A 72089-nucleotide genomic window follows, 5' to 3' on the forward strand; every position below is an offset into this window, starting at 1 on the left:
TCTGTGTATTATGCTTTTTGTGAATGAATTGTATGTTATCATGAATGTGTGTATGTGCAGGTATACAGGTATGTGTATGTTTTTAATGTACACGTGTTAGCATGAGTTTATGTGTATGTATGCATGCGTTCAAGGTGGGGTTTCTAACAGCTCCTTTGCCTATGGTGCGGACACATTTCTGTGACACAACAATAGCTCTGCAGTAAACCATGGTAATACCACAGTAACGTAACCTGGCACGGTAATGCCATGGCAACCCCTCGGTAACACCCCAGTGCATCCCTTAGGACCTGAACACAGCCCCGCCTAGACCCTCCCCAACACGTTAATCCTTCACCACTCCGGCCAAGGTGAGGTTTTTGATTATTGAATTAAGAGTGTTTATGACACAGGAAATCATTTCTGAAGGTCTGACAGCTGCGGAGCAGTCGCCCTTCGCCTCGGGGGTGGAGGACGGGCGTGTTCTGGGGCGGTGTGTACGCCGGCAGAGCCCTGCATCTTTATTAGCTGATTAATTAGCCGGACATTTTGCCGACGTGCCGTACGCTACCGTGATGAATCCAGCGATCTAAAACTCAATCAGATCCACCGACCGACCTCCAGACAATCGATGGACGGATCCAATATCTCGCCCGGCCATTCAATCCTTCAGTCCCTTTCAGACAAAATCTTTTTAACAATTAAAAAATCACTTGAAAGATTGATAGGAGCTGAAAGGTAGGCACTGCACTACCTATGATCAAATGAGAAAGCTTCACTTCTGCAGTGGTAGGGGCCTTTTATGGGATTCATTGGGTCTACAGTCTGAATGTTACTGTTTACAGTTTGAATGTTGTTGGTTCAATGCTTGACTGTTACTTCACCTCACAGTCTTCAGTAAATGTGTTCTTCTATGACAAAATATTATGAGCTACAATGGCAACACTGAGGACTTCATTGTATTAGTTTCAAATCTTGGTGGGGTCAGGCTGTGATGTTTTGTCCTTGAAGTGGGTAAATGACCCGAACCAATATATGACCATATAAACGGTGTGTTCGGCGTAACATCGGTCGTAGTACACTAACCTGGACTTCAAACTGGAATGACCTTCCCCCATTTATAAACATTAATGTTCCAGCCCCATTTACAATAGAGCTCATCTGGAGGTCTAAACTGGAAGTTTAATACCTCCCCGCCCCAGATAATGTCGTTGCTTGGTCCAGGGAACTGCAACTGGGGTGCATTTTAAAGCTCCCTGGTGGTACACCCCCTGCCCCTCCCTCTGTCTTTGCCCCCTCAGGACTTAAATCACACCAGCACTTCAATTAGTTAATTGACCCCAAGTGAGTTCACTGACCCCAACATTGAGGGCTACTCACATAATGAGAGAGAGATCAACTGAGGACTCGGAGATGGATATGGAGCAAAGTAGCCCCAGGTGATCGCTGTTTTCCTCCTCTCTGTATGATTGCATCTCCGTCTCTCCCTCTTTCCTCTTGCATGTGACATCATCAACACACCAAAGGACTCAAAGAACATCAACAACCCAAGATTGACATAATCTCTTTTAATAGCGTGTAATACTTTTCTCTTAAAATAGTCTCTTCTGAGGTAGACCATTACAGTTCAAGAACATTATCATTATCGTCATAATTTCAAAACAGACATCGAAAAAAGGACATGAAATAAATACTTTCATGTAACATATGTCGCAAAATGAGGTAGAAATGGTTACAGAGAATGTACTAGATACAAGAACATACAAGAACTTCTCTAATAGGATAACAACAGTAATTCAAAATACCACTTCTGTTAGACAAACCGTTTTTTTAGTACCTAAAAAAAGCTGAAAAAAGGGAGAATTATAAAAACAATTCACCAAGAACCACCAGTTTCCTTTTCTTTTAGTTATGTTTGGTGTACTTAGCAAATTATTTTATTTGAATAATCTCATTGTGAGCACTGAAGCTCACCCCATCCTTCTGCACCCTCCCTCACCCCATTCCTAAATCATATGACTTCCTGCAATGAGGGGTGGACCAGTTCACTGGTTGCTGGCAAAACCTGCCGAACTTCAAAATAATTTTCCCCATGTGAACTAGTGCTAAATACTGTATGAACCCGTGATTTATAATAAGAAAGAACCGGGCCGAGACCAGGGGAGCAGGACAATCCTGGAGTCTGAAAATCCTCACAAATCAGCGTAAGCCTGGTGTGATCATGTTCTTCGTCAGCACACAGGCCATCCGACACGTCTCTGATGGCAGATTTCTCTTGTGTATTTTTCCAACATCACTGAACACATTTGGCATATTCTGACAATATCGTTGACTCTTTTAGGCGTGATTTTCACTGATTATTCATGCTTATGGGCTGCCGGTATTTTTCAGCTGGTTACACATGCAAACCTGATTTCTTAAAAATGACCCCCCCCCCCCCTCCCCCCGCCGCCGCCCCGATAATTCCCTTCAGAATGCCTTCCACCCCCCCCCCCCCCATCCAGAGAAGAGTCCTTTTTTGGCATATGTGGCGGTTTCCTAAGCATGGATCAATACGTGTAGCAGGGGTCATGTGAATCGACTGGGCCGTGCGCTATGATGGAGGCCGGCAGCTGCAGTGGATGGGTCGAATAGTAATATTGGGTTACCGGACATCCATCAGAGCGCCACCACTCCAAAAGGCTTCAGTTTGGGAGGGGGGGCGGGGGCTCCCAGCACACCACATGGTCACTGGTGCTTACAATCAGGTGCAATCCGTCATCAGGACGGCTTGGGGGGCATGTGGGGGTGGGGCTTAGGGAGAGGGGGAGGGGGAAAAACAACATCAGTGTTCCCCCTCATACCCACGAGGCACAGCGTGCTGCTCTCCCAAGGGAAACCAGAGCATTATGGGTATTTCTGTTATTTTATTCAAAAAACGGGACTTTTTACGTGCTCTTTCTTCAGGATTGTCCGCATGTAGGGGAGAAAGGGAGGGAGAGGAGAGGAAAATATCTGCAATTGGTTATTGATTATATATCCAGTGATCTGATTGGCCTGCCAGTCACATGCAGATTAAATGCTGATTAAAATCTTTGCGTACAGCAGCCTCTGTACTCGTTAAGATTGCGCACTCCTGATTGGATGGACGTGTTTTTAAGCAATGGCTTTTTTCCCCGTGTTTTATATGTAGCGCTATACATTCTATATAAGACACGCACAGGTATGCAGGTAATATGGAGGAAATGAAACGCAGCTACATGCTATTATTTGGAACACTGTTTAAAACGGTTTGTCCAGCAAAAAAGGGCATATTATCTGTTATCTACACTTCATGAAGACAATCATAATTCCACCAAAAATCTACAATAGAAAGAAAGATGGGTAAGGGGAAAAAACAAATATATGTATATATAATAAAAAACATTGGATTTGTGGCTTCAAATATCCTTTGAAAAATACCTGAATTACATTCAATGTACAGTAAGTCTTGGTAGCAACTTCAAGTTTTACTCTTTTTCTTCTGGTGAGAGCACAGCTGTAGGGTGTACAGATGTGTGTCAGGTCTACGTCTCTTCTCAAAGCTCACTACTAAGACCCTATGGTTACATACATTCATTTTTAAAAATCTGAGGTAAAGAAAGTCTTCCTGAGTATTTGAAAAAAAAGACTACACATACTATGCAAAAATAAAAAGATTACATTTATAAAACAACAAAAAAGAAAAGTTGACATCCAAGGACCTGAATGGCCTCTGTGTTTTTTAAATTTTATTTAAAAGACAAAATTTGGTTTGGGAGGGGGGTGTTGAGAAACTCCTTCAGAGAAACAGCAGTGGATTTCGGAATGTGGACACACATACAAACTGATTGTTTTGTTGATTATGTGCGACTCCCCTGTACCCTTCTGTGTGGCGTGTGCATGGGTTTTTTCACCATTAACACATTTTAATGGGTTTGGCGGTGTTTCTTAAAATGGTGCGTGGGCCAAACAAACAGGGGTCTCTACCTCCCTTCATAGTATTCCATAAAATGTGTCCTACGGGGTCAGCTGAGGGTCTTTGTGTGCTTGACTATGCATCCCGTTTTGAGGAACATGTCATGTCATATCGTGTCACGTTTGCCAGAGGGGTGACGGTGCTTTGGAAAGCAAACGTGATGAGGTCACCACATGGGCTGTGTTAGAGTATAAAATGTCACGGTCAAAAATGATGCTTTGAAATGCTCTGTGATATGGGCACATGTGCTCACTGAGTGTACCAAAACCATGTCCTGTAAATGTATAACGGGACCCTCAAGTGAAACAGGAGGCTATATTTGGAAGTGGTATTTGTGAGATAGTCATTTGGATATATATATTTGCTTCCGTTATTGGTTACATATAATATTTTTGTTGAGCTGTCCCAACTTGCATGCCATGGATGCAACACTCAGCTACACATTAAAGTACTGTTTACTTGGGTAGGAAATGATCATATTTGAAGGTGTTTTTTCTTAAAAATGACTAACAGTATCATTACAGAGAAAGTCTGTGCTCTAAACCATTTATCAAGAGGGCGTATTTGACAGTTATGAGGGAAAAATCGTTGTTATAACTATTTTCTGTGTGCGCATTTGCGTGAATGTATGTGTGTGTCTGGAACAGTCTTGAATCTGGATAACCTCCAAAGCCCTTTACAAGCCAAGCAGCCAATAAACAACAAAATCAACTTCATTAAAAACCAAAATTAAAATATAAAAAAACCTAAACCTGCCGTGCCTTTGGAGCAACTGGAAATAAATAGTATCCTGAGAGTAGCGATAATTTGGGATTTTTCAACGACCCCCCAATTGGCCTTGATCTGGGATTAAATCAGGCATGCACACTGACTGATCAACCATTCTGTCAAAACTTTGATTTAATCCCGGGTCAAGGGTAATCTGGGATAGTGAAACGCCCCTACAAGTCATTCAGACGTCCCGTCAAATCAACCCAAAACAAATAAACCCCCCGGCCCACCCAGCCCTCACCCCCACCCACCAACCCAAAAAAGGTCCTCTATTTCAGCTCTTTGGGAAAAATAAAAGTTGTATGTACATTTATGAGGTGGTGTGTTATATCGATTAAATCCATCATGGACCTCTCCCCACCCACCCTTACCCAAAACACACGATTAAACCATTCTTCAACCCCCCTTTTTGGCTGCAAAATAAGTACTAGGTTAAGAGAACTCCCCGCACAATCGGACTCGCTCGTACTCAACACAGAGAGAGACGACAGACTGACTCTCGGGCTCTGACTCCTCCCACCTTCATCCCTGCCCTTCTCTCATTGGCCGTGCAGCTTGCTCCACTCGGCGCAGGTGTCCAGTTCTTTGGCTGTGGCGTGCGGGCGCACCTTGCAGAAGGCGTTCTCGAAATCCTTCAAGGCGGGGGGTGCGAGGGGGTCGGGCAGGCCGTGCAGGGGGGTGGGGGACGGGGCGGAGGCGGAGGCTGAGGCCTGCTGGCAGAGCTGCTGGAGTTCGGGGACGGAGAAGCCCTCGGAGCGCTGCAGTACAACCGCCACCTCGCGCTCGCTGAGACGGCAGCCCAGTGGGGCCAGCGCCTGGAGCAGCACCTGCCTGCGGCCGCCCGCGTCCGGCAGCCCCACGCAGTAGCGCTTGGCGAAGCAGCGGTGTGTGGCCTCCTCCAGCAGGTCGGGCCGGCGAGTGGAGCACACCGCAATGAGCAGGCCCCCGGCCCCGCCCGCCCGCGCCGCCTCCAGGCAGGACCTCAGCTGCCTCCGCGCCCCCTCCTCCACCAGCGCCTCCGCCTGGCTCACCAGCACCACGGCCGGCTGCCGGGCGGCGGCGGCCGAAAACAGCGCCCGCAGGAGCTTCTCGGCCTCGCCCTTCCACTCGGACGCCAGCTGGGCGGCGCTCACCCGGAAGAAGGCGGCCCCCAGCTGGGAGGCCACGCCCCGGGCCAGCGCCGTCTTCCCGCTCCCCCGCGGCCCGAACAGCAGCACGGTTCTGGGCGGGCGGCGGGAGGGTCCCGGCCGAAGCACGGGCCACAGCAGGTCCTCCTCCAGAGACGCCTTCACCTGGGCGTGGCCCGCTGCCAGCTCGGCCCAGGGAGGCGCGGGGCTGCGGTCCAGGAGCTCCCCCGTCACCAGCTCCAGGTGGTGCGGTTCGGCCCCCTTCAGCAGCTCGCTCGATTGGCCGCAGGGGGCCGGAAGCTTTGGGCCCAGGTGGTGCTGTGGGTAACCGTGGTCCCCGCCCCCATTCTCCCCCGTCAGTCCTGCGGGGGGGCTGTACTCGCCCACCCCGCCATATGGGGGCGACACCAGGGGCTTCAGGCCCCCAAACTTGGCCAGCTCGTCCCCTCCTGTCTGGGACGGGGGCTTGCTGGGTTTGAAGGCCTGGGGGCCAGCGGGTCCGAACCCGTTGCTATGGCACTCGACCTTGACCTCGCTCACGCTGTAGGGCGACCCCCCGCCGGGCTTGGCGTGCTCATAGCCATACTTCCTGTAGCGCAACCCCTCCCCTTCCTCCTCCTCCACCGACATCTCAAAGGCTTTTCTCTTGAGTGCACCGCCGGGCTCCACCCCCCCTAAACTCTGCCCCTGGTAGCCGTAGCTGCCCCCCACCACCGTGGGCCGGGGCGGTAGAGGGGTCGGGGCAGCCAGGCCGGAGGGCAGGTAAGGTGCGGGGGCGTGGGTGTAGCTGGGGGCCAGGCTGGGCTGGTGGGGGTAGCTGCTGCTGGGGTAGTTGTAGACGGGGCCGGGGGGCGTGTAGCTAGGCACCAGGGTAGGGGCGGGCTGCAGGGGATGGAGGGGGGCAGGGGGAAGTGCTGCTCCAGGCTGGGGGCAGTAGCCCGAGGAGAGGTAGGTGCCGTTGTAGGCCGGGGCGTAGTCGTGGGTGGAGGGGGCGCTGCAGGAGCCGTAGCCCGGGTCCGAGAGGGCGTTACTCACCCCACCCGAACCTGTCCCCTTGGCCCCTCCGAGGCTCTCGTGCCCAGGCGGTGGGGCCAGGTACGGCCCCTCGGCAGCATGCGAGAGGGGCCAGGGGTCCAGTTCGGTCTTCTGTCCATTCAGGGGCCCGAACGGCCCCGCCTCGGGGTAGCCGCCCATGGGGGCGCGCTCGTAGGGGCCGTCCAGCCCGCTGGAGTACTTCTCGGCGTAGCGCTTGAGCAGGCTGGAGGCGGTCAGGGCGGAGATGTCGTCGTTGGCCCAGGCGTAGCTGTAGCTCCGCCCCCGCCCGCCGTGCAGCTCGGGCTTGTGGGCGGGGGAGGAGGTGGTGGAGGAGACGTCCAGGTGCTGCTCAGGCCAGTGTCGGACGGACTGAGCGTGCTCTGGGGTCCAGTGCATCTTCAACAGGCCTGGTGGAGGGACAGAGAGAGGGAGAGGTGGTTAGGAACAACTGGGTTCAGCCGTCCCGTCCCGCCTTCAGAACTCACACATACAGTGTTAACCCTCTCCTACAAGCCCCACACATACACAGTGTTAACCCTCTCCTACAAGCCCCACACATAGTGTTAACCCTCTCCTACAAGCCCCACACATACACAGTGTTAACCCTCTCCTACAAGCCCCACACATACACAGTGTTAACCCTCTCCTACAAGCCCCACACATACACAGTGTTAACCCTCTCCTACAAGCCCCACACATACACAGTGTTAACCCTCTCCTACAAGCCCCACACATACACAGTGTTAACCCTCTCCTACAAGCCCCACACATACACAGTGTTAACCCTCTCCTACAAGCCCCACACATACACAGTGTTAACCCTCTCCTACAAGCCCCACACATACAGTGTTAACCCTCTCCTACAAGCCCCACACATAGTGTTAACCCTCTCCTACAAGCCCCACACATACACAGTGTTAACCCTCTCCTACAAGCCCCACACATACACAGTGTTAACCCTCTCCTACAAGCCCCACACATACACAGTGTTAACCCTCTCCTACAAGCCCCACACATACAGTGTTAACCCTCTCCTACAAGCCCCACACATACACAGTGTTAACCCTCTCCTACAAGCCCCACACATACACAGTGTTAACCCTCTCCTACAAGCCCCACACATACACAGTGTTAACCCTCTCCTACAAGCCCCACCCATACAGTGTTAACCCTCTCCTACAAGCCCCACACATAAGCAGTGCTCTTGGTGAGCTTGGCGCTGGGATGTCTGTGTGATTAACACTGTCTCTGTGCTGGAGTTGCAGGACAGAGCTGAGAGAGCAGTTTGCTCCCGTGGAGGTTTCATCAGGGGCTGAGCCCAGTTTCAGGGTTTGTGCTGTGGCTCAGAGCAGAGGGCTCTCATATTAGCCATTATTTCCTTTCGCCTTGCTACCTCCCTCTCCCTTTTTCTCTCTCTGCCTTTCTCAAGCCCCCCTCTCCTCCTCCTTCCCCCTCTCTCTCTCCCTCTCCTCCCTCCCTCCCTCTCTCCCTCAGATGGTGCTAAAACCAGGGCTCTCCCTCAGGAGCTATTATTGTCACCCAGCACATGTACCGCTGAGCCCCCTCCCCCCTCCCTACAGCCCCATCCACACACTCATTCTCCAAAAACCTCAGGGGCCTGCTGGACAGAGGGAGGGCAGGGGAGGGGGAGCAGGAGGGAGGGAGGGAGGGAGGGAGGGAGGGAGGGGGTGGGGGGTAGAATGGTGTTCTATTCACTGTGAATTTCCCATGGAACATTGAGAAGCTGGAATGCCTTTTCTACTGGCCATCTCCGATTCATTATTCCAGCATCTCCGTGCCAAAGGGAAGACTGAGCCAGGAAATCAACAACTGCCCAAAAAAGAGTCCTGGCTTTTCCGCCATCATTCTGTCTTTCACCCCATTCTTCATTCTTCTCTCTCTCCCCCCTCTCTCTCTCTCCCCCGGCCCTCTCCCCCTCTTTCCTCAGAGAGTACACCCTGGGAGTTGTTTTGTTGCTGTGTGTTTGAGGGGAGCTGTAGGAGAGGGAAAGGACTCATTAAGTTAGGGCTGCTTCATAGGGGCCTGTTTCCCGTGTGTGAACTGTGTAAATAAACACACTGTAAAACTGATGCTAGAAACTACTCTCTGATGGAAGGGTGTGTGTGTGTGTGTGTGCGTGCGTGCGTGCGTGCGTGCGTGCGTGCGTGCGTGCGCTCATGCTCCTATGCGTTACCAGCCTGTGAATCTGCGCACATGCTTGTGTGTGTGTGTGTTAAAATCTGTGTGCGTGTATGTTGTTTCTTGTGTTTGAGTGTGTGTGTCTGTGTGCATGTACATGTGTATTTGTATTTCTATGTGTGTGCATAATTGTGTTTGTGTGCTCTGACATGTTTGTGTTTATTAGAAAGCATTTATGTTCATTTGAGTATGTGTGAAAAAGTCTATGCACGTGTGTGTGTGTTCATGTGGTGAGGGAGAGCATGCTTGAGTGTGTGTGAGAGAGTGTATGTGTGTGTGGGCATGTGTGTGAGTGTATGCGTGTGTGTGAGTGTGAGTGTGTGAGTGTGTGTGTATATGCGTGTGTGTGTGTGTGAGTATGTGAGTGTGTGTGTGTGTGTGTGTGTATGCGTGTGTGTGTGTGTGTGTGTGTGTGTGTATATGCGTGTGTGTGAGTGTGTGTGTGTGTGTGTGTGTATGTGTGTGTGTGTGTGTGTGTGAGTGTGTATGTGTGTGTGTGTGTGTGTGTGTGTGTATGTGTGTGTGTGTGTGTGTGTGAGTGAGTGAGTGAGTGAGTGAGTGAGTGAGTGAGTGAGTGAGTGAGTGAGTGAGTGAGTGAGTGAGTGAGTGAGTGAGACAGTGTGAGTGTGACTCAGGCACTGGTCATTGCAGAGCTCTGGCAGTAGTGTGACTCCAGGCACAGCAGGGCTGTCAGGACTGGGCCTGGGGTGTGGAGGAGGACGCTGGAAAAAGAGCCGTAGAAGAAGAATAAACGACAAGCGTTCAGGTCTCCTCCGGCTCCCCCTCAGCAGGCCAGAGAGGCTGTCGTATTTACACCCGTCAGTGCGCGAGGTGCAGTGCTCCAACGTTTCCCCCGTTTGGATTCGTTGGCTGATTTTATTGTCCCGCATGATTATTTTCCCCCCTCTCTCCCACCTCTCCCAGCCCCCCCACGTGTGTGTGTTCAGATTATGCCTGTTAATTCTCCAATAAGCCTCCGCTGGCAGATGGCCGCTGAATTATCACTCCCTTCATATTCAAATCCCGCCCTGCAATCTTCCCCCAGATTCCCCTGCTCGCTACGAGGCTCCGCCCACTGTCTCCCCCTCTCCACAAACACATGCATGATATACATGGACACGTACGATATACACACATACACTCACAAACACATGTGCGATATACACACATACATTCACAGACACATGTACGATATACACACACACTCACAAACACATGTATGATATACACACACACACTCATGCACACATGTATGATATACACACACACACTCACACATTCATGATATAGACATAGTCACACACCCGCATGAACACGCAGCGCATACACACATGCACACACACAGTCGCGCGCATACACACACACAGCACGCACACACACACACACAGGCCTGTCATCCCTTGCCCCCAAGGCTTCAGCACAGAGTTAGTGGTTTGGCTTAAGGCAGAGTGAGAATGAGATTAAACATGCTTCAGGAATCCTCCAGCCACAGAGCCTGTTAGAGGGCTTTGGGGCTTCATTGTGGAGGTTTGGTTTGGCGGGTCGCTTTTGAGAGCTTGGAAGACAAACTTAGCTCTGGTTTAAGGCAGAGTTTGGAAGGCAGATTTGAATCACAGGCTTGGAGTGCTGGTTTATACAGCAAACCTATTAGTGTTAAAACAACTCTTAACAGACCTACAGCATTGCAGAGAGTGCTTGTTTGATATAGCTCATAACGTGTGTGTGTGTGTGTGTGTGTGTGTGTGCATGTGCATGTGTGAGACAGAGAAGAATTGTAGCACAGGGGGAGCTCATAAAAACTGTTCAGGGAAAGAACGGGACCCCCACTCCTTACCCCGCTACCCCCCACCGAAAACCGAACCTCCCCCTGCTGACCCCTCATATGCTACACACTATGCCATGGGCCACTTCTGGGGGCCAGAAAACTGACTCCTGAGTGACCAGGGGGAGAACCAGAGGGGTGCCTAGAGAGACCCTGTGGCCCACTGTGTGTGTGTGTGGAAGAGAGAACAGCGCCATTGGGTTGCAGGTTCAAATCCCCAGATGGAGGACACTACTGTTCTACCTCTGATGAATGTGCTTTTTATGAGTGGGCAGGGGGGCAGAAAGGCATGACATGGCCCGGCATGGCTGCAGGTTTAAGTCCTGGTTGTGGCTGTGCTGTTTTTCCATCGATATCAAAGCACTGATTGGCTTCTGCCGGTGTACTGCTATACAAATGCTGAAGGCATAGGCTGTGCACAGTGAGTTTGTTACACAAACCAATAACCCTTATAAACCTATATCCCTGAGCAGAGTGTTCTGCTGAATAAACTATTAACTGATAACATGAGGAAACCGTTATAATAGTCTACTTACACACACAGTAGTTTGGGCAGTCCTGGTCAAATCGCACGTTTCATTTATTTTCCATGTGAAAACACGTTATTCAACCTCTGCTGGAAACCAACTTAAACATGACATAATTCTGCCAACTATATCTCATTCACAACTACTTAATTTGCTGAATTTTGCTTTTATTTGAACAGGCCAAACATAAAACAGAAAGTGGAAAGGTTTGGTATATGGGTTCTGCTTAGCTAACCCGATGAGTATATGCACAGTTCTATCAGACATTTAACTGGTTCTTCCATTTTGTGATCATGTAATTTACTGTGGAAATTCCAAACTGAAAGTGTTTAGAAAACAGCCTTCCCCTGCTTTGTTAGCATCAATTATCTTTAATTTCAAGTCCTTAGTCTGCTGCTTAGTGGAGCCCCATGGTTGTAGAGAGTAAGCACAACACCATGAGAGGTTAGAAGGGTCAGAGTATTTATTAGTCTCTGGGATTGTCTTCACCTATCTTAATTTTAAAGCCAAATGAATCACATTTTGAGCCCTTTTTTAATGAATCAACTTGAAGTGTCACACGTTTACTGTTTAATTTTTTCACTCTGTTTAATTCAGCAAATGAATAGTAATTGCAGAAATATGTTTAAGTTTGTTACCAGCAGAGGTTGTGTTAACTTTTTATCTTAACTACTGTACTTAACTTGCACAATGTACCAATGTATATGGGGGCTTCAATTCGGACCAAACAGAATGAACTCATCGCTCTGTTGGTTGGTGGGGTGGGTTTCTCAGGGTTCAAAAGTTCCCTCAAACAGTCCCTGTAGTTACATGAATCTTCCAGGCTAAAGAGGACCAGACATATTCTACCCACCTCCCTAGCAGTTTTAACACAATCTAACAACACATTCTAAATGTGCTAACACAACAATTGAACAGCATTGACACACAATCTAACAACACATTCTAAATGTGCTAACACACAGTTGAACAGCATTGACACACAATCTAACAACACATTCTGAATGTGCTAACTCACAATTTAACAGCATTGACACACAATCTTACAACAGAATCTAAGTGAAACTGTGTAGCCAGGATTTGATTGAGTGTGACTGAAAACATCTGCATAGTGAACACACATTTACATCGCATATTGGCGCAACTAACACTTAACATTAAGCATTCAGTATTCATCACAGGTTTACTATCCCTGCCTATGCTACATTATCAATTTCCCACTTTTAAACCACTATGGCTTATGTTGTAAATTCATGTATAAACTGTTATGATATGGTTGTGGCAGAGATGGCATTAGCGGTTTTCCCTCTAAAACATTCTAAAACATGGGTCTCAAACTCCAGTCCTGGAGGGCCTGTTTGCGATTTCTTTTCGATCAGCAGGCTTTGGAGACAAGGTGTGTAGACTTTTTAGCCAATCAATGACTTAAATGAAGTACTTGACTGCAGGAACACATAAAAAACCAGCAGACACAGCGGCCCTCCAAGATTTGTGTGTGAGATCCCAATTCCCATACATAAGCGCTTTTGAAAGTTGTTCTGGATGAGTGTCTCTGCTCAATGGCTGTAAGGTTCGGGAACAAGGCCCGGACTCTTTTATGCGACATGCTGAGGGCGTTTTGTCGGGCGTAAAGTAGCCGGGACGCCGCGGCGGCTAACCCCGGAGGCGGCGGGGGTTTGGGCTCGGTATGTAGGACGGGGGCGGTCTCCCGTGTGAGCTGGGTTTGCCCTACAATCAGGGCCTCTCCGTTCTTCGAGAGAGCACGTCACCCTCCCTCCTCAATAATCTGGCCGAGGCCTTAATCTGCAGCACAACAAGGGTTAAACCCAACTTTAATCTGTCTGAAAGCTCAATTAATTCCCCCTTGTGGCAAAAGATGGCCGGATTAGGAGAGCACAGGCAGGAAATAGCAGATAGACAATCTGAGCTCGCGCAAGGGGCCCCCAGACATTGTAATCAACGACGATGATTATCATAATCATACAAGCTTAGAATAAAGGAGAACGATAAAGCACACACAAAAGAAGAACAGCAATATGAAGAGGAATTATGTTTATTATTCTGTGGTCATATAGTTGTGGGGGATAAAAGATTGAGAGATTGTTCCAACAAAAAATATATATTTGTAAACACTAGATAGGTCAGACCCTCTTAATCAGTAATCAGAAAATACAGGGAGGTTAGTAAGACACAAGATTGGATACAATCCCGTCAGTCCCATCAGAGTGCAGAATCTCCACCTCATTCTCTGCTCTGAGCATGCCCAAGACCACAGACGGCTGAATCAGAGTTGATCAGAATGATTCAAAAAAGTTTTAAAAGTATTCATTTTTAACACATCGCCTTCTGTATCCTGAATATTTACTCAACCGCTGCTTATAATGCCGAATGAAAACTCACTCCCCCACCCCACAAACTCAGATGGGCAGATGCGCACACACTGACTCACTGGCTCTCCCTGTCTCTGTGAGAAACGGCCATCCAGCAGCCGGCACCTTCCCCTGTCCACTCCCCTCCTCCCCCGAACCCCAGAGACAAAGGCACAAGGATCCTATTGTCAAGTCTGCCTAATTATGGAAATCTGGCTAATCTATACCACAGCACTCTGCTGACTGCTTTTGTGCAGGCTCAGGACTGAAGGACTGCATGTGAGTGTGTGTGAGTGTGAGTGTGTCTGTGCATGTGTGTGTTTGTGCATGTGTGAGTGTGTGCGCTTGCACTTGTGTGTGTGTCTGTGTGTGTGTTCGTGTGTGTGTGAAAGAGTGTTTACATATTTGAATTTTCATGTGTTGCACCCTGTGTATTTGTGTGTGCGTGTTGAATGCGTGTGTTAGAGAGGCGTGCTCCAGCATACGCATGGAGCGGGTCACTGCTGAGGGAAGATGTTTGTGCCACTGAGAGAAAGAAGGAGAAAAGGAGGGAGGGAGAGAGGGAGGGGAGAGGAGGGGAGAGGGGAGTGTGCACTGGACAGGAGCTGAAATATGAGACCTGCAGGAAACCCGCTGGAGGGAGAGAGAGCCCCGTGTCACTGCTCCCCTGGGGCGTGGGTCCCCCCCTCCCAAACCGCCCGCTTTGTCTTCCTGCCCCGGGACTGTAATCTACATGGATGTGACATGCCTTCTGCGCCAGCCTTCTATTAAAGAGGCCAGATTGCGGGGAGGCCGCTTGTAAACACGAGCGGGTTGGATCAATCCAATCAGGATATGGCCTTCATAAAGATGCCCCCTCCCCCAAACGCACGCTCTTCCTCCACCCCCACAGCAGAGTCCGAAAAAGAGCTGACCCCCCACACCCAGCACTAACCCCTGCAGCCAGGCCTGTAACAGCGCTGTTTTTGTCTAAAGGTTGCCGTCGGCCCTTGGTCGGCTGACAGTCGGGCCCGGTCCGTCTCCTCTGAAGTAACGAGGCCCGGCTCGCGACAGCCTCCTAATCCTGCTCTTTATTACCGCAGGAGCTGCCATTTTGATAACGGGGTCAGAGCTACAGGGGAGCTCCAAGTGAGTCGTTAGTGACGTTAGCACAGCTATTAGTCGGTTGACTCTTTATATTTAACATTCAAAGTTCTGTCTCACTTCTGTTTCCATGCAAAAGTTTCAATGCATGTCTGAATCAGCAGAAACTGTCATTGTGAACCCAAGCTGTCTGTATGTAAGGGACATGGAAGATGAATGGAATATATGAGTTGACCCTCTGGTTATTCGACTGTAATACCTGTGATTTCCTTAGAATGTTCTCTTAAGGGTGAGATGAACAGTACTACTGAAGAAGCTTTCACCATCCATCCGTAGAGTAACGGCAAGGGGAATAGTTTAATATGGCCGACCATTTCAGCATTTTAGGATGGAAAATGCAGGAAGAGATGACGCACGCTAATCACCTTTACTGCAACCACCGTAAGAAGGTCTTGAATGTCCACTAGACACACGCACACTTGCGCACTAAAGCAAAGAGACGTGATAAGACGGCTCGTTTCCCCCCCAGAAGAACGGACTTCCAGTGTCACGCTGTGCTGAAACGCCAGCAGCTCCACATGGATAGCTGGACGCAGTGCCGCTGTGGTCCTGGTCGTGTGAGAGAGCCCTGTATCTCCCCCACACCCTGAGCCAGGTTTGACATGGTGCTGGATTACGGGCCACATAGATCATTTATAGGCGCTAAGTGTATGCTGGAGTGACATAAGGTTACACTGTCCTTAATTACTGAGGGTCCATTATAGCAGTGCAGGTTGGGTTTCTGCTAGGCACTACTGTATGGTCTCAAAATCATCATTTTTAACTCTATGATGCTATGGGTAAGCTGAATATCACCATTATGTGTTCATATCCTCACAGTGTTTCAGGCCAGGTTAAAAGCCCATTGCTCATCAGCACAGCAGCTGTTTTCCTGTTCTGGATTAAAAGCAACAACCCCGTAGGTCCATACGCCCCTGCTCCAGCTGCTGCTCTACTGCTTCTTTATATCCTGCCACGGTGCGTCACCCTGGTACGCTGTCGCTGATGTGATACGTGCTGCTGTGTACCCATAATGCCCCTGTTCTCGCGTGCCTCGCGTGCCTGGACTGACAGCCTGATAACCCTCTCCTGCACGTGACCACGCCAAAAATTCTAACATTGTCTTTTGAGAGTCCGACAGACAGGAGGGCACGACAATTTATATACATGCCTCATCCACTTGCAGATGTTCTACAGCATTGAGAGATTTTCCAGTAAAATAATATGTCTCCAGGCAGATCTCTTCCTGCTCCGCTATTGGTCAGCTTGGAGCCTCGTTGTCTTGAGTGCAGTGGAAACCTATTGGTAGATAGATGGGCCTGTGCACCAACCCTACTGATCCAGCTCTGGTGTGGGTAAGGCTACAGCACGAGGGACAGGGATCATGACCACGCTTTTAAGGACCTGGATCACCGTTCAGAAAAAAAAAAAAGGGGGGGGTGGTGGCAAAGCAGGCACTTCAGGCTCAACCTGACTGGGCCTCATCCTCCAGAGCATGTGGCTTCTGCATTTGGAAGTGGGGGGAGCAGCGTCTTGGGACGGGTAGAGCTCTTAGAGAGGGAAATGCTGTTTTAGGGCAGGGCCAGTGTTATGGGAGAGGAGGGAATGGTGTTTTGGGGAAAAGGGGAGTGGAAATCTAGGCTCGAAAAGCAGGGAGCCTGATCTCCTCTGAGCAAAGCCCCTGCTGTTGGAATGCCTGGAATTCTGGGGTCTATTTCCGAAACGCACATCTTGAGGAGAGCGGTAGAGAACGGGAGAGAGCAGGAGAGAGCGGGAGAGAGCGGGAGAGAACGGGAGAGAACGGGAGATTATGAAGACATACATCCTGTCGCCTGATACGCAGGTCAATACTTCTGAACAGAGAAGAGAAGCAGAGAGAGGGAGACAGAGAAATGAGAACAGAAAGGTAAAACTAAAAAAAACGAGAGAGAGAGAGGGGGAGAGAGAACATCAACGTTGCTTGAGATGTAATTAATGAGGCCATGCTGGACTGATAAAGGTGGTTGAGCTTAAATTATGGGCTGATTTGTATTAGTTTCTGAAATGAGCAGGTCAGTGTGGGTTGGAAAGGAGCTGCTCACGTTTTAAACGGGCAAAGGGAGACCTGGCCAGTCTGCCGAAGAGAAGCCTGTTCACATTTCAGAGCGGCAAAGAGAGGCCCAATCACATTTCACACAGCCATGGAGAGGCCCAATCACATTTCACACAGCCATGGAGAGGCCCAATCACATTTCAGACAGGCATGGAGAGGCCTGTTTGTATTTACGACCTGTGACCCACTCACATTTCAAGGCCCGCTTGCATTTCAGACAAGTGAAGAGGGGACCTATCCCATTTCAGACAGGAGAACAGAGGCCCAATCCTGTCATGTTTCAGACAGATGAAGAAAAGCATAATCACAAATTAGACAGGAGAAGAGAGGCCCAATCATATTTCCGACAGGAGCAGAGAGGCCCAATCACATTTCAGACAGATGAAAACAGGCACAATCGCAATTCAGACAGATGATGAGAGGCCCAATCACGTTTCAGACAGATGAAGGGAGGCCAAATCGCATTTCAGAAAAGTGAAGAGGGGCGGTTAGGAGAGGCCCGATGACAGTGATGTTGTTTGATACTGTTATTAATCAGTATTCTGTGGGCTGCCCTGCTAATGCAGAGGGGAAGAACATAAGAACAGTCATTCATTTTTGATGTTCAATCAATTAATCAATCAATTAGGCTTCATTTACAGAGCACATTTCCTACAAACGCGCTCAGCGCGTGTCTGAGTGCGTGCACGTGTGTGCGTACGTGCACGTGTGCATGTGTGTGTGCACGTGTCTGAGCGCGCGCATGTGTGTGTGTGTACGTGCGCATGTGTGTGTGCGCGAGTGTACGTGCGCGTGTGCATGTGTGTGTATGTACGTGTGCGTGTGTGTGTGCGTGTGTCTGAGCGTGTGTGTGAGGCTGAGATTGCTCTTCAGCAGAGACAGGATGAGGCTACTCCTCCAGAGCGGTGGGGTACCCTGCCCCCTCCCTCCCGCAGCGGATGATTAATACTCTCATATAAACAGGAACAGTTCAGTAGGCCTCCACTGCTCCTCTCCTCGCTTAAAATAAGACCGCCGTGGGTGAGATGTTTGGGGGAAATGGGAGAAGGCCGTGATTTATAAATGTTTTCACTGCACCAATGGCCTCCATTCCGTAACCCAGCAGAGGGGGGGGGGGGGGGGGGGGGGGGGAAGGAAGAGGAGAGGGTGGGGGGAGGGAGAGAGAGAGACAGGGCGAGCCAGAGCTGGAGTTTCTCACCCTCTGAAAACAGCAATAGATCTACTGTAACTTCAGGAGACCCCAGAGAAGACCGTTCTCCCAAATGCCAAACTGACAAACAAATACACTGCAGAGCTGAAAGAAGATCAGCGGAAAATAATTACAAACCAGAAAGGAAATATGATGGGGAACCAGGCTGAGCCATATGAGCTGAAGTATGTGAGGCGTTGTGGTCATGCCCCCTCTCCTGGTTTGGGGGATGGGGACTGGAGGTGGGGTGGGGGTGTTGAGGTCCACTCTACAGAATAGGGGGAACTCCTTGGTGAGATACAGGTCACCTTGATCGAGGGCCTGATCCTTTGGCCTGCATGTTTGGGGTGGGGTACGGTAATGGGACAGCCCCCCCCCCACACCCACACACACACTCACACACTCAAGCACACACACACATGCACACGTACACACACTCAAGCACACACACACACGCACACACACACACACACTCAAGCGCGCACACACACGCACACACACACACTCAAGCACACACGCACGCATGCACTCACACACTCAAGCACACACACACTCAAGCGCACACACACACACACACACACTCAAGCACACACACACGCACGCACACACACTCAAGCACGCACACACACACACGCACGCACACACACACACTCAAGCGCACACACTCACACACACACACACATGCACGCACACACGCACACTCACGCACACACACACACTCAAGCGCACACACACACACACACACTCAAGCACACACACACGCACACACACACTCAAGCGCACACACACACACACACTCAAGCACACACACACGCACACACACACACGCACGCACACACACACACTCAAGCACACACACACACACACACTCAAGCACACACCCACGCACGCACACACGCACACACACACACACACACACACACACACACACTCAAGCACACACACACACACACACTCAAGCACACACACACACACACTCAAGCACACACACACACACACTCAAGCGCACACACACACACACACTCAAGCACACACACACGCACGCACCCACACACACACACACAGTGAGGAGCCATTATCCATAGATAATGCGGCACATGCAGGAGGCACTGCGATTTATAAACCGTGCACGATTAGCGATTGGCTGATTATAAGTCTATACGTTAGTCAAAGGGAAGTTATCAATCAAATAGAAGTGCAATCTGTCCCTTCCCTCCTCCGTTTCATTGCCTGTCCCTCCCTCTTTTTCTCACTCTCTACAGGGCTCTTTCTCCCTCTCTCGATCTGATACTCTCACACCTGCTGCTGAGGGCAATCTGCTGCTCGGGCTGTGCTCGTACTTAGCATACTTAGCATACTACTTGTACTACTACTTCAATTAATATCAGCCTGAAATATAGTGTTAGTAGTGTGCTTGTATGTGGTTTCAAACACAGCCATTTTTTTCTACTTCCAGATAGAAGGAGATGAGTGGAGGGCCCGCTGAAATATTGTTTTGTGCATTGGGAAGCACCCTTGGTCTTTTTTTCCACCATTACGACTCATCGACCTCAAGACGAGGGTCCTGCCAAATCACTACCAATCAACCAACTACTCCGTCAATCAATATCTTAACAAATGAGCCAACCAGGGTATCTTCAGCAGATACAGTATGAGGTATGATGTGTGAAGATATTGTGGGAGGCAGAGCATTGCTAGGTTTGTGGCGTTGGACTCATCCCCAGGAGGGACTGCAATGAAAGTAATGGGCCGTGGTGTTTAAGCCATTCTGGCTGCTTTCTGCCATTGTCCGAGCTAAATGCGTCCTGATTGGCTGCGGCTCTATGAATATTCATGAGGCGGCGAAAGGAGAATGTCTATAGTGCTGATGGCAGCAGGCAGGGCCGCACGGAGCCCAGCAGGAACGCAGGCTGGGAGGACAGGAGCTACCGCGCGGAGGAGGAGGCCTGGCTTTTATTCCACGCCTCTGCTAACGGCCTCCTTAAAAAAAAACCCACCAAAAGCAAGGGTAGTGTAAAACAATGTTCCATAGATAAATGAAAGTGAGGAGGAGCTCCACTGCCTGCGCTCTCCTGGAGTACTGGCAATAACCTCCGTAAATAAGAGCAGCTCCATGCTGGTCATTTCAAAAACAACCACCCCATCCCCCTTTGCTGATTATTCACATCCACAAATGGCTCTCACCCCTCCTCCCCCCCCCCCCCCCCTCCCTCCCTCCCTCTGCTCCTGCTCCCCTCCTCCCCCCACCCCCCCCATTCCCTTGCAGAAAAGAGTGCAGGCCCTCTCCGTCCATGGCTGCAGGCTGGGTTTGGGTCATTGTGTCCACTAATATATCAAAGAACAGCTGTTCCTGGGCCCTGCAGTGACCAACCGCCCCCACCCCCCTCCCTCCATCTGTCTCCTTCCTTCCCTCTCCTTCACCCTCTCTTTTTTCTCTTCCCTCCATCTCTCTGGTGCTCCATCTCTCTCTTTTCCCTCTTTCCTGTTTGACCTCCCTCTCTTTCTCTCCAGAGGACACAAACTGGCCTTTTTTTTTTTTTTTTAGAATGACAGCAGTCCCAGTCACCAACGGCTCTTTCGCTCGTCTTCCATCTTTCTCTTCCTGCCCCCCGCTCTTTCCCTCTCTCAGTCCCCCGGCACCAGGACCTTCATTGTGTCAGAGAGGGTGCCGGGACCCTGATATCTGCCTTGCGCGAGTGTGTGTGCGCGCGTGAGTGTGTGTGCATGTACGCGTACGAGTGTGTTAACTCTCAGTTCAGCAGCACGTTTGTTCAGCTCGGGGAGATTTTCAGAGTGAAATCTAAAACCGCCTACGTGACTGGGAGGCCGCTGGCCGGCCACAAAGAGACCAAATTAAGCGGGGCTGCTCTTTATTTATTTATTGACTTATTTGGTCATTTGCCATGATCCCTTTCCTCCCTCTCCCTTATTGAGACCGTATGTCTTGGTGCTTTGGAATTCTTTGTTCCCGAGACCCCCTGCGAGCATTCTTCCCCTCCGAAATGAGTCCCCGCCCCTCATTAGTTAATTGAGATCTTAATTGAAGTAGAGGGTTGGCGTAATGAGCTCTTTTTAATGATGTTGAGCTGGGAGTGGAGAAGCACTGGAGGTGTGGGGGAGGGGGGAACCCGGCCCTGCCCGAAGACCCTCGCCTGGGCCCTTGCAGGCTAATTAAAGCCCATTCACACCCCTCCATAATGGCTGCCACTCTCGCTCACATAAACACTCCAGCCGTAGCCTGTGTGTGCTCAAGCACCAAACGGCCCGCTGCAAGAGCACTGGCCACCACACCACTCACTGGGAGAGCTGTGCTCCGTGGAAACGCCCCTCTCTCTCTCCCTCTCTCTATCTATTCATCTATCTCTCCCTCTCTCTTTATCTATCTATCTCTTTTTCCCTCTCTCTATCCATCTCTTTCTCTCCATCTCTCTCTCTATCTATCCATCTCTTTCTCTCCCTCTCTCTCTATCCATCTCTCTCTCTCTCTCTCTCACAGAACCGCGGCATCCCCCACTTTCAAGCTTCAGCCCGAAGTCTGAATGTTTTGGTTGTGTCACTGCACCCCTTTAAATGATCAAATTTACTGTTTCATCTTAAATTCCTTTTAAAAACAAAATTGAAGCTGGTTAATCTTTAGACTGAATCCACACTTCATTTTCAACTCATTTTAAAAAGCAAATTTACTCAGTTTCATCTTATACTCATTTTAAGGACTGTTTATGGGAGAACGGTAACCTAGTAGGTTCGTTTGAGAGAGAAGGGTGACTGTGCACGTTCATTTAGAGGGGATCTTTGAAAGCAGTTGGGTTTTGTAGCTGAGGGCAGGTTGTATTTGTGTGGGTGAGGCAGTTAAAGCAGCTGGTCTGGGGCTGATTTAGGAGGCTGTTTGAAGTGAAGATTACAGATTCCTCACTCTAAAATCCCTACAGGAGTATACATGGCTCTCAGAATCTCTATCGGATTTCCTAACAAACCCACTCCAGTCACCTCCCAGCTTGAGGTCCCACAGCGGTAAGTGTGTGCGTGGGCACGCATGTATACGTGCATATTCTGTGCGAGATATCCACACGTTGGTGTGTGTATATGTGTATGTGTGCACTGGCATGTATGCGTACATTTATTTATGCGTGTGTATATGTGTGCGTGTGTCTGTGTGCACTTGTGTGTGTATTTTGCTGTGTATGTATAAGTTGAGACTCTAAGGCTGAAGAATCAGCAGTGAGGATCACGTTTGGGAATGCCTGGTCTTTCTAAAAAGGAAATTGTGCCATAGAGGTGAGACTCTTCACGTGTGCAGCACACAAGCATGGCCCACTCCTCCTGAGGGCCCAGCTCATGCTTATAAACATTTGCGCAAAAATTCAAAACCCTGCTGGAGTAAGAGCAATGAGCTTCGCCGTGCCTCAGACACTCTAAAGTAAACGCGCGGGAGATCTAACGATCCTGTCCAATCGCAGCTCCAAATGCCCCATCCCCCGTCTCTACCCCAGTCTATTCCAAAAACACCCACCCCCCTTCTCCACACTGGCCTCTTCCAAAAAATGTACCCCCATCTCCACCCCAGCATCCACTTTTACTGCCAGCAGGGACCTGGACCGAACAAAGCAGAGCTGCTCCCCAGCACACTGCATTACATTACACTCCCACTGGCCAGATCCCCTTATCACACTAACACTCAAATTAGCCCATAACAGTGTTAGCCAACAGTCATAACCAACTGTCCCCGTGAACACACTTCACTTAGGCACAACAGTGGCTGAGGAGCGGAGCTCCCTGCAGTCCTGAGTGGAGACGCTGAGGCTGCTGTGACTGCTTTAATAAGGTCTCGCTGTCGGTGCCGTTAGGAGCGCAGGGAAGGAGAGCCGGAGCGCTCGGATTCTACAGCAGCTCCTCGCATTCCATCGGAATGCTGCGACATTCCAGGATATGCTATTGGCCCGTACAAACCCAACAGGCTGTTGAAGGCCTGAGCTAACACCCCTCGTATAAAAAGAACGGATTCTGAATTTTTCAGACCCTTTAAAAAAACAAAAAAACAATGATTGCGATGGACTAATGGTATTGACTGTATTGTCTAAAAGTAATTCCATACCTTTGGTGTAATTAAAGGATTGGTATTGAGTAGGGCTGAAAGAGGCATGATTACTATTTGTCTCAGTTCGAGGAACAGATTGTGATTAACTGCAGGTTGATGCACCTTTAATTAAGCATTAGCACAGCATTTTAATTGAGGAGACTTCAAACTAATCTCTTCAAATTTCTTCAGTCGGTGAAGATACTGTAAATGGAGGTATTTTGTTTGCATCCAAGGTTCTGGACCTTTTCAAGGTCAGTGGTTCTGTGAACCAAGGAAGATATTAGCAAGGCTAAAAGCTAAGGCTTTTCTTTACAAATAAATAATACATTCATGAATTTCCTTTCAGAAATCATTACAAAGTGCAATCACAAATTTGACACGGACGCAATTCTGTAACTGGCAGGAAAGAGAATGTGGCATGAGCCTCTGAAATCTGTGGCATGTGCATGCAAACTCTCCATGGAGTTAATTCCCCTGTGTGAAATGCGAAGCCTGTCGGAGAGGCAGCACAAATGTCCACCAAACGTGCCTTCCATGTCAACCGAGCTACAAGCCAGACCACAGACCACAGACCATTCTGTCCACAAACAAACTCCTCCTAAATCTGGCCTTACCAAAGCCTGAGACCCCTTTCAGATGCGTACTTCTAAAAACACAGGCCCAGCCTTTTCACTGCTACTGTATTTATTGTCCACCCTCTTTTTAATAAACATTGCTGTTTTATAGACCCTTTTTCATCAATTGCAGTATTTTCCATTTTTCTGGACACCTTGCAACCTTCCCATTTGGATAATAGAGTCTTCGGGGGGAAGGGGGGGGTACCATACAAAAATAGAAAGTTTGATTTTAATTACAGGAAGTGATTACTAATTATAGCTGCAGTCGATGGTCTGTTTTACCCCAGGAGGTATGAGAGCTGGCCTGATGATCGAGTGGAGGAATGTGAGCAGCTGAATTTACTGAACATTATGCAATAAGATCACTCACCCCTCTGAGGAATGCTGCTGATGACATCAGGCCCTCTCCACCCACGAGGGGTGGGGGGGGGGGGGGGGGTGACGGGTTTAATTGGTAAATAAGTCATCAATTTCCTCCTCAACTAGAGGAAAAGGCCATTTCTTAATCCTCATTTGAGGTATAGTAAACATACACAATGAAATGATAAGTGCAACTTAAGACTAAAGGAACCAGCTCTACTAGTCCCTTACTCATTCACCCATTCACCTAATTCCTTGTTCACTTTGTCCCTCACTCACTAATTCAGTGATTCACTCTCTCAGTCAGTGGCTCCCTCAGCAGTGAAGAGCAGTACTGACATTTTTTCACTAGAGGGCAACAAGACTAGAAAAACAGCCTCTTGTTCTGACCTTGTTTTTCACAGTAAGGCAAATAAAGCACACATGGGTTGACCAATACTGAGATGAGCTGAATACAATTGACAGTTCTTTTCTAGAGGTGTTTTGAATGCTCCTGAGGTGTGGGAAGTTGCACAATTGTCAATTATTTTCTCACAGCACCAAGGAGACAAGGGGAGATCTCTCTCTTTCTCTCTCTTTCACAAACGCACTCACACACACAGTATACTGTGTTATAAAACCACACTTTTATCAGATTAGTGCAGAGAAACGAAATATTAATATTGCTGCTAGATCAGCAGTTAATCAGTAAAAAAAAAAACAGGACTTTCTAAAACCCAAAAAGATTCAGATATTCACCCTGCTACCAAAAATCAAAGGCTGGCTTCACAAATCTGCATATTCCAATAGAATATGAATCAACCTGTGATTTTCTCCTCCAGAAATCCGGGTGAACAGCGCTGATCCGGCTCATTGGCCTCAATCAGGAGGAGGAGGAGGAGAGCGAGCCTCACATTGACTGATTAGGCCTGAGGAGGCGGCAGGAGTGAAGACCGACTCTCAGACCGGTTGCAGCGAGGAGGAAGAGGAGGCGGAGGATGAAGAGCGACTCACTGTAAGGGACGACAGGACTCAGCATTCTGGAGCGCTGTTCTGTGGAGATGGCGGTCTCTCGGCGGTGAGGTCCAGGTCAGTGTCTGCTGGGCTGTTCTCCATGGCTGACCCGGGCTCCAGCAACGTCTCCACCACACCCGCCCCTGCAGACCCACAGGGAGTCCGTCAACTCATAACACTCACTCACAGCCATGCGTCACCCACACTCCTATATGCACACACACTAATACACACTCATACTCAAGCACACACACACACAGATATGCATCACCCACACTCCTATATGCACACACACTAATACACACTCATACTCAAGCACACACACACACAGATATGCATCACCCACACTCCTATATGCACACACACTAATACATACACATACTCCAGCACACACACACAGCCATGCGTCACCCACACTCCTATATACACACACACTAATACACACTCATACTCAAGCACACACACACACGGACATGTGTCACCCACACTCCTATATGCACACACACTAATACACACTCTACTCAAGCACACACACACACAGACATGTGTCACCCACACTCCTATATGCACACACACTAATACACACTCATACTCCAGCACACACACACAGACACACAAACTCAAAACTGTCATACATGCACACATACACACTCACAGTCATACATGCACACACATTAACACACATTCATACTCACACACACCCAGGCATATGAACTCTACACTTACAGTCATACATGCGCACGTACACACGCACAAATACACAAACACGTACACACACACTTCACACGCTCTTGTAAAGATGTACTCTCACGAATCAGGTGCACAAGTACGTAGAAACACAAACAATTGTGCAAACGCACACACAAACTCAAAACCATATCTGCACAGATACAAAAACCACATAGTACAAATGCAAAACACTGGTCACACACACTCATACATGTATTGCATACACACGTTCTTACAAAGACACAGAAACACAAGCACGGCGCACGCACAGACGCGCATGCACACTCTGGCATTCTTTCACAATGACTCACACAGAGGTATTCATCTGAGACAGGCACTGGACAGCAGGCCAGACCACAGAGCACTCTCTAAACCGGCCACAGAGAGAGAGAGAGAGAGAGAGAGAGAGAGAGAGAGGGGGAGAGAGAGGGAGGGAGAGAGAGAAGGAGAGAGAGAATGAGAGGGAGAGAGGGGGAGAGAATAAGAGGGAGGAAGAGGGGGAGAGAGAACGGGAGAGAAGGAGAGGGAGAGAGAGGGAGAGATTGAGAAGGAGAGGGAGAGAGGGAGAGAAGGAAAGAGAGATTGCTCAACAGAGAGACCAGACTCATTTAGCTCAATCTGCGCACGCTCAGTCAGCTGCTGCTCCTTCCATTGTGAAAGACTGCACTCTGAATATTTCAATAACTTTCTCTCAGTTAATTCAGTTAATCTCTGGAATGTTAAAATGCAAGTGATACAGAGAAATTACAGCATAACAACATGTTTATGTTTCTTAAATTTGTAATTTTGATATTAATATGCAATCAGCACTAATATGCACAGATATGCACTGTGAACTAGCAAAGATATAAATATTATTTCTAAAAAGTAATAAATATAAAAATTTATAAATATTTGTTAAGATAATATACAAATGTTAATGAATAGAAATATATTAACAATTAACTGCACCATGTTCACATAATAAATACATTCAAATAAACAAATACAAAGTTAAAGTTGAAAAATAATCTTATTTTGTGAAAATACTGCAGAAATCATCCTTTTTGTATTCGAGGCTGTTGGTTTACACATTGCATTTATACTTGCTGAAAAGTTCCACATATAACTTTCTTCATTCATAAACATGTTTAAATGTCAGTCTGAAGGCAATTCTTAATACTGGTCTAGCTCACTTGGTCCAAGACTATATTGCATATCCATTTAGCAGATATGGGAACTCAGGACATAGCAGAATTTCCAATCAAAATATATACTTAGTCTGGAGGCTGCATTAGTCTACTCAATGGCTGTTTTGCCATACTATTGAACTATGTAAATAGTAAATGTCATAAACAGAAAATTAAGAAGAAACTTTCATTATTGCACAAAATTATGGACTGACAGACTTTACAATAACACAAAAACGATATCACAGACTGAAGCACTGTACATGTATTAATAACACACTGCAAACATTCATTCCAACAGATATTCACAGCCCTGTGTTTGAATGAATGAATTTGGACATACGGACATGCACTACCACCATGACAAACCAAGTAGCAAGACAATCTGCTTGCCTACAAGGAAAAGTGCCCCGCTTAAAAAAATATGCAACGTGGGTTTAAAAAAACAACAACCTCTGAGTGCGGTTGCACGCGCAACCTCAGAACATCCAAAGCGGACAATTACAGCGCGCAGACCGCAAGCCACACAATCGCACACGCTGAAGCCACGCTCTTACATCAGATACACGGGGTCCCGCTGCCTCCAGCCTACGCTCGCCGCCAAACGCAACTTTGCTCTGCGCTCCGAGGTCTACAAAAGGAACGCGGAGACGGTGGGGTGTGCGGAGGCAGCTGGTCCTCATCAGCGGAGAAAGAGCGAGCCAAACCCGGGGGGGGGGGGGAAGGCGTGCGGGACCAGGGAACGCACCGCACACAAGACAGGCTTTTTGTAATCAAGCTGCAACTTCAAAGAAATGCACAAACACAGTCCATTGCCACACATACACACACACACACACACACACACACACGCACGCACGCACATAGCCAGTGTTGAGCTGTAATGCTGAGAGGGGAGCAGGTCTGCCTTACCAGTTCATAACTATATTTCCTGCGCAAGATTCTGGACACAAAATAATCCCCTGAGCTGGAGACAGAGCTGGTGGTGTGCAGCGCTCTGATTTCCTTCTCTTACCACATATGCGACCGAACGCTGTAGTCTCTCCCTCTCTCTCTCCCTCTCCCTCTCTCTCTCTCCTGCTCTCTCTAAGTGACAACACAGCACACTGAATCCCCTCCCCCACTCTCCCATCCCCCTCTCTCTCTCTTTTTGTTAAAACTATTTAAGTGTGTGTGTGTGTGTGGGGGGGTGGTGACCAATCAGGCACTGTGCAGGGGCTTGTATCCCCTTGCCTGGACAGAGAGAGAGAGAGAAGGACAGAGAGAGGGAGGGACAGAGGGTAAAGTCAGAAAGGGAGAAATTAGGGGACGGTGTGGGAACTTACTCACGTTTTCTTGGGAATATTCCTTAAAAGCTTCGCTTTGGTTTCCTCCACCCTGAAACATGCAAACACACACACACACACATATGTCAAACTACTATTCTTTATTATTTCTTTATTTTGAAGTAAATAAGCTTCTGAATTGAAAATGACTAGCGACTACTATAAAAATCTATTTATCTGCTTGTGGAGCAGTCACTGAAGAAGCAAGTAATTAATCTGCAATTAAACTAACATGGTTACCGTGTTCAGGCTGGCATGGCATAGGTCTGTGAATGTGTCCAAAGCACCTCCCAAATCATTTGCTCTAAATCCTGTACTGTAGGATAACTCACATAAACAGAAATATATATACAGAAATATATAGAATGGTGCAAAAAACAAAGAAAGTGCTCACTGAGTATAAACACTATATACTTTATATATCATTAATATGATATGGGTCATAGTAATACAGTTTAAAATTCAGTTTATCATTCAATTAACAATTCAACAAAATTGATTGTGATTGATTGATTGATTTTAGCATGTCAGGTCTCTGACTCCCCTTCCTGTAATTGATGTAGGCCTCTGTACCCCCGACTCTTCCCCTTCCTGTAGTGAACATGGGCCCCTGTACCCCCGACTCTTCCCCTTCCTGTAGTGAACATGGGCCCCTGTACCCCCGACTCCTCCCCTTCCTGTAGTGAACATGGACCCCTGTACCCCCGACTCCTCCCCTTCCTGTTGTGAACATGGACCCCTGTACTCCCGACTCTTCCCCTTCCTGTAGTGAACATGGGCCCCTGTACCCCCGACCCTTCCCCTTCCTGTAGTGAACATGGGCCCCTGTACCCCCGACTCCTCCCCTTCCTGTAGTGAACATGGGCCCCTGTACCCCGACTCTTCCCTTTCCTGTAGTGAACATGGACCCCTGTACCCCCGACCCTTCCCCTTCTTGTAGTGAACATGGACCCCTGTACTCCCGACTCTTCCCCTTCCTGTAGTGAACATGGGCCCCTGTACCCCCGACCCTTCCCCTTCCTGTAGTGAACATGGGCCCCTGTACCCCCGACTCCTCCCCTTCCTGTAGTGAACATGGGCCCCTGTACCCCGACTCTTCCCTTTCCTGTAGTGAACATGGACCCCTGTACCCCCGACCCTTCCCCTTCTTGTAGTGAACATGGGCTCCTGTACCCCCGACTCCTCCCCTTCCTGTAGTGGCCGTAGGCCTCCTCCCCCTGGCTCTGTGGTGAGGGGGTCAGTTCAGTGCAGCTGTGTGTCCGTGTTTAGAGCGGCTCCGTGCCGCTAGCCTCCCCGTACTGCGCTCCTCGTGTTACCGCGGGCCGTAAACACATCCTGGACCGCCGCAATCCACACTGCTGCCCCCGCACACACGCACACACAGGGCCCTAAATGGCCCGGCCCGAAATAGGGGGGATTCCAGCGCCCGTGTGGAATTCAGCCCCGTCTGTGCCTGGGGTCCAGGCCCTGTGGGGGGGCAGGGTTGTCAGAGGGAACCGTTTTCAGAAACGCTTTGCATTGTGGTGACCACTGTGGAGAGCGCTGCTGCTCCTGTATCTGAAAGCACCGACCGGGCTGCAGTAGGGAAGAGGAGGGGGGCTGCTCCGTTTCTCAATATCTCCCAGAGAGAAGGTGCCCCCCTCCCCCTGCCTGATGCAGAACTGGAGCAGAGCGGGATTTCACCGCTTCCCCTGGACGCAGGATCAGCGCTAACGGGATGAGTGAAATCCTCCTGTCACCACAGATCCTCAGCCAACGGAAAGATGCCCTCCTGCACACGGGCGGGGTCCTGTCCCAGCAGCCCTCGTGGTCCCAGTTCCCACTATGCAGGGGGGGGGGGGGGTGTCACACTTTTTCCCAGCACTGTCCCCAAAAATAAAATTCACCTATTATTAGCCTTTTCTTCTTCTGGAAAGGACAGGGAGCCTTGCACCCTCTGCTACACTGTGACAGTTGCTGCTCGTACCCATCCATCCACCCCCCCGGTACACAAAAAAAGTTAAAATTCCACTGGCTACATGTGTAAGCGGGAGGGAGAGAGTGAGACAGAAAAGGAGAGAGAGCATGAATCATTCTGACCCCACCTTCCTTACTATCTGTTAAATATCTCTCCATAATGCCCTTGAGAAAATGCAGCTGATAAAATGCAGAGACGCTGTGTTTTATCAGGGACCGGGCTTATCTGGAACACTTGTTTCTTGGTTACGCACATTTGTAAGTTTCTTCAGCTTACATCCCAAGGGAGCTGAAATGAGCGTGCATATCACAAACATCTTGGAGAGAAAATATTCACCTGGGGTCATTTGACGGCACAGGGGGTAGTATGTTTCTCTGAGGCAGCCACATCCGAGTCGTGGTTCCACCTGTCTCGCCTAACCACATTTTGTGGTCAGTCTTGCTCTCCGAGTGGCTGGAGAATTCCTCCAGGCAGAATGGAAAATGCAACTGGTCTCATTTTTTTTAATGTTCTTGACTCGAGGAGGGTCAGGTTTCACCTAAAAGTAAAAGAATCTGCTCAGCTGAAATCCTACAGCACACAGGCTTGGGAAATCACATGCATGCTCAAACACGCACACACACACACACACACACACACACACCTTCTCACACAAAACACTTGTATACAAGCTGTAACTCACTCATCTACACACTCTCTTCCTGAAACACATGCCCACGCCAAAAAGTGTGTAAGAGCATGTCTGTGTGAGGCAGCGTATGTGTGTTTGTGGATTTGTGCGTGTCTGTGCGTGTCTGACACCGAGTGTGTGTGTGTGTGTACCTGTGCGTGTCCGACAGAGTCTGTGTGCATATGCACGTGTATGTGGGGGTGGGAGTTATTGCCATGAGGCTCAGCTGTTATTATTTCAGTTACCCCTCGGACAGCTGAGTCTGAGGGAGTGGTCAGGCTGAATTGGGGGAGGGGTCTGATGAATTATGGGAGGAGGCAGAATGAGTTAGGGGAGGAGTCAGGGTGCATGGCTCGTTCGGCAGACCTGGGTCACATACAGATACTGATTAAGTCATCTTCATTTGAAATACTGTTTCATGAAGTGAAATACTGTTTCCACAATGTATTTGAAGCCTTTGAAAAAACTTTGTTAAGAAATCATATACTTTATTTGAAATAAATAATAAATAAATAAATAAATAAATAATTCCGTACTGTATCATTTCAAATGAAGAACTATGAAATATGTGAAGTATTTTCTAATGCTTAATTCAAATAAATGAAATACTTTCATCAAGCAGAGTGTAGCAGTTTTTATAGAAATGTTTATCAATGTGTGGGCTCCACCCAGATTGGGACATTTTCATTTGAATGTTTAACCCAAACATTTGAGATGTGTACACAATTGTTTTCTATTTTATATACAGTCCCCTCCAAAAATATGTTCTAATGTTCTAAGTTGTTAAACAAATCTATATAAAAACTGAAATTTGTATCTGTCATCTCATGTACATCTTTTGACCTCAAACTCAATGGTCTTCAGTCTATCGCAAAAACAAACGAATTGTCCTTGCTGTTCCAATACTTTTTGAGGGGACTGTAGGCAGTATGGCCAAACTGCCATACAGACAGCACATCAGTGCACTGAGTACAGTCTGAGGTGGTTCTGTAAGATGCTGAGGAGAACAGATCTCTGCTGCGTGTGTGTGTGTGTGTGTGTGTGTGTGTGTTTGATAGCATGCATGTATATGAGTGCCCATGTGAGTTACACCTGTGAATGTTTTTGCATAGATTTGTGAGTGTGTGACATGTTTTTGGTTGTTTGACAAAACTGCTGAATGTGAGTCTTGGTGTCCTTGCTTAGGCTCATCTCATCCCCTGGGCTGCAGACACCTGTGGTGTGAACACGCACAACTCCCCCCACACCGCAGGCATACGCTCCTCCCGCGCTGACCACGCCCTAACACCAGCAGCGAGGGAAAAGGGTGAGCGCACAACCACCAACCACAAACCACACGTCTTTCCAAATGTCATCTCCAGATTTTCTAAAATAACGGGGAGGCCGGGCGGCTCAACCTCGCTGAAACATTGGGGGAGGCCATTTCCAAATAACGAGCTGAAAAACAGTGGAGTTTGAGATGGGTTGAGAGAAGCATTAGCCATGCAGAATGGAGGAGGGGGGCTGTGTGTCCGTGTTTAATCACAGGCAGACGCCCCTGGAGGTCAGCAGCACCGGCAGGAGTGTGATTTTAAAAAGAGCCAGGCTCTCCAGCAGCCCCCTGAAGGGGCGGAGCTTTATTGATTGAAGTGCCTCGCATCCTCCCCTCCCCTCCCCCTCGCTAGAATTATAAGAAGAGTCAGATGACAGCAGTTTAGAGCCCTAATTAAAGACAGAGGTGAGCTAATCCACTTGAGTTGCAAGGGTCAGTGTGACACGTCTGCTGCTGCATGTTCCACTCTCATCCCTGACACTGCAGCGTCATTGTGTGTGTGTGTGTGTGTGTGTGTGTGTGCGTGCGCATGCGTGTGTGTGTGCATGTGTGTCTGTGTGTGTGTACGTGTGTCTGTGCATGTGTGTGTGTGTGTGCGTGTGCGTGTGTCTGTGTCTGTGTTTGTGTGTGTATGTGTGTCTGTGTGTGTCTGTGTGTGTGGCTGTGTGTTTGTGGGTGTGCATGTGTGTGTGCATGTATGTGCATGTGAGTGTGTTTGAGTGTCTGTGTGTTTGTGTGTGTGTCTGTGAGTGCCTATGTGAGAGTGCCTGTGCTTGTTTGTGTGTGCATGAGGTTGTACATGTGTGGGTCTGTGTCTGTGTTTGCATGTGTGTATGTGTGTGCACATTTGTATGTATGTGTGCCAATGCTTGTGCATGACTGCATCTTGTCTCTGTTTACTGTATGTATATTTCAACACATCCATGGCTGTAAGAGTGCTTGGGTGAATTTTATACCCCCTTTGCCATGTAACATATATAAATAAAAACAGTGAAGAGTCATATTAAATGTCTTTCATAAAACATGTCATTAAATCACATTTGCAGAAAGTGTACATAATGCTGAGGACTCCCTTTAGCTAAGAACCCATATTGCTCTGACAGCCCGGAAAGTTCTCCGTTTACTCTTTCTAGCCGTGCCCATGGTGTAATTTGTGCACGCTGAACTGCTGCCCGTTCTTTTGTAATCTTATCCATCCTGCCGATTCAAAACTCGGTCGACGCGTTGTGTTAGGATTCGGTTACCTACTGCCCTTCCCTACGGTGAGCCTGATGTCAGGAACTCCAAATATAGCCGTGCTCATGAGCTGCCGGGGCAGGCAAAAGGACTCTGGCACTTTTTATGCACTAGGCGTTAACATGGACTCGCACCGGTTCGACTGGTGTTTTGTGTGTATGGCAGTAATGAAGGTGCTTGTAGAGACACGGGTTTGACTGGTATGTTCTGTGTATGGTACTAACCAGGCCACAGGGTTTATAGTGGCACCGGTTCGATTAGTGCTTTGTGTGTACTTCAGTAATGAAGGTGCTTATTGAGACACGGGTTTGACTGGTGTGTTCTTTGTATGGTACTAACCAGGGCCCAGCGTTTATAGTGGCACAGTTACACACATGCCAGTTACCAGTGGAATTATAAAGACACACATATGATTTGTGTGGAGGGGTGGTGGCGCTTCGCCCCCGATCAGTAGGAAGGCAGAGAGGGGGCAGAGAGAACACGAGAGAGAGGGAAAGGGAGAATCATTAGGCGGTGTGAAATCGACTCAACGGCACAGGGGAGAGAGACGTGACGGCTGTGTCGGCTCTCCCTGCTCCGGCAGGAGAAGAAGAAGAAAAAAACATTAAGTGAAAAGCCAAGGACAGCTACTCATCGCAACACATAAAATACACGGTGATCCTTTATCCTTTAACACCACGCTTGTTCCCCACACATTACAGGTCTGCTGGAGTGCTAGAGAGAGAGGGAGAGGAGTCAGAAGGTAGAGAGAAGCAGGCTTCCTGCATTATCTGCTGCACAATACGTCGAGTTCTTCATTTCCTCAGAGGTTTGACTGAGCGATTGGTTTTGCTCAATATTTACAATAAAATGAAGCACATGCATCTCTGGAGAGGCATACATAGTATAATCACTGTACTTATGGTCTATACAGGATAACACAATATAGCCATAAAACAAATTTCTATTGTGGTGTTTCTTATAGCAGGTATTGTACAAAGGCAGGGATGCTAGAGAACCCATGTCACAATACACTGCACAAGTACTGTAGATACATACAGTCCCCTCCAAAAGTATTGGAACAGCAAGGCTAATTCCTTTGTTTTTACAATACATTAAATACATTTGGGGTTGAGATAAAAAGATGAACACGAGGCATGAGAATTTCAGCTTTTATTTCCTTGTATTTACAGCTAGATGTGTTAAACTACTTAGAACATAGCATGTTCTGTGGCTGCACAGCTCTCAGACCAGTATCTATTCAGCAGTGTGTCTCAGACCAGTATCTATTCAGCGGTGTCTCAGACCAGTATCTATTCTGCTGTGTGTCCCAGACCAGCATCTATTCTGCTGTGTGTCTCAGACCAGTATCTACTCTGCTGTGTGTCTCAGACCAGTATCTATTCAGCTGTGTGTCTCAGACCAGTATCTATTCAGCTGTGTGTCTCAGACCAGTATCTATTCAGCTGTGTGTCTCAGACCAGTATCTATTCTGCTGTGTGTCTCAGACCAGTATCTATTCTGCTGTGTGTCTCAGACCAGTATCTATTCTGCTGTGTGTCTCAGACCAGTATCTATTCTGCTGTGTGTCTCAGACCAGTATCTATTCTGCTGTGTGTCTCAGACCAGTATCTATTCTGCTGTGTGTCTCAGACCAGTATCTATTCTGCTGTGTGTCTCAGACCAGTATCTATTCTGCTGTGTGTCTCAGACCAATGGCTGCACATTGCATTGTGTCTCCAGGCCCTGCTCCCTCAGCATTAAATTTTCAGGAGCTCATATACCTGGCAGGCCTGAATCCAATTGGAGGAGATATGTTATATGAATGAGGTTCTGTCATATGGCAATATTTATGCACATATTTTCTCCTATTTCTCTGATTATCCCGCAAATTCCTGTATAGCAGGAGAAAAATACACCTCCCTTTGTTCCCCCAGGCTAGGTAATACTGTACATGTGCGCACGCACACACACACACGCACACACACACACAAACTCACACACACACACACACACACACACACACACACAAACACACACACACACACACACACACACACACACACAAACTTACACACACACACACACACACACACACACAAACTTACACACTGCACACACACTGGGTTGTTTCTGGCACTGTGGGCTCCCAAGCTGGTCTTATTTTAACTGTGGACATTTTCTGTGAATTTTAGCTCCTTTTTAAATGAGTAAATCTGGAAAATGTTTGCCTGAAAGCTGCAATGGAGGAAACATAAAGACTGCACAAAAAAAAAAAAAAAATTCTCTGCTATGCTTAATATAAAACATGATCCACCGACTAATTCTAGCTGATATCTAACAGCAATAAATCATCAGCAGTTCAATATTCACTATGGGCTGACAGCGAATAGAGCCTCGGGCATTTCTGCATTACATTATTAGGCAATGGTTTCTATGGATGCTCCTTCATACGATCTATGTAACTCCCTTTTAAGCAATACATAAACATTCATAAATAGGTGGCTCTATTGACATTACAACCATTGATATTGATTCAGACAGCCAGATATTTCCTCAGGTGACATCTGCTAAGAGTAAAGCATCAATGGCTGACCCTGGATTTGAACTTACAAACTTCTGATAACAGGCCTAGTTCCTCCCTATTTCGGATCTTTGTTTGATGGAGGGGCCATTCCTGAAGGACACAAAATCCCCACCCTCAAAATCGCCCTAATTTAATCACCGTGACAACGTCCCGGTGCAGGCAGTCCAGTAATCCCCCTGTAATCGAGTTCCTCGCCACCCCATCCATTAATAATGTATTTCCCCCCGCCCCGCCACACTCTGTGGGGCAGCAGAGCTGGGCCAGATGCCTACATTTTGGCCTCATAAGCGTTTCTCCAAAGTCTGCCAGTGTATTTGAATCTTTGCTCTTCAAAGATTAATGTGGTGTTTTGGAGGGGAAAAAAACAATACACAGTTCAGCAGCACTTCACCATGCTGTCACCTGAAGAAGACGCTCAGAAATCAGACATCATTTAATTTGGCAGAATTTATTTGATTAAATTTGATTGATTAATGAAAAAATCAATAGCCAATATTCAATACTAATTTTGAAAAAAGTGCTGTGCCACAATATGTGTGTGAAAGTTAATTTGGGAGGCTGAAAAGTTCCATGGGTGAGGAGATTTGTGAAGTTTTATTTTATTGAATGTGGGGTCTTATTCGTTTAGTCCTTACTTCTGAAAATTTTCAAACACTGCTATTGGTATTTATTTGAGTAATTACTCATTCCGCTCTGAACTCCTCTCCTTACTGTTCCCTCTTGCTGTATGGTAGGGCTTGAATCCACTGGGCTTACAGTCTAACATCGATCAAAATCTATCGATTAGCATGGGAGCATCTGTTAACATCTGTTCCAGGCTTCTGCACATTTGAGTCTCCCAGTCCTCATTTCTGTTTTTCTCAAAACCTTGCGAGACTGACTGATTGCAGATGACTGACGCCTGTGTCGACAGACCCAGTAACAAAATTGCAGGCAACTGAAATAGCTACCAGAATGAGCTACATGCTGGTGTTTTGCTTATTTGTTGAGGGCATACACATTTTTTTGTTTTGTTTTGTTAGTAGTACAGTAGTTAGTACTTTTGTTTGTAGCAACATACAACATTTTTCCTTTTTGATAATTAGGTAGGTTAGCTCCTAACATGAATGCCAGTAAGTAATCATCTATGTAAGCAACATAGACCATTTTTCCTTTTTGATAATTAGGTAGGTTAGCTCCTAACATGAATGCCAGTAAGTAATCATAGTTAGATTTGTTTTGGGTTTTTTGTTGCTACTTTGTATTCCTCTGCTTTTCCTCTTAACCTCTGAAAACTGGCGTGATATTATCATATACATTTGTATATGGTAATTTTCCAGCTCTGTTTTTCTACACTATTTGTTTGCGTGTGCAATCTATTTGGTTTACCTTGGTTATTGTAACACAGTGAATTTGTGTTGGTGTCAAACTGAAGTCCTCAGTTAGAACTGTGTTTTTTTGTCTCCTTTCACATCAGCCAATTAATTTCTTGGAAACATGATGTGTGGATTTTTTAGCCAGTGCACATCTTTAATTAATCCCTGATGCTGAAATGCACTGAAACGATACACTTTGCTATGCTGTATAAGAAGTGCTGGGGCTCATTTTTAACATGACGGTAGACTAAGAGTGCAAGTTGTCTTGCTTACACCGTCCATCCCTGTTAGTAAACATCACCACTCACCAGAACCAGGTCTCATCAGCTTGCATTTATCTGAGGCAGAGCATACAACAAATCAAAGATCCGATTGACTGGAGCCACAACAGTCCGATATGTGGTAATGCACTAATAACCTATTAGGTCGCGTTCTGCTGGTGCAGAGAGCTAATGCTACCCCGTCCGCCCAGGTCGCCTGAAGGGAAAAACACAGCCGTCCTTCATTTCCCGACTCGCGCAGAGAAAGCATAGCTCATACGCACACATGCTCACCAGCATAGACACACATGTGTACACACACATGCGCACACACAGGGCATAGCTCCAATGGACACATGCAGCCAACACACGTCACACATATGTACAAACAGAAGTACACACGCACTTTTCCGCGACATAAAATGAAGCATACATTCCCACATGTTCACGCAAAAAGAAAAACACACACTTGCCCTCCTCCCTCCCTGCCGCGCGGCCGAAAAACACACCCAGCGCGCACAAACAGCTCTCCATTTCCTATCACTGGGCCGGGCCGAGACATCAATTAGCACCCATGTCCGTGGGCTCCCAAGGTTAAAATGTACAGCTGTCTGAATGATTTTCAATTACACACACACAGACACACACAGGCTACACACCCACCCACACACATACACACCCACCCACACACATACACACCCACCCACACACATACACACCCACCCACACACACACACACACACACACACACACACACACCCACCCACACACACACACCCACACACACACACACACACACACACAGGCTACACACCCACCCACGCACACACACACACACACCCACACACACACAGACACACACAGGCTACACACACACACACACACACACACACACCCACCTACCCACACACACACACACACACACACACACACACACACCCACCCACGCACACACACACACACACCCACCCACACACACACACACACACACACACCGCCTACCCCTGGCAGCTCACAGCTTCCTCATGCTTCCCCCGGATTTAGCGGATTATTTACAGTATCTCCCCTTCAGCCTGAGTGACTGTCACACCTCTCCCCCTGCTCCCTCAGCCCTGCTGTTTGGGAAGGGGAGCGTCTAGCAGAATTGGGGCTGGAGGGGTGGGACTTTGTCACCGAAGGGCAGGGCTGTATGGCAGAGGGGTAGAGCCGTTATGCAACAGGGAGATGCCCTGTTATAGAAGTGTGGGGCTGTTTCACAGAAGGGGCGGGGCTGATTCACACATGGGCGTGGTAGATTCACACATGGGCGTGGTAGATTCACACATGGGCGTGGTAGATTCACACATGGGCATGGTAGATTCACACATGGGCGTGGTGGATTCACAGATGGGTGGGGCTGATTCACACATGGGCGTGGTAGATTCACACATGGGCGTGGTGGATTCACACATGGGCGTGGTAGATTCACACATGGGCGTGGTAGATTCACAGATGGGCGTGGTAAATTCACAGATGGGCGTGGTAGATTCACAGACCGGCGTGGTAGATTCACAGACGGGTGTGGTAGACTCACAGATGGGTGGGGCTGTTTTGTGGCTGGGGAGGGCCGGGATAGTGCTGTATGATTAAGGTGCTGTTTGAGGAGAAATTACTATTTATTGTACTATTTGTTTTTAATATTTTCCATAAACTCATATCCACGTACAGTATACCTATATATTTTGTTCAACAAATGTCTTTGTACAGTGTGGGCCAAACACACACATGCATGCAGTGCAGTCTGTAAGTATTTGGACAGTGACACCATTTTTGTTGTTTTGGCTCTGTACTCCAACAGATTGGATTTGAAGTAATATGTTTTGGCTATGTCTCTGATCAATTTATTCAGATTTGTCTGCCTGACATTGACACTTATTTGGTCCTCATGTTGAGGGACAACAGCAAATTAAATGTAATACCTGCTGTAGAATCAACTCTAGATCTTATGTTAGTTTTCTTTGTTTATGACCTCCTGACACAAAGACATACAGCTGGCCAAGAAACATCTGAACAGCCAATTTTCTAATTAATTTTGGTTCCCTAAAATGGGAGACAGTATTAAAAGGGCTGTAATTCATGTGGATCACCCAATATGGATGTAAATGCACTCAAATTAAAGCTGACATCTGCACTTTAGCCTCACAGTCATTATTTCATTTGAAATCCAATGTGGTCAGCTGGAGCCAAAACTAGAAATATTGTGTCACTGTCCAAACACTTACCGACTCCACTGTATGCACACACTGTGAAACAGCTGTAGGTTTTTCTTCCGTTCTTGTTTGGGTTTTTCTGCCTGTCCTCTGGCCCCTCATCTGGGGGGTGGGGGCAGTGACGGGGGCGTGGTATGGCGGGGTAAGGATTATATATGGCTCACAAATTTTTTTTAGGGGGGGGCGATTGGGACAAAAGAGGGGAGCTCTCCACCCCAGGGCTGTGCCACTTGAGAGCCTCTTTATTCCACAGGAGAGCAGAAACAGTGGCTTTTAATGGGATTGAGATTAATTGCTGACAAATACATATTCAGCAATCCTCTTTCACTTCCCTGGACTGTTTTATGACAGTGATTAATTGTTTGGCAGGGGCTGCCTGCCGTGGAGGGAGCAGAGCTTTTTGGAGAAGGGGGGAGGTGGAGTTGGGGTGGGGGATGGAGTGAGAAAGGAAAGAAAAAAACAACAGTGTTTTTGTTTTGTATTTTAGATTCAGAGCCTCCTCTGTTAGTATGTGAACCACAATAGTGAGGGATTCAGACCCACTGTGGATCGTCCACCCTGCACGTCAGATCTTCAGGGATCATGCCCTTATTTGGTCACAGGCCTTTGGTCACGTTGCTGTGATATTATCAGCCGTGACTTGTTTTGTGGCATTTCCTAATCTTTAGGCTGCCTTGTGCATCTGGCATATCCCTTTAGCGTATCTCCCAGCGGTCAGTGGAGCTGGCCCCGCATTTTTACCACAGCGCACAGCACCACCCCCATTTCTCAGCTTTTTAACGACACCCCCGCCCTGCCCCTCCCCTCCCCTCCCCTCCCCATTTAAGAGCCGAGAGACCAGTGCTTCTGTCTCTCCTTCACTGCCGCTACTGCCCTGTCCAGCGGGGGCCTCTGCTCTCACAGGAATGTTCCATTATGCAACGGGGCGAGGAAGGGGTTCAGTCCACCCGGCGGTCACTGTAACGCGTACCCCGACCCTGGCTTTCAGCTTGTCAGCTAGCGGCCTGAGTTTTCCCTTTCTCTTCCCTGTCTTCTGCCAGTCCAACAGATTCGGGTCGGTGTGGCGTTTCCATAGTATTCTTTTTCACATCCTGTGGCCTTTTCTCTTTCAGCAGCTGCAGTTTACGTCTAATTCAGTTCCTGATGGGAGAGGTGAAAAACAGAACATGGCTAACGTTGGTTATGGCGCACGATGCACCACAGTCCTCTTGGTTGATAAACAACAAACAGCCTGAGGTTAAAGCAGAGGATGATAATCTGTAAAACTAAGATGGAAGTAGCAGTTACAGAATATTAGTTTGGAGTCTCTGTTTTACTATACCAAAAATTATAAATGGTCTAATCATGCCAATATCAGTTGTAGTTGTTGCCCCTATGACCATACATAGAGCTGTAGGTAGCACATGGGGGAAAGTACCTGTTACAGAATCAGGCTTCAGCTGTAATTGGGGGGTGGTGAGCGGTGTTTAGGGGCAAGTACAATTGTGCCAGAAATCTGTTGCCCGGACCACGGCCAGGGACAGTTTAACATACATGATCGAGCGGCAAACGGGTTTAAAGCAGCGATCATTACCGTGGCAGTGAATTATGGGAAAGCCTCTAACGGCGCACGGATTGATGCATGAGGCTGTGCTTCGGCTTGTTCGGGTTCCTCCGGTGTGTAGCACCCTGACCCCGTCTGTCCCCTATTAGGGTTGTGTTTGTGTGCGTGTGCGTGTGCGTGTGTGTGTGGGTCTGTATGTATGTGTGTGTGTGAGTGTGTGTATGTGTGTGTGTCTGTGTCTGTATGTGTGTCTGTGTGTGTGTGTGTGTGTGTATGTGTGTCTGTATGTGTGTCTGTGTGTGTGTGTGTGTCTGTATGTGTGTGTGTGTGTATGTGTGTGTGTGTGTCTGTATGTGTGTCTGTGTGTCTGTGTGTGTGTGTGTCTGTATGTGTGTGTGTGTCTGTATGTGTGTGTGTGAGTGTGTGTATGTGTGTGTGTGTGTGTGTGTATGTGTGTGTGTGAGTGTGTGTATGTGTGTGTGTATGTTTGTGTACGTGTGTGTGTGTCTGTGTGTGTGTGTGTGTGTGTATGTGTGTGTATGTGTGTATGTGTGTGTGAGTGTGTGTATGTGTGTGTGAGTGTGTGTATGTGTGTGTGAGTGAGTGTGTGTATGTGTGTGTGTGTGTGTGTGTATGTGTGTGTGAGTGTGTATGTATATGCGAGTGTGTGTGTATGTGTGTGTGTGAGAGTGTGTGTATGTGTGTGTGTATGTGTGTGTGAGTGTGTTTGAGTGTGAGTGCGTGTGTGTGTGTGTGTGTGTGTGAGTGTGTATGTGTGAGGGAGTGTGTGTGTGTGAGTATGGAGAGGGAGCTGTTAGACCGGTTGTACTGTAGCTGACGGAATGCTGTACTGTGGTCAAACTGACCTGGCCACACAGCCCCGCCCCTCTGTAGCATAGCCACTCCCCTTTGTAATATAACATATCATACCGTAACATAACATAATGATGAGAACAGCCCATTCTGCCCAGCAATGCTCACCTTTTCCTACCACTAAAGTGGACCTACTTAGGAACTTAGGTGCTTAGTTTGCCTAAAAGCTAAGTAGTATCTAGCACCGTATCACGCCTGGTCTTGAAAATGCGGGGTTGTATAACCACTCCTCTCTATTATACAGCCCCATATCTCCAAATGCTTGTCCCGGTTTCTGTGCCCCACCCCTCTGCTATTTTACTCTTGCCATTTCTGTCACCACATGTCAACATTTTGAGGGCCCAAGTTGTAAAAAATAACTAAAGGGGGACTTTTGACAACAAAAAGCTACATTTAACGCAACCTGGTGACTTTGTGCTCCGGGAAGCTGGCAACAGCCAATAGAAAAGAACTGTGTGGGAACTAGACCTTCCTTACATCTCATTCCCACCTCTGTCATGGTTGACCAGTTTTTAAATTGTTGTTACATGGAAGCATGCTCTGGAAGCTACCGCTCAATATCACTTTAGTACGGTAACGTCACGGCACATGGGGTCTTGTCAGGAAACAGGAGTAGGCAGGTGTACAGAACTATGCAGAAGAGACAAACAAGGTGAAACAAGTCTGCTCTCTGTTTATTATTAGGCACTAGGCTTGACGCAAACCAGCAAAAATGGCCACTGTCTGTATACACGCTGACAATGAACAAACAACAGATGGCTTTAGCGACTTGCTCTCGGCGTGGTATGCAGTTTTGAGGAATCTGGTCATCTTCACACAGACGTGCGTTTGTTAAAAACACCAGAGGAAGTGCCCCACCTTCTCAGCATTCATTCATTCTCAGAGTCTCTTGTGTGGTGACTCAGCTAATAATGACTGAATATCTGTTCTTCTTAGCAGGGAATGGGAATGGGTCAAATTTAGTTTAGCAGTTAGCTGTGTGGCGTTCATATACATCGACAAAGTAATTTGAAGATACATGCTATGTATATTTGGGTAATGTATTATTGAGTATAGTGTAGCCATTGCCTGATACTTGCAGTGAGCCCATTGACTATGCGGGTGAGCTGTAATCCACACTGCAACAAGCAGAGTAATATATCAGTGTTAATGGAAAGTGCAGTGCTGGTGAGAGATTTTTGAACAGAATCCAAGTTTGCTTCCCATGGCTTGTTTTGGGCCAGTGCCAAACATGAAAGTAGATTCCTAGAGTAGCATGAATACACACACACACACACATACACACATACATAGCTACACACACATATGCACACACACACACACACACACACCACCCACACACACAAAAACCTGTGCGCTCACACTCACAAACAGAAATGTATGTGCGCATACACACATAAATACAAACACAAATTTGCAACAGGCGAGAAGGGAGTTGAGCTGCCCCAGTGGTCACTGTAACAAGCGCTGTGGTCTCGTTTTTCAGCATTTAAATTTAATTCTCTCTCAGACTCACACACAGTGGGGCTCCCCAGTGGTGCAGCCAGTGAAAGGTACTAAGTTTAAATGCAGACCTGACCACTCACCCACAAACCTTCTTTGTTGCTCTCACTCTTAACACAAAATAGTGCTCTGCTCCAAGCATGTTACATTGCTTTGTTAGAAGAAACCAGGTGAAAAACATTGTGGTCGGTTTCATTAGCATAGCAGGCAATAATGCTCATCTCCTCCCTACTGGTTTGCCATGGATGATGCAAAAGAGGAGTCCTGCTATTACTGAGATTTGGACACCAATAAAACTGGAGTAAAAGAAAATCACTGGCACAAATGTGTGTGCATACAAGACACACACAAGCCATATGAATCGTCCTAAACACAGCAGACCCAGTGCTTCTCAGACTGCCCAAGAGACATTTAAATTGAGACTACTATCCCTCCCATCTGTGAAACATTGCTGCGGATTTTATGACTGCTTCCCTTCTCAACAAAACGTTCATTATGAAAATTCACAAAACGCCTTAAAGACGGAGAGAAGCAGACGCACCGGCTGACCCGGCTGTCCGTGGCTGCGGATGTGAGCCTGACTGAACATAAATTCGTCTCCCGTTCGCAGAGTTGGCCGTGGCCGGTATTGATCCTGCTCTGGTAAAACTTGTGACTTAAGCTCAGCCTGTCGCCTCTGAATAAATCACCGTATTGACCCTGCGCTTATCAATAAAGGTAATGACAAACATCTGTCCCCACTCTCATTGGCATCGACGCAACCTTACTGGCAGCGGACCAGGGCTCCCCATTCCCAGATTGACAATCTTTTTAGAGGCCTCATCCGAGCTGATGATGTAATCGCAGCACAGACCTCGTCTTGGGGTCACAGTGCTGGACACTGAGGAGCAGAGATGATGAAGAGCAATAAAGACCCTCCGTCAGACGCTGCGGAAAAAGATAATGATGATGTCTCTGGTCTTCAAATGTATACTTACTGAATTACAGGTGGCAGGGGGTGTCTAGTGTTCAGGGATATTCTTAGTGCGATATTTCAAATACAAATGAGTATGTGTATTCAGCATGAGCAAATTATACAGTGCAGTATGTTAGTATTTGGACAGTGTTTTGGCTCTGGAGCAGTGCAGTGGATTTGAAATTACCATAAGCCATGACCAAGAGAAGGGATTTTTGGAAGCAGTACAATTTTCAGCTGCTGTACATATATTCTACACTCAGTGAGTACATTATTAGGTATTTATTCTACTTACTTTTTCTTCTGCTGCTGGAGCCTATCCACTTAGAGGTTTGGCACATTGTGTGTTCAGAGATGCACTTCTGCATACCACTGTTGTAATGTGTGGTTATTCGCGTTACTGTCACCTTCCTGTCAGATTCGACCAGTCTGGCCTTCTCCTCTGATCTCCTTCATTAACAACGTGTTTCTGCCCACAGAACTGCTGCTCACTGGATGTTTTTAATTTTTCACACCATTCTCTGCAAACTCTAGAGACTGTTGTGTGTGAAAATCCCAGGAGATCAGGAGTTTCTGTGATACTCAAACCACCCTGTCTGGGACCAACAATCAAAGTCAAAGTCACTTAGATCACATTTCTTCCCCATTCTGACATTTGATCTGAAAAACAGCTGAAGCTCTTGACCACATTCCTCTTTATTCATAGTCCCCCCATTTTAAGGGACCAAAAGTAATTGAACTTCTCAGCTGTTTCTGATTAGTCAGGTGTATTCAGTTGCTTCCTTGGCGCAGGTATATGAACGCTTTCAGTATCTACAGTGCCCTCCATAATGTTTGGGACAAAAACCCATCATTTATTTATTTGCCTCTGTACTCCACAATTTGAGATTTGTAATAAAAAGAATCACATGGGGTTGAAGCGCACATTGTCAGATTTTAAGAAAGGGCATTTTTATACATCTTGGTTTCACCATGTAGAAATTACAGCAGCATTACTGTCCCACCATAATGTTTGGGACACAGTAATGTTATGTAAATGAAAGTTTAGTATTTTGTTCCATATCCTTTCCATGCCATGACTTCCTGATGTTTGTGACCTATCAACATCATCAGAGTCTGAATATCTTATTTTTAGGTTGTCCTACAAGCAATACTAAAACTCTTTGCAATTGAATAGATCTCTATGGGAATTGTTGGGTGGGACTAGATTCAGCAGTAAATTATGCTGATACAGTATGGAACACATTTGATGGCTAAATAGCTTTAGGTCATTAAGGGTCAAAGGTATGAAATGAGCCTCAAACCACTGTGTTGCAGCCAGATATGCAGTAGATACAAAAATAATTGTTTCTCATGAATATTTTTTCCATTGAGTTCGACAGCAAAATATGTCAGGGGACCATTTCTATATGGTGAATTGAATCAAATTTGGCAATGTGCACTTTAACCACATGTTCACAAATATCAAATTGTGGAGTACAGAGGCAAATAAATAAATGATTTGTCCCAAACATGTACTGTACTCTTGATTCTAGGCTTCTGATTGCCTTTCAATGAGTCAAGTCTAAATATAGTAGTCAATGAGCTAAGTATTGGGACAAATGACTGTTGGCTGTTTTAAATTTCACTGGTTCAAAATTTTACTCTTAATTATTTATAAATGGAAAGCTGTAAGTGTCAGGACATGGGGTATGTAAACCAAGAAAGCTATTGTGATGATGAAACAAAATCAATTTGCAGCTATTGCAGAATGTTTGTGTATTGGTATAGTATGGTTTGTCTTGACGAAGAAACTACCTACTGGAGGATGTAGGAATCAGCATTCAGACCATCTGTGGAAGACATCAGAAAGTGATGATTATAAGAGCTTTGAAAAACAATAGTCAGCTTGTGTAATTGCTAATAATCTCCATACATTGTGGGTGACAATATTGCAGGAGACTATGCACGGAAGACCGAGAGTACACCAGATTTAAACCCCTCATCATCACCAAGAACAGCAAGGCAAGATTTTTATTTTTATTTTTTTTTTAGATGAGTTTTGAAAAACTAAAAGTTTTACTAGAGTGATGGAGAGGTGTGGTGAAAGAGAGGGACTGCTTTGAACCCTTGGCAAACTACTTAATCTGTTTAGCATGGTGGAGGCCTGTGTGATCCTGACTGATGACATAACCAGTGATGGAAGCAACAGAATGAAAGCTGAAGTGTACAGAAACATGTTTTTCACCAATATTCATAGAAATGCCACCAAACTCATTGGACTGAAGCTTATCATGCAGGAAAACAGCAACTCAAAACATTAAGCCAACATTTAACAGGTTTAAACCCCATTGAACATGCTTTTCACTCAAAGAAAACCTCAGCAACACAGGAAATTAATATGGCAGCGGTCAGAGCATCTCAAAGAATGATATTAGTAAATCTTGAAATGTGTTTCCCCAGCCCTGTCTGAAGCAAACTTGTAAGATCATTTTGAACACCCCTATGATGGGTCATACCATTTATTAACCACTCATTGCATGAACAAGCTTGACTTACACATTACATTAGTACATTAATTTCTAAGAGTGAACATAATGCAAGATTCAAATCAATGTAGACATTCAGAAATTTCCCTAATAGTCATTCTTTGATTTGAAATACACGTCAATATGGTTAGTACAGAGGAAAAACAACCAATTTGCCATGACTGTCCTGATACTTTTACATTTAACTGTAAGAGTAGAATAGTTTTTTAGTCAGATTATAGCATAGTATTTGTGTGTTTTCAGGGCCAGAGAGGAGCAGTGTAAACAGCAGTGTGTTTATTTGGAGGCGCTGCAGTCATAAAACTGAATGCTGGTTTATAGGACACGCTCCATGGGCCGTGTGTGTGGGGCTCGTAAACATACTCCTCTCCTCTCCTCATGGCCAGAGCTCAGAACGCAGAGCATCTGCAGACTTTATTTGCAGAGAAGACTTAGGGAGGGCAGCGCATGCACATACGCGCACACACACACACACACACACACATACGTATGTACTCACATACATACACACATGCATGCACACATACAGTGCACACATGCACGCATGTATGCATGCACACATGAATACACACTCACACAAACACATACTCATGAGGAACACGTGTACACACGTCATCATGCACAGTCTGAACTACCTGCGCTTGGCTGACCTGCTACTCCCAACACACCACACCCCTTGTGCCTGTGTTTATAGTCCTTAAATTCAGGTTTAAAAATATGCAGTTGACAGCCTAACACTTTGTACCAAAACATTGTATAACTGTACAATAATTCAAGCTCATTGGTTGAAAATGTCACAATTGCCACAGCCAATGGCGTTTCAACGTCAGCGCGTTTACAGAGAAGGGGGAGGGATAAACAGTGTTGTAGTTTGTAGGTGTTTGTTGCTGCTATTCCTCTCTTGAGTAGAGCAAAGGGTAAGCCGGAAATTACCTATTGCACCTTTAAAGCCATGGGACTCTATGCTAATAGTGCAGGACAGCAGTGAACAAACTCAACTTACATAACCCACATGACCAACCAGGTGGTTGTACGTTTAGGCCCCATCAGATGTGAGGCATTAGTAACCCTGAGGAAGGGGCTTAACCGGATACATGCAGGGAGATGTTGGCTCTGCAGGTCCCATGGATTGTGGGTGCCTGGTAAATGAGCAATACATAATAGGTGCTACCCAAGCTGCCTCATCTCTGACCTCATAATCTCCCCAGCGCATTGCAGCAGACTAGACCGAGAGGGGCCAGTTCCCTTATGCACAGCCTGCCAAAAAAGAAGAAGCTTGAAATATCAGTTATAAGCCAAAGCGCTACATCCAGGAAAACTATTTTTACTTGCCGGTAATGTGCATATTGATTCCTAGAACCGACCGCGAATGACAATAAACTGTCTCGTGCAAAGGAGTGGCAGATTCAGCCCCCAAAAATCGCAAACTGTTTTGGGAAATCTTTTTTTAATTAGTCATTGAAGCAAATCATTCATTTCCCGGCATAGCCGGTGGAATGTTCCCTCCCATTTCCCTGCTAGTCTGTTAGCGGGGGATTTGCAGTGGAAACCCTGTAACAGATTAGCCTTTCTGGTGCCTGAACAGGGTTGATTAGGTGGACAGCGGTTTAATAGGATTGTCCGAGAGGCTGCAATAAATCAGCTTTTGTGATTAAATGGAATCTCCAGTAAAAGTCATGCGTCTGGCGATCGATAATTATTGAATGTTTCACCCCCGCCCCCCTTCTCAAAAAAGGAAAAGGAAACAAAACCCAAAATAGTGGACAAACTAATGATCACACCGGCTACAAGGAATAGATCTCATGTATGGCAAAGATCAAACACGAAAGGAGGGTTGGGGAACAATTAAGAGAATGGAGGAAGAGGGAAGCAGAAGACAGAGAGAGAGTGATGGGGTGAGTACGGTATGGGTAAGCTGTAAATTGAAGAAGCTAGTTTGGATCATTAAAAAACACAATGAACTAGCAAATGCAATGGTCAGTGTCAAATCTGGGTTTTGTGCAATCCACTTTTACACCTACACTTGGTAACATACATACGCATTAGCTAATAGAAAATAAAGATATTTGCTTCTCCTAATAAATAAAAAAACAGGAAAATTGTTTATATCCTGCATATCAATGAACAGGCTACACTGCTGGAAAAATCTATAGACCCTGGTCATACCCTACAGCACAAGGAAGTCAAATTCCTGCTCTTTGTCATAAAGTCAAATTCCTGTTCTACCTCTCTCTGTTGAAACGTAACCAAACAACTGAATGAACATCATCATTTTAAATGGTGATTCAACAATATGACTGTACAATGCAGTGAATCAGGAATTAAAGATTTGAAATGGGATAAACAGCTAACATACACTCTGCGTCTGAACATGCCACATGATGCAAGGACGAATTAGACAAATAGGCAGTTTTCATTGACAGAAAAAATGGGCACATAAATCCTGAATTTCATCAAAAGTAAAACAGCACCTCCACTCCTGTCATTGCATTGTTTGGCCTGAGGCTCAGTGCAATGACACGCACTACAACCAAACAGCCACAGGACAACATCATGTTCCAATTCAATTTGAGTTAACAAGCAACCAGCCAAAAACAAAATGGAAACACATATTGAGGCACACAAAACACAAAGCAAGCAAAATGGCTCCAGAAAGAGAATGTACCAAATATACGACAGGGGTATATAGAGGAAGAGAGAGAGAAAGATAAAGAGATCAAGAAGGATGTGAGAAAAAATGGAAACAGCAGTCAGAGAGAAATAATGAACACTGAAAAGAAAGAGAATATGAGTTGGAAATTAGTGGGTGTAAGCCCCTTTCCCCGCACTCTGTTTAAAATAATTACTATGAGATTCCAGTGGCCATTTTAATTTAAATGGCCAATGGGGGTTATAAGAACTTAATGAAGCGATCCCTTCTGTTTTTAGTTCTTGGTCAGGGTTTATTTGATGTATTTCTGTGATGTGAAAAAATATTGCCCTCAATACAAATTTGTCAAATGAATAGAGAGCATTTCAGGATTGCTCTTTTAATGTTACATTTTCTCAATAATTACATGACCAGAAATTGCCTCTGAACAGGAAAGAGAGTTCTGATTTGACAAGTAACATTCGATGTGATTCAACCACTGCTCCTTTCAGTGGTACGTTCTGTGCAGATCACTGTGATTCATTGGATAGCACCCACAGAGCTGCACAGTCGGTGGACGGGACAGCTGGGTGCAGTCACAGAATAAGGGTCAATATGAATGATTGATTGACTGACTGAATATGAGCGATCTGTGACTGGGGAACAGTCTTTCACCTGGGCTGTGTTTCGCCTTCCCCAGAGGGGCGACGGCCTCAACAGCCTTCCACAAAAACTGCATTTGCATCTGACTCCCGGTATATCAAACTCCCAGTATATCAAAAGCGGATTCGCCCTTCATAGAATCGTATATACAAAAAGTCCCTCTACTGGTTTAAAAAGGCTGGTGCTCAAATCACAATGTGATGGTACAGTGTGGAGTAGAGATGTATCTCTATCCTTCTCTCATTCTCCCTTTTCCTCTCTCTTTTCACTGTGATGTGTCATGCTTTTGCCGCCTGCTGATCTTGTGGTGAAGTATAAGAACGAGAGACATGGTTTGTGTAAATGAGTTGTTCAGAGGCATGGGTGAACGGGCGCTCTGGTTCGTGTGACGGGCAGGGAGAGATTCAGACTGTCCTTCTCCAAGAGGGTCAGGAGCAGGACGAGCTCCCCTGTGCTCTACATTCCTGCTTTCCTGATAGTACCGTTTCTCCTTTCTCTCCCTCTCTCATCCCTCTATCATTTACTACCACTTCTTACAACCACCCCCCCTCCCACACACAGGCTCGCACACACATGCACACACACAAATGCACACACATACACACACACACAGGCTCACACTCACAAATGCACACACATACACGCAAACACACATACACAGACACACACACACACACCCACAGGGACACCCACACACACGCACACGCACATACACAGGGACACACACACACACCCACAGGGACACACATACACACACACTTGCCTCCACCCCCCATCCTCCCACAGTTCAGAAGAATTCATTGGTTCTGGACAGTGTTTCATTCCGTCCTTGATGGCTTAATGGCTCCCTCTGCAGAATGCACAGGCAGGAGGAGGGTGGGAGAGAGGGATAGAGAGAGAAAGAGAAAGAGAGAGGGAGGGTAAAATTAGAATCATTTTCCATATTTAACTCATTTAAGCCAGGGTCTGGGCAATAGAAGCACCTGTCAGTTCAGTTTACATGTGGCTGAGAGAGTGCTTTAGTGAGCTGCTGTTGGTGGCCTGTATCAGATCTGCTAAAACATTTTCACATTAATTTTATAATAATTACCTCCTAGTTACTGACACATTACCAAGACAAATAACACACGCACACAAATGCTCACACACATGTGACATACTCTCTCATGCAACTGCAAGAGCTCACTCACATACCGACAAACTCATACATATAACACTCTCCTCCTCTGGTTCACCCTCTCATTCAGCAGTCATACACACACAGATAAAGTACAAGGCAGCCGTTTGCGCAGGTTTGTAAAACAGGTCATGTTTCATTCAGACCTGGCTGTTATTGGGTCTCTACCCTTTTTTCCCAGCATGCTGTTTGTGTGATTGTATAACCTAGGCAATACTATGTGTTCTGGAGAGTCTCTCTTGATCCCTGCACGGCAGCCAACCCCTCCCTCTGCCTCAATCCACCACAGCCTTGGGCCTATTGATCTTTATACATCTCACAATACGTCTCCTTTCACCATTGCACACCACTCGCCAAAATGTACCGCAGTGCCAGTCCGGTCACAGAAATCACAAACCACATATCGGACCTTAAGTTCACCGTTAAAAAACGTCGACTGACAATGACAAAAAAGGGCATAAGAAATGTACAAGGGAGTTGCATGTTTGGATGTTGTTTGTTGTAAACAGCCTCGTGAAGCCTACTTGGATTCAGCTGACCTAGAAACAAATGTGAGATTTACTTTTTTGGGGGTTTTTTCCCTCCTCAATTAACATGGAGGACTGTTGAACTTGCCTGTATTTATGAATGAAAACACAGAATGCTTGTCCAAGCTCCAGTCTTGGTGTACCCAGGATGTCCAAAAACCTTTTAGTAAAATATTGTGTCTGAAATCTGAATAAGATTTAGTAAGAGTAGGATGCAATATATTTGAACATACATATGACACTCTCCTCCTCTGGTTCACCCTCTTGTTTAGCAGCCATACACACACAGATAAAGTACCATTACCATTGGTGGTCAAACATAAACTTTTGCTCAGTCTCATTTACAGTGCCTACATTGTAGAATTGATTCAGAAAGAATTTCGATTCATGGGACACTGAGGCTCTGACTACGCTACTGTATGTTACATGTAAGACACAGGCGCAAGCACGTATGCACACTCACACACACACACTCACACATACACATACACATGCACACACATGCACATGTACTCTCACACAGACACTCACACACACACACTCACACATACACATGCACACACATGCACTTGCACTCTCACACAGACACACGCACACAAACACACACACACACACACTCACACACTCACACATACACATGCACATGCACACACGCACACACACACTCACACATACACACACACACACACACATGCACACACATGCACATGCACTCACACACATACACATGCACATGCACTCTCACACACACACACACACACACACACACTCACATGCATATGCACATACAAATGAATCCCCCCCCCCCAAAGCAAGCATACAGACACACGCATATGCCCATTCTCTCTCTCCTCCAGAATCCTCAGTCTCACCTTCACTCTACTGAAGCAGTAAAAAAGAGAGCAGTCATAACTGGGGGGTGGGGGTGGGGGGTCACAGGTCACAGCTTAGGCCTATATTCCCTGAAGGTCACTGAATAGATCTGAATGATAACAGGAACAGGCCTGCAACTGCTCTACAGGACATTTCGCACCCTAGTGGTAAAATGTTGTTAGTGCCAGTCACCTCGGTGGGAGCTGCTCATCTTATACACTGCTAATACACTGCTAATGCTGTTAATACACTGTCACCTGATGTGCATACCTTCACTGAATACAGAACAAATTATTTGATATGAAAATGATTCAATGTTTCACAGTTCACTCAAACCATTTTACATGGCTACAGTTAATAGTTGACAAGTCACTTGTGTACCAATAAGCCACCCATTTCCATGAGCACCTGGAGCAAGACTCCAAACTTCACTCTTTCGCACTTGTGCACTCCCCTTGGCCATCGAACAATGACATTTGGCAGTTTATAGTATATCTGGTGTAGTTTGGATGTTAATGGATTGATACTGCTTGGAATTGAGAAAGGGGAATTGGAAAGGAGAATGTGCTTTAATGCTTAGCCTACATGTGTAGGCTACAGTCTATTGCTCGTGATTTTGGGTAATACAGTGATGGCATGTTCGACAGCAGTGTATGGGCATTTGAGGTACCTGGGTTAGAGTCTGATGAGGGCTTTAATGACTGAGGGGAGTGCACGACTAACAGAGGACTAGGAAACACCCTGTCAGTCTCCGGTCTGAACAGTTCCAGGGGCCAAGAATCCCATTGTAGTTGGAGCTGTTACATTACATTACATTATTGGCATTTGGCAGACGCTCTTATCCAGAGCGACGTACAACAAAGATGTCTAATCTAAATCACAACAATTACGATTCCTATGTCCCTGCAAATATGTCAGTGAGGTCTCTAAAAACACAGTCTATGACGGGCAAGAGCATCCAAAAGAGAAGTAAGGCTTGATATTGCTCATGGTCACACTGGCCGTTGACTTTATATGCTGGGACAAATGAACAAGAAATCACTGACTAAAATGGTAATTGACAAATGCTTTTAATATCAACAAATGATAAGACAAATAAATATTCTGACCCATGACTATAGGACTATAGCCTACAATAGCCTCAACATCCAATTTAAATTAATATCATTATATTGATGAATTCAGAATTATAATTTGAATACAGTAAAACAATCAAATACCACTGTCAAACATATATATGGTCATACATTATTAAGTTTGTTGTAGAATTTTTATACAGTATATAGCCTGAATTAAATGACATACCATTCATCAGCCAAAAACCTAGATTTGGAAAATGGCAGGTTAAATGTATATGATTCATATGACAGGTCTGGAACACAATTTAGTTCGTACCTAAGAAAAAAATCTAAATATAAGAAAATTGGTGAATGCATCAACTTCTCTTAAATCACTTGTATGAGTGGTTCTTGCATGAGACCAATTTGTCATAATACCCTATACACATTAGTTTGCTCAGAATTTAATGTTGTGTTTTTCAGAAGGATGAGAACAGGGGAGTATTTGACAAAGTGGAAAGTATAACCCGGAATAGCTCTTTTTACTACAGTCCATGTTCCAGATATGGGAGGGTTCCAGGTTTTTTAATTCAGTAATCCTGCTTTGTGAAATAGGGCCCAGGACTATTCCATCAAGCAGAATTTTGTCTGATACGTGTATTTTATTCCTCAATAAAATACGTGCTTCTTCTATACAAAATAATGTTGGTTGGGAGGTGGGATCACACCACATCATCAGACTGGTTTCCAAAATCCTCGTTTTGGAAAAGGTAAACAGATATATCAGACAAATGTGGTAAATGATAGCAGAGGCTGGGATGAACAGCTGGAGAGAGCGCTGACCTTCAAACCTTTTTGAAGTGACATTACACTTTTATGGCCCGCTCCTGCTCTGCAGTAATGCGGAGCGTATGGCCCAGCAGCTGCCAGCCTCCTCCACTCACACGACCGCCAGAGTGACCACAGGGCGCTAGTAAAATTGGGATGCACACTGGCGTTGTCGATTTCACACAGAAACTATAGAGAGCTCTCCTCCAATCACTGTATGTTGGTAATAAGAAAAGCAACAAGGCCAACACTAATTGGTGGATATCTACTGGCCGTAGTCCCTTCAGCCAGAAAGGGTTATTGTAAGCATGACCACCAATCACTGTTGGGGTTGTTCTGGTTCTACTTACGAAAGGATTGATGGATGTTCTCTCTGGTTTCTATGTGAAAAGTGACATCACTGTCCTATTCTGGTCCTGTGCCTCTTTCATTATCAACACGAAAGACATGGGAAGCCACGCTTTCCATAATTTAGATATTTCACTGTGAGACTGGCACTTTAATTTAGATTAGCATTCAGATTCATGTTAACAAAAAGTTGTATTCTTTCTAATCAGTATTCATGAGGGGAATGCCTAAAAAGTTAAAGATAATTAATTCATTTCCCTGTCTGAAAGTGCGAGTGAATGTCAGTCTCCTGGCAATGAGTCAATATTTAATTTTTGACCATATTCATAAATGTTTTCTAATGTGGTATTTTATGATTGCAGTGGTTGTACATTATGCAGAAAATAACCCATTACTCAATAATACAATTCAGCTGGGTCTGGAAAACACATTTCTCGAGTTGCTTTTGAGAGGGAGGGGGAGGTGTTGAATCAAATATTCAATCTTGGAAGCCACAGAATATTAAAATATCAAAATTCATCAGAAGCACTTTCCTGCAGCACACACCAGCAGATGCCAGACAGCCCAGTTGACACAGGGACAGAGAGGATTGTGGGAAGGGAGGGTGGAAGCCTCAGGTGTTAGGTGTTATTACTTTGCTCGCCATCATTACAGCTTCGGCAAGAGGAGCGGGATGCATTTGGGGATAATTGCATCTCAGCTGTCACAGATGGTGCTAGTTTTTCTGTTAAAATGAAAAAAACACAAAATACACAGGCTCCTCTCTACCATTCTGCTGTAGTTCATTGCGATCTAGCACACTGCTATTATTATTATTGTTTGTATTATTATTATTGTTGTTATTATTTGTAGGAGTATTTGTAAAGCCTTCTTTTTATTTGTAAAATGTAAATCTAAGAATCTGTGTATTTCACCCTACTGTTTCAGAGCCAGGGTGCAGTTACTGTTTCAGCACTGTAATGTTTTACTGCTACTGCTCACTTACTCAGTCCCTCCCTCACTCTATGGAACCAGCCCACAATGTCTTCAGGATATGCACTTATTGTTGCCGTCCTGTAATATTGGGTGGGTGCATTAATGGGTGGTTTTGAGTGAAGTGTGATTGGCGGGCGTTTGCGTGTGGTGGCGGGGTCATTTCGGGTGCAGTGGGTAGGGAGTCGGTTGTGAGGTCAGCTGGTGCATGGTGGGGTAAGTCACAAGGTGTGTCTTTTTAGATACACATGGAAACAAATAGTCGACTTAGGTCAGGGCATGTGGTCTTCATCACTCCCTGACCCATCCAGAGATAAGGCGGAACTCTGGGTGGACAGGCACTGACAACTCCCCTTAAATATTTATTCTGAGCGGTGAGAAGACAAGACAGTTATGGCTCTGTGGGCAGGAGTGTGGGACAGGTACAACATTCCTGTTACTGTTCCTCTTTGCTTGGGCCCTTAGTTTAAATAATCCTGGAATATCAGTTCTTCTGTCCGTGATGTCAGCAGGCTCAAGTGGTCCCTGTCTATCTCTCTCCCTCTCTCTCTCAAATTACTTTATTGGCATGAAATACAAATTATTGCCAAAGCATACATATAAATAATATGCAAAATAGTAATATCACAATAATAATGGTAAAATAATAATAGTGATGATGGCGGTGATGTAACAATAATAGCTACACCAGTATCTCTCTCTCTCTCTCTCTCTCTCTCTCTCTCTCTCTCTCTCTCTCTCTCTCTCTCTCTCTCTCTCTCTCTCTCTCTCTCTCTCTCTCTCTCTCTCTCTCTCTCTCTCTCTCTCTCTCTCACACACACACGCACACACACACATGCACATGAAAACCCACACACTCACACTCACTGCCAGGACAGTCAGGTCCGTGTGAGCCGGTACCGTACACAAATGCCACCTCTTTCCTGAACCACGTCCCGTTAAATCAGGGCAGGCCAGCGCCCCATTCCGCTGATCACCTTTTCAAAAGTGTCTTTGTTCCCAGAGCCACAGCATCTGGGAGCCATTAGCGGCCGGGACGCCACAGGAGGAGTCGCCAGGCACTGCATTACGGTGCCTAGCCAAGCATGGGAGCTGGGATTTCAGCATTGGACGCCGTAAATTACTCTGTCTCAGCATCTCCCCACCTCCACACACACATACACATATACATACATGCACACACACACACACACACACACACGCACACATACAGTAGTGTGTAGAAATTTGGGCACCCCCTGGTCAAAAAGCCTTTAATTAATATCTAAGTGAACCGAAGCGAACTTGATTTGTAAATGGTACAATGTCAAACATTAAACATTTTTTCAAACTTTTTATTTGAATTTTTTAGCTTAAAAATAATAAAAAAAGGAAAAACATCCTGTGCAAGTTTGGCAGCCCTGTCAGTTAGTACTTAGTAACTTCACCGGCAACTATATCAGCTTGTAAACGCTTCCTGTAGCCAGGTAAGAGTCTTTCAATTCTCCCCATTCTTTCTGGCAGAACACCTCTAACTCGGAAATATTCTTTGGCCTCCTTGCATGTACAGTATGTTTGAGATCTCGCCACAGATTTTCAATAATATTCAAGACTGGGGTAGCCATTCCAAAACCTCTCTTCTCCAAAAGATACCTTAAGTTCAATTTTAGTTTCATCAGTCCAAAGCACTTCGTTCCAAAAGGCTTCAGGCTTCTCAATGTTTTCTTTGACTTACTTCACACACTTAATTTTGTGTTGAGGTCGTAGGAATGGTTTCTTTCTAGCAACTCTGCCATGTAGGTCTTTGTTGTTTAAAGTATGTTGTATTGTTGTCCTGTGAATAGCTAGAAATATTATTCGGCCTCCTTGCATGTATAGCATCTCTCCACAGATCTGGGGACTGTGGTGGCCATTCCAAAACCATCCATCTTTCCTAGAGGTACTTCATGGTTGATTGTGAGGTTTGCTTTGGATCATTGTCTTTCTGGAATATCCAACCTCTCTTCAACTTTAATGACCGGACTGACCTTTGAACATTAGCCTCAATAATTTCTTGATATTTGGTGGAATCCATTCTTCCTTCCACTAGCACAATATATATGCCCCCAGCTGCCACACAAAACCCAAAGCATAATTGCAATCAACTGTTTAAAAAGAAGTACATTGTTAAATTTCAAATTAAAGCCTGGGTTGAATCAATATGCTCCTAATTGGCGAAAGTGTGGACATGCCCTGACCTAAGAATCTCAATTCTGAGATTGCAATTATGGTTGGAAGGAAAACCAGTATACACAGGGACCAAGTTTGGGAACCACTGGTTTAGAGGAACCCATGGTTGTTAACACCAGACAGAACAGTCACTGCAGTTCAGCTCTGGAATTATACTTACCTGACTCACTGAAGCCCTAACATGTAAATCACCGAGGTCTGGGCCTTAGTAGCAAATAACCAGCCCAAATGTCAGAATGGGGGAAGAAATGTGATCTAAGTCACTTTGACTGTGGAATGATTGTTGGTGCCAGACAGGGCACCAACTTCAATATCTTAGAGACTCCTGATCACTCCACGCACAACAGTCTCTAGAGTTTGCAGTGAGCAGCAGTTCTGTGGGCAAAAATGCCTTGTTAATGAGAGTTCAGAGGAGAATGGCCAGACTGATCAAAGCTGACAGGAAGGTGACAGTAATACAAATAACCACACATTTCAACAGTGGTATGCAGAAGGGCAGCTCTGAACACAGAATGCGTCAAACCTCAAGTGGATAGGCTACAGCAGCAGAAGACCAATAAGTCTACAAGATAAGTGTAATAAATACTCACTGAGTGTATATACACACGTGCATCCGCACGCATACAGACCTACCCACATATACGCACACACACATTCACACATGCACAGTGTACACATATACATATGCACAGTTATATGCTTGTGCACACACCCAATTGGACTCCCCGTCACTATTTTGGACGCATTTTATGGCCACTTCTGTTTTTTATTGATTCTTTTTATTCGGCAGTTGGAGGTGATGAACGACTGCAGATGCTTCACTGGGCCTGCAGGGGGCAGTGCTGAGCAGGACCCCTGCAGGGTCAGCTGTCCACTCCGCATTCCCGCTACCGGCAACAATGGCCAGCCACGATCTGACCGCAGTCAGCAGCAGGGAACAGCAAGAAAAATACTCAAGGCAATCAATCTGCAATTTACATGAGCTACCCTTAGCAGGCGGGAGAGTTGGCCTGGTGCTTATAGCACCGGGTACTAATGTCATCCTGCCACTCCCCTCACACACAGCGGCCGCGATAATCGATGGGGCTCAGGGCACCGCCGCATGCCTGCAGTCAGCCGAGAGCCCCCCAAACGCAGGGCCCCAGCGAGGAGACGGGCCAGCCGGGAGATTCATCGACAGCACGCTGGAGCATGGAAACAGCATCTAAGCACCCTCACGGGAAGAGAGAGGGACACATGAAGGGAGAGGGGAAAACAGAATGAGAAGGAGAGAGAAAAAGAGAGAACCCTCTGTGTGTGTATTCTCCATAGCTTGTATGTATATTAATCACAATACTTAAGTGAAATGTTTGCATTTGCTGGAAGCCTCAAAAGACAGGAAATGAAATTTATCAGCCCTAACGCTAACATCAGCCTGCTCCCCATCAAAGGTATCGACACAAACCTCTGACTGCTACAGCCATGTATAATGCCTACTGTATGCCAAAGGACCTGTACTCACCACTGGGCAGATTTGAGAGGTTTGAATCATAAACAATCTTAGAGTAGTTCACTGTAAAGTGTATAGCCAATTTTGCATATTAAAGTCAATTCCCTTATTTTGAGTCAATATATTTTGCACTTTTCTAAAACATGCTTTATTTCCAACATGTCCATGTGTCCAATTTATGAGCACATCTTTCAACATAGCTTGCCACAAACTGTGTTGGTATGTAGCATACAATTTTTTAACTAGTGTGATTCATCGTAGATCCTGCATTAAAGTGTACATTTTAGAGTATACAGTGTATTTTGCTTTGATCTCATGAAAAGAAGCAGATGTATAGCCTACAATTTGTATGTTTATGGGCCTATACATAATGTCACTCAATGTCTCCCCCACAAACCACTTTGATCCTCACTGTTGCACTAATTTAAAATGTAATATAAAACATTTATTTTCTGTCTATTGAATTCATCAAAATAATATGCTGCCATGTTAATTCCATATAATTTTGTATAAATGAGTTGTTCTGCACAAATTGAATATAAGCAACAAGGCTATAGCATGTTGTCAAAGACCTGTGTTGATACTTTGATGGGGAGCAGGCTAATGTTAGCATTAGGGCTGATCAATTTAATTTATGTCTTTTGAGGCTTTCAGCAAATGCAAATATTTAACTTTATACATAGTTTTTTGTGATTCAAGTTTTACACTGGCAGGTTCAATTAGTACTTGATGATAGGTCAAGAGCTAGAAATGCCTAATGTTTAATTTAGTTAACTTAGCTAATATTGGTTGAATGGCTGTTGTTATGTCTTAACAGTTACTTGCTCGCAACACTGTATGTTACTCATAAAAATAAATGAAACACGTTGCTATTGACTAGTTGAAGAAGACAGACCATAGTGAGGTGATCATAGTGCTAGCAACCTAGCTAACACAATTTGGATAACACGAACTAACACGAACATTTATTAGACTATGTTAAGCTTCGCCATATCAAGTTATAGCTAGTTCTTAGATCTAGCTAGGTATGAGTTAGCCACAAAGGTCCTTCTGACAATATAACGTTATAGCCCAACATAATGGTTAGCTAACGTTAGCATGTGCCTCTCCCTGCATACGTCTATGGACAATTCATCGTTGAAATGAAGAATTTTGTATTTTCTAATTAATTTTCTAATTAAAAATTTTCAATTGTCAACAAAATGAGTGGTCTTTTGATGAGATCCTTTGGATTTAAATTGAGTTATTTTTGTGCAAGGTATATTTGAAGGTATCCATAACACAGAAATGGGCGCAACGAAAAATTATCTCTTTTGAATGGAAGTGCCAACCAACGCAAACATATGGTGAGCGTGGTATGTACGTACAGTATGTGCGAATTGATGAAAACGTAGGCATGTGTTTCTGTGCGAGTGTATGCATGCCACCACAGATTTAGGTTTTGATGGGGGGGGGGGGGGGGGGGGGGGGTTCTTCTCATCTTGTTGTTATTTGTAACCCTGGCAACACTGTAATGTCATGCCAGTAAAGTATGGGACTGAATTAACATTGAAAGAGAGGGAGAATGAATACAGGCTTCTTTACTTTGGATATCTACCTTTATTTTTGTGTATTAATATTTTACACAATCTGTTACCAGCTATGGAAGGAGGGAGGAGGGAGAGACTTGGAAAAGAGTAAGGCCGGAAGGAGAAAAAAGAAGTAAATGGAAAAGAGGAGAGGATGAGAACATGATAGTGAAAATAGAACAGAACTGAAGAGTTAATCAGTTATTGTATTATATATTGTATTTTGGGAGGGGATATGCCCAGCATTTTTACTTGCGCTGTGATCATTTGCCGAATGCCACAATATTTAAAGTTACTCTCACCTCAGACGTGGAAAATAGTGCTCGATTCCTGTCACATGACCTCCCTAGTGTTCTCTTTTGAGACGGGGCGAGCCAGGTGCAGTTCCCCTGGTTGAATTTGCAAGTGGACGTGGCCAGCGAGTCTCGCGGTGCCTACTGGGGGAGGAATCCGTGACATCACAGGTGACCCGGGGCGACCCGATCAGCGCAGTGCGCGTTCGCTGGGGCAGCGGTTTTTAAAGGTGAGCTGGGAAGCTGCAGGTTCAGTTCCCAAACGGGGTACTGCCATTGCTCTTGAGAGTGAATGTAGTGTACTTCGCCTGAGCTGCCACAATAAACATCCCGTTTACAGTAAACATACATCATGCGTAATCCAAGTCTCCATCAGGGAACAAGACCCTCAGGGTGTGGGTGTGCGTGAGTGGTAAAGACCCTCAGGCTGCGTGAGTGGTAAAGACCCTCAGGGTGCGTGAGTGGTAAAGACCCTCAGGGTGCGTGAGTGGTAAAGACCCTCAGGGTGCGTGAGTGGTAAAGACCTTCAGGGTGTGGGTGTGCGTGAGTGGTAAAGACCTTCAGGGTGTGGGTGTGCGTGAGTGGTAAAGACCTTCAGGGTGTGGGTGTGCGTGAGTGGTAAAGACCTTCAGGGTGTGGGTGTGCGTGAGTGGTAAAGACCTTCAGGGTGTGGGTGTGCGTGAGTGGTAAAGACCTTCAGGGTGTGGGTGTGCGTGAGTGGTAAAGACCTTCAGGGTGTGGGTGTGCGTGAGTGGTAAAGACCTTCAGGGTGTGGGTGTGCGTGAGTGGTAAAGACCCTCAGGGTGAGGTACAGAGAGGAGCTGGGCTCCCAGAAGAATAAAGGAAAGAAAGAAAGAAAAAGCAGGAGAGAGAGTTTGTTTTCCCCCTTAACTATGTGTACAAAATATACTCAGTGAGCACTTTATTAGGCATTTATGAGACTTCTTTTTTTTTACTTATTAAGTATTCTGCTGCTGTAGCCTATTCACTTAAGAGATTTGACGGATTGTGTGTTCAGAGATGCTCTTCTGCATACCACTGTAATGTGTGGTTATTTGCATTACTGTCACCTTCCTGTCAGCTTTGACCAGTCTGGCCCTTCTCCTCTGACCTCTCTCATTAACCAAGTATTTTGCCAGCAGAACTGCTGCTCACTGGATGTTTTTTGTTTTTAGCACCATTCTCTGCAAATTATTGAGACTGTTGAGCTTGAAAATCACAGGAGATCAACAGTTTCTGAGATATTGAAACCACCCTGTCTGGTACTGAAGATCATTCCATGGTCACTGAGATCACATTTCTTCTCCATTCTGACAATTGGTCTTAAAAGCAGCTGAACCTCTTGACTGCATGCTTTTATGCATTTAGTTGCTGCCACATGATTGGCTGATTAAATTAACATGAACAATTAAATTGGCATTTGCACGCTGGTGTACAGGTCTACCTGATAAATTGCTCAGTGAGCGTATGTAATGTTACTAAATGTTAATTTGGTCTACCTTGCTTTGCCAAGTTATGTACTTATATTTACTGGATTGCATTTCAGGCCAGTAAGCCATTTTGATTTGAACACAATTGAATTGAGAGATGGGGGGGAGAGAGCGAGAGAGTGCCATGTGTGTGTTTGTGTGTCTGCAGTGAGAGAAAGCGCAGCAGGTTTGAAGGGTTAAATGTTGGTGATGCTGGGGGGTGAGACAATAGGCCGATTGTTGCGGGGGCAGAAGTCTCCTGAAAAGAGCGAGGGGGGGCAGCCCCCGCCCTGCCGCCGCGGCGACCCCTCAGTGAGAGGGGGGCAGCCACGCGTGACAGATGTCCCGCGCCATTGTCTCCCCATCACTCCCCTCAGCCCTGTCACCCTCACCCCCCCACCACCACCACCTACCTCGCACTGGGCATTCCGTAACAAACCCCCCCCTCCCTCCCCAAGGGACACCTTCCTTTCCCCCGACTTTCCCAGCATCACTGTGGAGCCTGGAACTCCAGCGTGGGGGGGGGGCGGGTGTAATGGAATCATGGTGTCCAACGGCAGCAGCAGGGGGTGGGAGGGACAAGGGGGGGAGATTCTTATGAGTCCTCTTTTGTAACTGACAGCAGACACTTTTTTGGCAACAAATAAAGCCCATTTTTCCCCTGATAAAAAAAAAAGGTCTTTGCACAGTGCAGAAGTAGCATAAAAACACAATGCTCGCAAGGCTGTGTGGAATTACACAGTGGAGCTCTACTAAGCACTAACACCGGAACGTGGCGTTGGTGTGAAAGAATGACGGGCACAAGGACTTGTCCTTTTCTCTCGAGAGCACAGAGAAAATGGCTTCCGTGGCGTGAAAATGGTTCTCGGATGTTTGCAATTTAGCCTGCGCTCCAAGGCTGATCTCGCTCCGGAGAAACCGCCATGGCCAAGCAGTCAGAACATAACAAAAGGACGAAGAACAGAACACTGAGGCCTGTGAAGGCCATAAATAGACAAATCACCGACAGAGACATACACATGTGATCTGGAAGATTTCCTCTCGGATCAGGTTAGAGTATAGCTGTGTAAATAAAGGTTGTCTGTCCAGTGAAACTTCAGTTACAGTGCAAATTGTTTTTTCTTAGGTGAACTTGTTGATTATACATGGGCCTCTGTGCCTTCTTGGTGTTACCATATTTTTGTATTTCTATCAGTAACACTGTTGTTCTCCACTACTATGTAACTCTGGATAAGAGCATATGCTGGGTGATTGTAATGTAATGGTTGAGACAGCATCCTAAAACTGAACTGATAGGCCTCACCCCTTCTTTCAGATGTGGAGATAGAGATCTCTCCTTTTAACTGATCCTGATCCATGGTCTGTTTTGCATGATTAACAAGCTCAATGATGCTTGAAGTATCTTCTCTGGTGATGCTCAGTCAGGCTGGTATTGCAGCCCTCTTCAGCTCCTACTTGTTTTGGGGGTTAGTTGCCTCTTCAAGTTTTCTCTCCAACATATGTTCAGAATCATGAAACATATGTTCAGCTCATATATTGGAATCAGATCACGTGACTGACTTGGCCAGGCCAGTCAATAATTACTTAACAGTTTTTTGGTTTGAAAAACCATTTTGTTGCTTCAGCAGTTTGTTTGGGATCATTGTTTTGTAGGATGAAGCAACACCCTGTCATGATCTGTGTTTTCTTGTTTTCAGTTTCAGTTGTCTGTTTTCTTGTGTTTAGCCTTTTTTTTATCCCTTGTGGCTTTCTGTAGTTTTGTTTTCTGTTCATTATATGTTGCACCTGTTCATTGTTTCCTGATTCTTAGTCACCCACCTGTTAATCATTTCTTCTAATTATAGCCTTCTAATTAAGCCTGCCGATTTGTTCAGTCCTTTGGCAGATCGTAATGTGCTACAGTCATTCTCTCCAGTGGTTACCCTGCTTGATCACTGTTTTGACCTGTATTGTTTACCCCTACTTTCTGAGCTTCCTTTTTGTCTGTATTTGACCTGCTGTAATCGGACCCCTGCTTGTATTCTCGACTACGAACTTGCTTATCTGTGATACTCCCGTCTGCCTGTACTTGACCATTGCTTGTCTGTGTAGCCTCTATTTCTGTTCATGAAGTCTTCTGCAGACAGCAATCAATGACACCTCCATGCATGGCTCCTGAAGAGTGTTTCTGATCTGTTAGAGGTCTGATTAGAGGTTTTTCATATTTTGTCAACTATGAGGCTCTTCTGGTGATTCCATTAATTCACTCACCCGTGCTCTTTCTTCTTTATGATGTTCCAAAGCATGAGCCTATGGTTTGGCCTATGACTGTTTCTTCTTATTTACCTTAACCATTGGCATAACTCATGTTGACAGGACATATATTAAGGAAGCGATTGACAGAAACACCTGTGAAGTGATTTGTCCCAAACATTATGGTGAACTGAACAGGGGGACAGCCTTTAATAAAAGCTAAGAATGTGCTCTTTAATCACATGGGGATTGTTTGCTTAGTTTAAAATTGTGGAGTACAGAGCCCAACCAAGGAACTATGTGTCTTTGTCCCCAACATTATGGAGGGAACTATGTCCCTATCTCCTGTTGAGGTCCCTGTCTATCTCCCTGTCCTGGTCGATGCTGATCAGAACAGGGTCAAAATGGCCTTACTCTTACAGGAGTGGGGTTCAGAATGATCATGATCATTTTTATTTTCTTTTTTACATTACATTTACATTACATGTACCATTACATGTAATTTGGCTGACGCTTTTATCCAAAGCAACTTACAGTTGATTAGCCTAACAGGCAACAATCCTCAACTGGAGCAATGCAGGGTTAAGGGCCTTGCTCGAGGGCCCAATGTCTGTGTAGACCTTATTATGGCTACATTGGGGATCGAACCACTGACCTTGCGGGTCCCAGTGATGTACCTTAACCACTACACTACAGGCCACCCGCTACAGGCTGCCCCCACATTTTAAATGACCATGTTCTTTGGTGGGGGATGGGGTGGGGGCAGAATTGATGTGTTCCTAAAGGATTGGGTGCAGAGGGCTGAATATGGACGGAGTGCCCCCCCCCCCTGTGTCTTGGCTCTGAAGGATGGGTGAGACGGCTTGTCGAACGATTTCTCCTCCATCGATTTCAGCTCAATACTTCAATGGCTGAAATGAATCCCCTCCTCTGCCCACCTGCCTGCCTGAGTGTGGTGGGCTCGTGCCTGCACTCCTTAATTTCCTGTGCAAAGTGCAACAGTGCTCTGAGACACAGCTCAGAGAGAATGAATACATCATGTCACCCAAAACTGTGACCAACTGGTGCTCAGATTCAGTCTCCCCGCAAACATGCTGTCCTCTTCAGTCAGAAGTAATACACCCTCACTACAGCTTTGACAAGTAAACCAAATCTATTAGGCAAATGTAATTCGTTTTTACTTCTATGCTGCGTTTGATGGTAATTATTGTATTTTCTCTCTGTTTTGCTGATATCCATGACTGATAAATAAGTGAATATACGTAAAACAACTCACCTTGCGGAGTCAGACTTCACCTGGACCTCAGCTGGGTTCGTTCACGTGCGTGTTCTCCCGACACCGACCAGAGACGGGGCGAGGTGGCGACACCCAGGCCGTCAGGTAGCATAGCTCCTCGCTGCGGCCGTTTCATTAAAGCCAAACACATGCGTGTAAGTGCGCGGGCCCTGAGCACACAGCCCGGCTTAGATGACCCCCGTCAACATCAATCAGCCGCCTACAATGGGGAGGCCCTCGCGCGGGAGCCCCCCGGGTCAGCTCGCCCTTTAATGCGCGCCCGTGAATCTACAGAGAGGATTTCCTAATGCCATTGTCCCGGCCGCGGGGCCCGCTCTCCGGACCCCCGCGCCCCTCCGTTGCCCACTGCAATCAGAGGGGAGCTTCGCAGCATGAGCTGTGGAGATGATCAGATAATCCACTCCGGGGCCTTTCCCACTAATCTGCCATTTATGTTTTCTAAATCCAATCTCTACGGGACGCGAGATGAACGTCTGTTTTTAATTTTTTTGGGAGGGGTGGGTGTTTCGCACCATTGCTGACTTATGAATATTCCCTTGCATGGTGGAGGCTCCCTGCCATGGGAGCTAAGTCAGATGTTGCAGGTTTGATTCCCAGGTGGGTATTGTCAGGTGTGCTCTTCAGCTAAGTACTTAACATAACAATGGCTTCAGTAAATATTCCGCTGTACAAGTCACTCTGAATATGAGCATTTGAGCCAGTCTGGTTCCAGCTCTACAGTGAAAAGGGGGCTATAATGAGCCAGTCTGGTTCCAGCTCTACAGTGAAAAGGGGGCTATAATGAGCCAGCCTGGTTCAGCTCTAAAATAACTGGAAATCAGTTGACAGCACAGCAATGGTGGGACAGGAGAGAGTGACTGGCCTGTGGCCTTTGGTGTGATGCAGTGTGGTGCTGAATGAGGTGAACCAACAGAAGGAGGCGGGGTTTTAATCCCAGATCTGCTGCTGTACACATTACCTATATATAGCAGTCTTGAGTAGCCATAAAATATGCGAGCTGTGTATGCATAAGTCATTCAGGATAACCGGGGTCCCCTGAACAAAAGTAATGAAAAAATAATAATAAATAATAATATTACCATCAGCATGTGTCAGTCTGGGCTGTGCTCCCTGTGACAGCGCTCCATTAATTTTATTAGCTCTCTCACAGACACTTCCAATCCCATTACCCTCACACCTGGCCCAACTGGGAGCAAACACAGCCCCCTGCCTCTTCTCACTGCGGGGGTTTTGGGGTGTGTGGGCGAAACAAAATGGCAGAAAAAGGCCAATCAATATCACAGGGTGTTCATACTGGGGCAGGTGGGGGCACTTTCAGCACTAGCAGTGATAAATTGGGCATGGTGTGCTGGAATGATCGGACGGGAGAGTGGCACAGCCTTTGTGTCCAGGAGCTAATGGAACAAATTAAATGAGATATCTGTCGGCATATATCCCACATGGACAAATGGATAAAGTGTATATAATAGGAGTGTGAAACAAATAAACACACACATTTTCTTATTTTTGTGGACAGCCTACAGTGGCGCTGCACCCAGCTGTGGTTGGAAAGGGGAGAGAGTGTTTCTGAGATCCAACTTCCACAACCATGTGGTTTTGGGACATGGGGGTAGGGTCACTCCTCTTTAGTGGGGTGTCAGTTTGAGAATTCCCACATTCTTGGCTTGTTTTGGATGTTTGGTGGGGGGTTAGGTTTAAGGTTAAAGGGTTAACTGGATACTGGGGGGGGGGGGGGGGGGGGTGTATGACCGTGTTCTCTGACTGATTCTGACTGGAACCCCCCCACCTTTCAAAAGACAGTGACCTGGAGGACAGGTCTGGAGGGAGACAAGGGTGACCCCTCCTCTTGAGATTTCGTCATCTTGACCCTAGCACTACCAGACACTCGCAGAGCAAGCCCACAGCCTCTCTAACCAGCCGGCAACTTGACCTAATCATAGATGTGTCGACAAATGCACCTATGATTGAAAAAAGAAGGCCTCGCTTATATATTGTGACCGAGGCTGCCAATACGGGTCCATAAGTCCAGCTTTAAAGTCTTTTGAAACCTGAAAAGCTGCCACCAATTCAGTGACCTTAAAAGTCTGAGTTGATCTCCTTGGAGCTTTGAAACATCAATTACTTTTTGCCTGTCACAAGAACACAAGAATACACATGGAAACAGTAGCATTATTGCCATATTCATGAGAAATTCATCATTTTTATACTTAGTGTAATTTACTTTACATCAGCTGGGAACACTTTTCTGGCATTTAAAAGCCAGCACCCTCCTAACAGCATTTCATATCTGCCATCTCCAAATCTAGATTTTCAACTCACAAAGGTGGCAACCATTTTCTTTCTGCAGTATTGCACTGTGATTGGTTCAGAACAGTGAGTCACTGATAGCATCTGATAATTTGTACTATTATTGGAATCATGGAGGCTTCACTCTCTGATCACTACTAACAAAATCCAGTTTTTGTTTGTTTTATTGTTTTTATTTTAATCTAATGCTTGGGAAATGGTATGTGGGTGGGTTTATCCTGGATTAATGAATGCTGATCAACATTGTTCAGTTGTCTCTGGCATTAGCTCACTCTGGGGTCCATTCTGATCTTACCCAACTGCCTGTTCTGTATGCAAGATCACGCCTGATTGGCAGAACACAAAACTGATTGGTTTAGAGGTAAAATGGCATTTTAGGCATGCAATAAACACACATTCCAAATGATTACCACATCCTCCTGTAGTGGGCAGTATAAGAACCTGAAAAAAATTGCACAGAGTGAGAAAGAAAGTGTTGGTGTTTAGTTATGAAGGGCCATGAACCCACATGAACCCAAATTGAGGCAGTGCCAGCTCGCAATGAAACTGTGGTGACTGCTACGCCCCCTCCCCCCCACCCCGACCCCCCCAAAAAAAATCATTCAATACCCTATATTCAAGAGGGCGATTAAGCTGCTGAATTTGTACCAAAGCTGCGTCCCTTCTGTCACCTGCATGAAGCAGGCTCTCCAGGGGAAGAGGGGCCTTTTTGTTCCATAGCGAAGCTTTGTTCCCACTTTATGATCTCGTTAGGAGGCGGTCTGGCCATTTTATTCATCTATCAACTACTCACGCTCTGCTACGACTACCACGACTCTCCCTTTTCCAATAAATCTTCCCGCTCCACCAATTTACCACACCCCACCCCATGTACAAACAATGCTGACCCCAACTTACGCCAGCACTTTACATCAGCTCCAAAATTGCCTTCTGTAACATGTAGAAATGTAGTAAGAGGTAGAAGAGAAGAGAGAGAAATTATGGAGCACATCGGGAGAGGAAGGAAAGCTGGCCGTATTCTGATCAACACAACCCCTGAAGTTCCCACCTCAAAAGCTCAGTGACCTTCTAAATAGAGTCTCTGCCAATCTGCCCCGGCTCCACCCCTTGCCACCCAACCACCCAGAGACAGAAGGAAGGACACCTAAAGTGGAGAGTGGAGTGACCCTGTAAACAAGGCAGATAACTGCTTTTTTATAATCAATTTTACCAAAGAATACACAGTATTATATTAGCAAGCTGAACCGTTAAATAAATGGGTGTTGGTAAACGCTAAGATCAGGCCCCAGATAAGCTTTAGACTGCTTTGGTAATTTCTAAAATGTGAGGTAGTTTTTGTCCTTTGTAGAGCTGCAAGTACAGTATACTGTGGAACAGATTACTTTTCGTCATAAAAATTCCTCAATTAAATTTTACATGGAAAGCCAATATGTCTCCACAAGATAGTTTGATGTTAGCTGCAAATTGGGTCTTAATGTTCTTGTAGTTAGGACATGGTTGTCATATGTTATATCTGCTAACTGCAGTTATATTTACTAACCGTACCAACGGACTTTTCATCAAAGCTTGTTTGTCGACATGACACGGAAAATACAGCAAGTGAAGACATTGTTGGATATACACTCAGTGAGCACTTTATTTAGATAACATTTTTTCCACCTTCTGATGGTTGATGTGAACATTACCTGAAGCTCCTGGTCCGTATCTGCATGATTGTATGCATTGCACTCCAGCCACGCAATTGGCTGATTAGATAATCGCATGAACAAGTAGGTATAATAAAGTAAAAAAGCTCCTAATAAAGTGCTCGGTGAGTGTAATACCGAGCCTTTCTTTATTAGTAACAATGAACCCAAGCCCCTGGAAAACCTGATGCCTATCCATAATGGATTCAAGGGAGCATACAAGAGTATTGTGTAACTACGAAGTGGTCCATATCGGCATACGCGCATAACGTTGACCAAGAGAACAACACCAAATGAGTAGAGCGAAAGACTAGCCCAGGAACACAGCAGGGGGTGCTGCATCCAACTTTTCCAGAGGGTCACCACAGCAAATTGACCCCGGCTTGTGTCTCATTTCTCCCTTTTCTCCGTTTTATTTTTTATAGCAAAAATTTATCAAATATAAATTCTGATTTACACTCTGCTTCCCCAGGGATAACTCACAAGGAAAGTCTGCGACCCAGGGATGAACAAATGCTTTGAATAATACATATTGCGCGGATATTAAAGCGCCACCAAGGACAGTCCTCCGCAGGTACGCATGCGTACAATTTTCTTTACCTCCAAATCCTCACTCCAGCATATAACTACGGCAATGGTAAACAGTGCACGGTGAGGCCCTGCTAGCATTTTGCCAAAGAGGAAAATAGGGGAGTACTAAAAGCACGATTTATTGAAATTGAAAAGGGGGTTGGGGCTGGGGCTGGGGCTGGGGATTGTGTTTCTTATTTCTGATTTCTTGGCTGCACGCGTGGGTTGTGGGATGCTATGTGGTGACTTTTATATCAGGAATAATTGGCTGTTCTGTGGTAGTATCTGCGAGCTGACCCAATGAGCCCTGCCACTGCGCGGAACGCGTGTTAGACTTGATTGATGTCACAATCGTTGACTTTTACAGGGGAATTGAAAGGGTGTGTGTGTGCCTGGCCGCGCACCTCTCAT

The 72089-nt window shown here is 46.1% G+C and overlaps 1 protein-coding gene across 1 annotated transcript; it reads right to left on the reverse strand.

The window, feature by feature from the left end:
• Window positions 1–5265: 5265 nt before the first annotated feature.
• On the reverse strand, window positions 5266–28159 carry LOC133139496 (fidgetin-like protein 2). The gene is made up of 3 exons (XM_061259076.1): window positions 28066–28159; window positions 25256–25398; window positions 5266–7295 (listed from the first exon to the last, which is right to left on the reverse strand). Exons 2-3 carry the CDS (start codon window positions 25278–25280, stop codon window positions 5266–5268), a joined length of 2055 nt encoding a protein of 684 aa, XP_061115060.1. The 5' UTR covers window positions 25281–25398; window positions 28066–28159.
• Between the last annotated feature and the right edge of the window lie 43930 nt (window positions 28160–72089).

Source organism: Conger conger, chromosome 10 (assembly GCF_963514075.1).
Source record: "Conger conger chromosome 10, fConCon1.1, whole genome shotgun sequence".
Taxonomy (NCBI): Eukaryota; Metazoa; Chordata; class Actinopteri; order Anguilliformes; family Congridae; genus Conger; species Conger conger.

Bases quoted from the DNA above. Each gene is read 5' to 3' on its own strand.
- LOC133139496 (XM_061259076.1), bottom strand. From the start codon at position 25,280: ATGCTGAGTCCTGTCGTCCCTTACA. The intron at 7,296-25,255 runs GTGAGTCGCTCT...TCCCTCCACCAG, and splicing joins GAGTCCTGTCGTCCCTTACA to GCCTGTTGAAGATGCACTGG.